This window comes from Xiphophorus couchianus, chromosome 6, assembly GCF_001444195.1.
Source record: "Xiphophorus couchianus chromosome 6, X_couchianus-1.0, whole genome shotgun sequence".
NCBI classification, from domain to species: Eukaryota; Metazoa; Chordata; class Actinopteri; order Cyprinodontiformes; family Poeciliidae; genus Xiphophorus; species Xiphophorus couchianus.
This window is the reverse complement of record NC_040233.1, coordinates 8,813,681-8,866,606: the sequence shown is the minus strand read 5'-3', so window position 1 is coordinate 8,866,606 and position 52,926 is coordinate 8,813,681. Positions and strand designations below refer to the sequence as shown.

General features: G+C 39.3%; 1 protein-coding gene across 1 annotated transcript; it reads right to left on the bottom strand.

Moving 5' to 3' along the window:
* Positions 1 to 3,306: 3,306 nt before the first annotated feature.
* On the bottom strand, positions 3,307 to 52,671 carry LOC114147123 (sodium channel protein type 4 subunit alpha B-like). Its single transcript, XM_028021681.1, has 27 exons — positions 52,172 to 52,671; positions 42,527 to 42,832; positions 40,088 to 40,206; positions 38,442 to 38,531; positions 35,103 to 35,231; positions 34,442 to 34,533; positions 33,429 to 33,671; positions 32,185 to 32,248; positions 27,933 to 28,074; positions 27,322 to 27,519; positions 26,735 to 26,920; positions 26,280 to 26,651; positions 25,236 to 25,365; positions 24,898 to 25,136; positions 23,749 to 23,922; positions 23,287 to 23,643; positions 18,832 to 19,239; positions 16,300 to 16,417; positions 14,920 to 15,074; positions 14,653 to 14,826; positions 10,831 to 10,953; positions 9,523 to 9,795; positions 9,205 to 9,258; positions 8,989 to 9,126; positions 7,817 to 7,921; positions 7,423 to 7,693; positions 3,307 to 6,445 (listed from the first exon to the last, which is right to left on the bottom strand). The coding sequence occupies exons 2-27, from the start codon at positions 42,791 to 42,793 to the stop codon at positions 5,211 to 5,213; spliced, it is 5,856 nt and encodes a 1,951-aa protein (XP_027877482.1). The 5' UTR covers positions 42,794 to 42,832; positions 52,172 to 52,671; the 3' UTR covers positions 3,307 to 5,210.
* Positions 52,672 to 52,926: the final 255 nt, after the last annotated feature.

The window sequence follows — 52,926 nt, the reverse complement described above, 5'->3', positions numbered from 1 at the left end:
TTGTTCTTTGCCGCAGTACGCACCAACCTGTGTTTTCTGTTGCCTCTGACCCAGCTCAGGAGCATTCAGTTGTAGCAGCCTGAGCTGAATAATTTGCCACACTGCTTGCACTGGATGAGTCTTCTGAGGAGATGTTAGGAACACTCCGAATGCTAAGATGCAACTCTGTCTGTGCATCTTTTTAAAGCTTTTCCCCACACAAACAGTGAAACCTTTGACCCCTGTGAACACACCGGTATTGAAACTTTTCCCTTGCAAACTATAAGCTGCTGCCACTTTTGATGAAATAGTGATTTGATTTTGTGCTGTAATCCTTGCATACCAGGATAGATTGGACTCTGTCGTGAAGGATTTAACACAAGGAAAACATTCGTAAGAGTTTGCCACTTTCCACAAACAGCACACTGTGCAACCGTCCAAGAGCGTAAACAAGAACTGGACGACACAGGTTTTAAGAAAATGATGAAAACAGTCACTGCTCCAATGGAGAGATTAATGTTAGAAGAGAAGAGTTGGGGGGAGAAAACCCCCCACAAAGAACGGCATTTTACAGTTTTGCAGTCCTCTTTTATTGGCTCCAATTTGCAGGGACTTGTATTTATACCTTTTGAACTTGTGAGCCACAAACTAAGGTAATTTACTGAAACGGGCAGACGGATAAATTAGACTTTTAGACAAAGATGTAGGTCTGTTCTCGTTCACACTTCAATTCTGCCTTCTGTGGTTTCCAGCTTGCGCAGGAACCCTGTAAAAATGCCTGTTTTTCCAGACTGATCGGTAGCTGCCATCTGTGGAGTGTCCACGTGGTGGCAGCGTAGGAACTGAAAAAGCTATGGCTCAGAGAGCGCTTATCAGTGGATTCATAGAACAAGTAATTAGATAGTGCATCATCAGACCATCTGGGCACCGTCAGCCACCATGACTAAGTAAATCCCTGTGCTGTACCTAAAAGGTTTTTTTTTTCCATCATTAAATTCTCAGGATTTTATGGCCTCCTAACCTCATCTATTATCTGTTTTATGATTTAATGTCAACCCTTTTTTTATACATTGAAATTTGTTCTGCAATTGTGAGCAAATTACCTGAATCAAGTTAAAAAATAATAATAATAAATTCAATCTGGAAAAGACCGAAAGGCCATTCCAGACTATTTTGAGGAAGGTCATTTACTGGTGAAAAAATATACAAGAAAGTGATATTCATGATATTTTATGAACATATTGCAAACATATAACCAAAAACTAAACCTCAGACTCTACAAACTATACATAAAGATTTGTACGATAAACATTTGACTGCACAATTAGGTAATAGCTAGCGACATTTACTCCATTACATTTACTTGAGTAATGTTTTGGGGGAGTATTTTTTTTATTTACTTATGTGCTATTATTTTTTAAGTATTGCTACTCTTATTTGAGTAAAATTCCTAGATACTCGATCCACTGTGAGTAACTTCACTGAATAAAAAACAAACATGTTTTAACCAAAATTTCACCAGACACAGACACACACCTGCAGTTTTTGTTAAAGTTTCATAAGTTTTATTTTGAAAGAAAGTGATTTGTAAAAAAAAAAGAAATAATAATAAAATCTTTTCCCTGATTTTGTTATTTTGTAATTATGTCACTTATATGAATTATTTTCATTTTGGCCCTTAAAATACCAAAATGTGCAAATAACTATATTTTGGTCCATCAGATGATGTAATTGTTAAATATTATATGATTGATGTTTTGATCAGTTACTTAGTACTTCAGTAGACTTTTTACCAAATACTTTTTTACTCATAAGTAATTTCTTGTATGTCTACTTTTTACTTTTATTTGAGTAAAAATATGTTAAAGTAATGCTACTTTTACTTGAGTACAATTTTTAGGTACTCTACCCACATCTATACTTTTGCAAAAGGACTGATCCGTTTTGAAGAGTTACCAGAAAAGGAAACATAGCACCTGGTTAGTAGAGGTGCACCTGAATGTGAGTTGCTCCCATATAAAACCTGTCCAATCTTCTCTGTCAATGTCATCCTCTCTGTCAACGGCAATTGTTTTGGTGGAGGCAGTGTGATGCTGTGGGCTAGTGTCTTCCTCACTGCTGCTCAAGCCAAAAATGTATTTTTCTTACAGGATTTAACAGGTTAATACACAGGCTATCCAGAGGTTTCATTCATATTGTCAGGAAACAATGTTACAACAAAAGAGATAAAGAACCAAATTAATGTCCACACTTTTTAGTTTATGAGAGATAAACCAAGACTCGTTATTGTTAAGGTCCACACTCAAATAATTCCTAATAATAACAAAAAAATAAATACTCCCAAACTATCCACTGAACAGTGTCACACATGACATTTCAAATCAAGCAGGATGACTGGCAGTTCGCTGAAAGTCATTCATATTGGCCTGCTCAGCATGTACACGGCTGATTTGCAAACTCATTACAGTGACTTTGCTGTGTTCACTGCATGCTGTTACATTTTGTAATTAGTCATAGTGCCTTTCTAATCTTTAAAAAAAAAAATTTTATTTCCCATACCGACAAAGCTTTAATCTCCTCCACATGTACAAACGCTTAAAAAAAAAAAAATCTGATCAATTACCGAGGCACATTTGGTCAGTTTATGCACGGATCCAAATTAAATTTTGCGTAATTATGAGGACGGCTTGCAAAGAGCACATGTGAAAGATTTGTTTATGCATACGACTGCAGACGGAGACTGTATGTATAAGTTTGTGGGTGAGAGTGAGGATGGGAGAAAAAGGCAGACTCTGTGTTTGTGTGTATGTGCGTGTGTAATTAAAACAAGTGATTTTTTTTTAACATACAGATTATCCTGCTATCCCAGCTGGTCAGAGTTGGATTTGACCACCCTGACAACCAGAGAGAGGAAGTCTCTTCAGGGCTAAATCCAAATTGGCAACCTTGTTGAAATTTTCCTTCTTTTTTTTTAAAAAAACTAAAAACCTGAGAGCCCTAAAAACTTTGATTTATTTATTTTTAATCGGCGGATGAAGTCCTAAAGAGAGGAAAAAGGAGAATGAAATAAATGCGACGAGGTCATCTAACCAGCTTCTCCCGCAACATTTACTCACAGGCTGCAGATATGAGAAAAGAGTTTTATTACAACCGATTAAAACAACCCATGAATAACTTCTCATAAATGCGATACAGACAATCATCTTCTGAAGGATAAAATATTGCATACAAAAAAAATGAGCCTAGATTTTATTTATTTATTTATTTACGTCGTCTGATTGTACCTAGCTATGGTCATAATGAACCACTGTTTTTTGTTGTTTTTTTATTAGAAACAGATTACAAAAAAAGACAAAACAAAAAGCTAGAAATTAGCCTTAGACCTCTTCACAAGCTTATAAAAATTTGCTTTCAGTGCATTCACTTCACTCCAAAAATCCACACCCATCTGATCAAACTAAGCAGCCTAAAGAGATCCAGAGGAGTGTGCGGGCAACGGTCAAAATCAGGCACATGAACTAGGGGTTGTCAGCACACGCGACCCTGCCTAACAACAGACACTCCTTCGTTTATCGATGTGGTAAATATCACAAAATCCACCCTGTTCTCTGAAGTAAGCATGATGACTACGCAGCAAGGATTGTGCTTCTTTTTCCAGTCCTAAGAAAAAAAAAAAAACATAATTTATTTGTATATTTTTGAAGTTAACAATGTAACCTATTTCTTAAGAGTTGAAAACAAAATATCAACTGGATATGTCAAATCTGAAATTCTAAAAAAAGAATTTTTTTTTATAGATAAATATCCATCTGTTTAGCCTTAACATAAATTATTAAACTTTATTGTGGACAAATATTTGATTCGGCTGAAATTCCACCATTAAGTCAACATTAGCCAACTCTAAATATTGTCTGGAATCAGATAATATTTAAAAGCTTTTGCCTTTGTATCCTGTATTAAAAACAGTGGTAGAAACAATTTGAACAATCTTCACGTTATTGTTTGGATCGAAACAAAGTGCTTTAAGGTTGCTTGATGTTGATGGTGTTGTGTAGATTAATAAGTACATGTCTTTCTTTTCCATTTAACAGAAATTACTCTGTTTGGGGTTTTATAGTAAATTTCTTAATCTGGGACCTGAGTCCGAATTTCGTAACAAAACAAACATGGTGGTATGACAGTAAAAAAAAAAAAAATCCTTACACCACTTCATTCTGTTCCTGCTTCTCTTATAAACCTGTTTTGACTTTTGATGTCCAGAGTTTACATTTGGGTTTTCAGATGAAGTACAGGCAGCAGCCTCAACTTGCAGTCAGACTTTCCCAGGCTGAGACGACACAACAATCATCTACAGAGCCGTTCAAAAGCATTCATGCCTCATGAACCGGATGCCTCCTAGATAATTATACAGCTTTTGTCTAGACTTATGTAAAATCTACTGCTCAAAGGTTAGAACTACTTTCTACTGATGCAAAAAGATGTGAGAAATCTGAGAAAAAATGTAAAAAAAATGCAAATGAGAACTTGATCACCATGCATATTTTTTTGACAAAGCATTTACGTTTAGTTGATACAGATGTGCTTGAAAGTTTGAACGTTCAGCATTTTTGGATTTCGTACAAGCCACAGCAAACAAGGAGAAGGCAACCTAACAACGGAGATCTGAACAAAATGGAGGAATGCATCGTAAAGCACTTTGCATCCAGCATTATCGCTTTACATTGAAAATGCTCTAATATCTCAGATTTATGAGCGCCAAATGAATGGGAAAATTTAGAGGACTGCTATTAATTAAAGAACTTAGGTTTTAATACAATCAACAAAATGACCATCCAGTGTTTTGATTAAAGTGCAGATAAGTTATTCTGTAGATTATAAAACAGTAGAATGAGACTGCCTGTAACCTATAAGCACCCTTGCATGTAAAAACTGGAGTGGTTCACTGTTCTGATATAGTTTGTAATTTAAATACTGGCCCTCACATCACCATAAGAGTAACCAAAAACATCCCTACAACTTTCCCAGAGGCGTTTTGAAAAATATTACCTATAGAACCTATTGTCAATGTGAAGGTTGCATTTATTCAGGATTGTCTTTCTACTAAAATAGAGGCTGTGAGCTACTGTACTTTTAAAAAAATCGCATATATCCTCTGCGTCTTATAAAACCAATAAAAAAATCAGTTTAGCATGAATTATTGCTCAATCAATTCAATCCGTCTCGATGCTGTCTCAAAGAAATGTTTCCTCGTAGTTTTCAGTCGGGTCCTGGGCTTCGGGGCCTCTAGATGCGGTTCTGACTGTAGCAGAGGGGCTTACGCCGGCCCCCCGAGTCACGCTATCGTAAGATGGCGGTGAGGACAACAGCGAGTCCTCCACTGTCTGTTTGACTTGTATCGCTACAGGAGCGAAGTGCTGTATCATGGAAGCTATGAGCCCCTCCGTCTCTGGAGCGTTGTCCACATCCACCACCGTCTCGTAGTTGATTTGTCTGTAGAGGTAAGACGCCTGCTTCATTTGCCGCCGCACCAGATGCCTCCTGTAGCACCTCTGGATGATGACCACAGACACCTCCTCCATTTTACGGCGCAGCGTCGAAGTGATGGGCTCGTGGGAAACCTTAGATGGGTTGGTCATCATGAACTTCTCCTCCATCTGCTGCTTGAGGGTGTCCATGTCACCCGACTCCCCCAGTACGCGTTTTGTGAACGCAAACAAGATGTCCAGGCAGTGGATCTTGTCCCCGCTCACCATAGGAAGGTCCATGGAGATCAGCTGGATCTTGTTGGGCTTCGCGATCCGCAGCGGTTCCGACAGCGCATCGGCAAACCTCTCCAGCATCGAGAACTCTATGAACTGAGTGGCCTCGGAGTCGAACTTCTCCCAGACCTCATAGAACATTTCGAAGTCATCCTCGCTCAGAGGTTCTGTGCTCTCCTCGGTGGCAACGCTGAAGTTCTCCAGGATGATGGCTATGTACATATTTACCACGATGAGAAAAGAAATGATGATGTAGCTCACAAAGAAAGCAATGCCCACCGACGGGTTCCCGCAGTTTCCGCGGGCGTTGGTACCAGTGTTGATAAAGTTGATGTCACACTCCTCGGGGGGGCTTGACATTATGGGGCTCAGGAGGTTGTCCCAGCCTGCTGAGGTGCTGATCTGAAAAAGGCAGATGATACTGTTCCCAAAGGTCTCAAAGTTAAACATGTCATCGATCCCATCTTGCTTCTTCACGTAGGCAAAGTTCGCCATGCCAAAGATGGCGTAGATGAACATTACGAGAAAAAGCAGGAGGCCAATGTTGAACAGTGCTGGCATGGACATCATTAAGGCAAACAGTAAAGTCCTTATTCCTTTGGCTGCACGGATAAGTCGAAGTACACGTCCTATCCTGGCCAGTCTGATGACTCGAAACAGCGTTGGAGATACAAAGTACTTCTCAATGATATCAGCGAGGACAATCCCTGAATTGAGAGGAAAACCAAGTGAGAACACATTAGATAAGTTGTATAATTTTTTTTCCAACTATGATTTAATAAGAGACATACAAACAGCAATGGCCAGAATTATGATAGCCGTCGATCTGTGATCAACTAGTCAGAAACTAGTAGTCGGATCTTTTTTAAGCACTTGAGTGTTTACTGATCGAACGGGTTGTACTAACTCAACATTATTTGGTGAGGGAGTTGTTGATAACAAAACGCTAGCTACATGTATTACAGTAAAGTGTCTCTTTTTTATACTTTGAAAGGCTCAGCCCAATTTTCCAGACAACAGACTGGACTATAAAGTATATTTGAAAATTTTACATTTAAGATAACGTTCTACTAACTCCACAAGGAATATACACAAAGACTGACAGCTAATCAGTCTTTGTGTTAATTATGCTTATCATGATAAAGGCTAAAAAGATGCTAATGCCAACTCTTTCATTATGTTGTCATTGTATTGAAACCTTGCTAAACTGTAGAGCTATATAATGTCAATCTTTGGGAAAAGATTGAATGTATTCTTGTGATATATTGTGCTTCTACATTTTGAGGTGTGCAATAAAATTAGTAAGTAGGTGAGCTGTATTCTGTGTAGTAAAGGACTTAATGTAATTTTCTTGGTTTAAATTATTAGCACTGACATCTCTGCTCCATCTATTTGTTGATTTGCAGTAATGCAGAGGGAGGCAGCTCTGCAACTTTGGAACAGTTCGGACAAAATTACAATTTCAATATCTACAAAAACATTCTTGTAAAGACAAGAATATAATATAGCAGAAAATTGGAAAAAAATATTTGTTCATCAAAAGGAAAGTTGCTATCTGTAGGTCAGAGCTTTATAGAGTTGGCTATGGAAAGGTATCAACACACTGAATAATGTCTGTCTACTGAAAGCCTCCACCCTGTTGAAGTTACCTTCAATATGATGGAGGCAATAAGATGTTCCTTACCAATAATAGAAAGAATGATAACCACAAAGTCAAAAATGTTCCATGCAACAGTGAAGAAGTAACATCGGAGAGCAAAGAGCTTAATCAGGCATTCAGTTGTGAAGATAACGATGAAGACCAGGTTGATGATGTTGAGAACAGACTCCATTCGCTCCGACTGCTCGTCGGTTTCCACCATCATGGTCACCATGTTGACGATGATGAGCATCATGATCATGATGTCGAAGGCTTGCTTGGACACCAGATCGAAGAAGAAGGCTTGGAGAATGTTCTGAAATTGGAGAACACGAACCCTCAGTCTGTAAAACCATAATCTTACATCAGAAGAGCAATTCACAAATACAAGGGAAAAATGAATGTGGAGGGATTGACACTGTGACGGGTTCTGTTTTACCGCAGGCCTCGGTATTGGCTTTTGAGGCTTCTTCGATCCCAACTTTTTCATTGCATTGTAGTACTTCTTTTGTTCCTCGGTCATGAAAATATCCTGTCCACCTAAGTATAAAACCAAAACATCACATTACTATTACATTCACCTCATTTTTAAATATAAAAAGGAGAATAAAAAATTTTTTTTTAAATTGATTTATTCATTGTCTTTTAGTAGATATGGGAACTTTCTTCAGAGTTGAGGCAGCTTAGAGTCATGGGAAAGTAGCTGCTACTTTAGCAGAAGTAACGTGAAGGAGCCATTTCCTGTCTTTTCAGCCTCTGGCATAACTGTGGAGAAATCTTGATCTAACATTTTTCACAACGTTGCCTCGGTTCATGGAGGTTTCTAGGCTTTATGCACAGCTATCTTAAGGTAGCACCACAGTTTGACTAAGACATTACAACAAAGTCATTCTGTTGTTGAGTTGCTGCTATGCTTTTGATCATTGCTCTTTTCTTGATCCAGTAGAGGTCAAGCTCCAGCTTTTAAACAGAAGGGCTCACATTTAATGAGAATACAGAAGAGATTTCTCCTTTGAACCTCGTTTTCCATTCACTTTTTTTTTTCTTCAGTTTTCCATTTCAAATCATCGTGCGGTTCAACCTTGGGACGAATCTGCGTGGACTCCTTATTAAGGCCGCACAATATCTTGGTAATAATAATCACAGTACGAGTGTTTCCATTGTTAAAATCTGTTTTAAAGTGCAATAAGTTCACTCTTTTGCATGCCAACCTGATACTCATCATCACTAGAATAGATAAAAGTGCCCAAGAGTCTAAACGTCACAAAGAGTGTTAAAAGTACAGTAAAAAATGAGTGTAATTTTTACCAATAGTGTCGCCATCACCTTATTATCTAAAGTCATGCAGCTCTACTTCTGCATTTTTGTTTTTCACTCATGAATGAGCAAGAACTTGTTTGAAAATGGAGAAGTAATCAGCGATTACTTCTCTAAATCAGGTGCTGATGTCTTCCCACCCTGGCATTGTGCTAGCATACACAACTGGTTGCTACTTTTCTTCAACTATCCAAAGGAAGCAGCTAAAATGCGCTGAGCTTTGCATGTTTCATTTATAGATAAGAGAAAAACAACTCTTCTAAACTTGACAACAACAGTGCTTTAAATACTTATCTTTCTCTTCTGCTGATTGAAATTGTCAATGATGACCCCGATGAAGAGGTTGAGGGTAAAAAAAGAGCCAAATATGATGAAGACAACAAAGTAGATGTACATGTAGAGGTTGATTTCTCTGCTGGGTTGCTCCTCCACCTGCAAATGGTTTCGTCAGTGAACTGTTTGCTGGAAAAAACAAATATTCAGACCCTGAACAGAGATGCAAACACTTACTCCTCTTGAATCAACGGCGGCATTCATTATTTCCATCCATCCTTTAAATGTCGCCTAAAAACAGAACAATTTGTTAATCATTAAATTGTTCATCATCGAAATGTTTTTTTTGAGCTGTATTGCTGACAGGACTATTTAAAACCTATAAATAAATCCATACAAGTTGATCTAAAACTACATTAGTAGAAATCAAGATGTGTTGCTATGTGAGAAATTGTTTTTATGTTAAGTGTAATTCCTGGCAGCAATGAACCTAATTAATATTAACATTAAGAAAAAAAAAGAAAAACTACATTCTGACAGCAGAGAGAAACTCACCACTTGCAGAAGGGAAAGGTAGCCGAGGCCAACATTGTCAAAGTTGACCTTCACCTTTGTCCAGTAGAACTGCGTGTCATTCATTGCAAGACAGTCGGACTTGTTGTTGACCACAGAGATGCTGTGGATAAAGCCCGTTCTGTTCACGCACTTCCCGAACTTGCCAGCAAACAGGTTGACTCCCATGATGCTGAAGATGAGCCAGAAGATAAGACACACGAGAAGCACGTTCATAATGGAGGGGATGGCTCCTATGAGGGCATTCACCACCACCTGCAGGGTCAAAGACAAGAAGAGCTAATACATATTCATCCAAACTATTTTCTCTCTAGCTCCACACTGGAGCTACTACTTCAGAAAGTCTAGAACCAAATGTGGAGAACCAACATGTAGTTTTTTCAGAACAGGAATCCAGAGAATCCCCTACAAGTTTATAAATTATGGACTACCGTACTTGTTCTTATTGAAACATGGGGAACCTACATGTAGTTTTATACTTTTACTTTTCTTTTCTTTTAGTTTATCTAGAGAAACTCCTACTAGCATATAAATTGTGGAGTACTTTGTTTTTCTTTTGTTTTTGTTATCTTGTTTGTATTTCCTCTAATTCACGTAAACCACCTTGAATTGCCTTGTTGCTGAAAACGTGCTATATAAATAAAGTTACCTTACATCCCAGAGTTACTATTTAAATGCAGGATGTGAAGGTATGTTGTCATTTCAATTCAACTCAACTCAATTGGATCCAGCTCAACTTAATACAACTCATTTGTATATATATATATATGTGTATATTTCATGTAATCTAAGGTGAAATTAAATGTGGACTTATATCATGCAAGCATCATCAAGGAATCAGTATGAATGCTGAGGGCAGTAAGGATCTCTGGTAGCAGTCAGTGTTGCAACACATTTGAAGAAGCCTCTGACTGAAGCCTGTTGTATGACAGTCTCATGAATATCCTGACATCACCAATTTTGGCAAACTCTGCTAATCCACCTAATTTCTATCGGCACTCCTCCGTAAACTTCTGACTGGCTGACTGCACGGTTAGAAAGCGGAAATGTGATTTTTCCCCATGGACCAGATAGTTGGAATTCCTCCTTCTTTCTCCGCTCTTTGCATCCATGAAGCCTCCTTTTTCAACTCCTCATAGTTCAGGTTTCATTTCAGCTTTTGAGTTTAAACTAAACATTTCCATACTTGGTCTACAGTTGAGGGTAAAAGCCAGTACAATTAGCATTCAACAGAACGGCATTTTCTTTGCAAAGACATCACAGTGGCAGACATGCACATTAGTCTCTTACCCTCATGCCCTCAAATCTGGACAGTGCTCTGAGAGGCCTCAAGGCCCGGAGGGTTCGCAGTGACTTGATGGCGGAGAAGTCCGAATATCCCAGTGAATTTGCAACCAAGCTTATCAGAGACACCTAAATACAAACCAAAACCCACAAACCTATTTTACTGACAAAATAATTTTAAAAAATGCAGTATTATGTAAAACCCAATGAAAAGAAGCTGAAAAATCATAAAGACTGAAGGAATATATAACATAAATCAAAGGAGACTTGCTAAAACGTTTATGGAGCCATATTTGGTGGGTTTTTTTGTGTGTAGCTTTGGGACATTCCACAGTCAGGAAAACACCTATTAAAATTTGGTTTAGATTTGGTTCGTCTTTTAATTGTAGCTAATTTAAACTTCCACTCTATTCTACATCCAGAACAGACAAAACAAAATGGTATTCCTCTGAAGAATGGCCCATGGATGGCAGCTATAAATGAAAATGGCATGACAAAAATGACAGACAGAGGAAGCTCATGTCATGACGAAACACAGACAAGTATGCACATATGGTCCATGCATGCATACTCAGCTATATATGCATATAAATATGGATATATATCAAATAGAGGGAGTTTTATAAAGAACTTATAAATCTTTGTCAAATTGTTTCCGAATTTGTATTAAGCTGATCACATCCAGAAATCAATACCAATTTAAGACTTAGAGGCACAAATGTCCTGAATTTCTTTATAAAAGTCTATTAAGAGATGTGTTGGGCCAATATATCTAAAGAAGATACTCAATTGCTATTTTCTGGACAACTTCGGCTCCAAAAGAGTGTAAGTTAAAAAAAAGAATTAAAAAAAAGAAAACTGAATAATAAAATTATAATAAAGTGGCATTATTACAGTCAGACCAATAAATAAATAAATGTTTTGTTCCACTGTCGTTAAAACAGAGCAGGTGTTAATTCAACCGATAAATTTACACAAATAAACATTACAGTAAAAAAAAAAAAGCACAGTGCCTTGCAAAAATATCCATAACTTTTTCACTTTTACACATTTTGTTAAATTACAACCATGAACTTCAAGGTATTTCACTTTAACAGACTAACGCAATGCAACACCTAACGAACTGGCGGAAGGAAAGTGACATTTACATATGGATTCATTCCAACATGTTTCGTACTATTGAACATCTGAAATAAAGTGTCGCATGCGTTTGTTTCTCTGATTTGTATCTGAGTCGATACTTACAGTCACAATGACTGAATCGCCTTTTGCTGCAGCCACATTGCAGGTGTTTCGGGGGATTTGCACCTTTTCCGATTAAGAATTTGCCCACTACTCATTTCAGATTCGCTCAAACTCAATCAGATTGGATGTAAAATGTTTGTGAACGTCAATTTTCAGGTCTCAGCAAAGATGGCAAATTGGATTTAGGTTCAGACTTTGACTGGGCCTTTCTAAGTTTTATATCACAGAGTGTTTGCATGTTTTAAACCTTTCATGTGAAACAGCCTCAGACATGAGGTTGCCTGTGGCAAAAGTTGAAAGAGTAAAAATATTGTTGCAAGGTCCTGTTATAATCAGGCACATTTCATAACTTTATTGTCCTTTCCGGCATAAACAAGATCTTCTGTAGATAATCCTCGGAGCGCATGGTGCTGCATTTGTTTTTAATATAAAAGCCAAGCACGTTTTGTTTTCTGCACATTTCATACCCAATCGATTCGCTTGGAGACGAGGCGGAGGCCTTAATATCACAACAAAGCAGCAGATACAAGTGAAGAAGAAACACACAGGCTGAGTGTGAACCCCGGTCCCACACTCACCTGAGACCCGCTAGCTACAACTTACCCTAACAATAGTGCGGTCTGTGGCGATCTGTGTAACGGCAGGTGAAATCAGAAGAGGTCAAGTCATGCTTCGGCCACTTTGGATGTGCACGCACCACAGAGCCACACTGATTTACAGTAAGTGAAATGCAGAACCCGTTTTAAGAACAAACTGTTTAATGTAATAATTGCTTCAGTTTGGGATTTCAGAAACTTCACTTCGGTGCTTTTCAAAGTGTTGTGCCTCAGAAAGTTGGAGGGAAGTTGAGAAAATAAAAAAGCAAAACAAAAAATTTTTTTTAAATCATCACTATTGTAGATTTAAAATTTTTTATGTAATGTTTTTCAAACATTATTCTAAATTGTAAGTTATTGAAATGTTATTTGCAATGATAATCTTTCTGATTGGCTGCCAGTCAAATGTATCGAGGTGCTTTGCCCCTGAAGCTAATTTAGCCAAAGAGAAATGGAAAATGTCTGTCAAGAAAAAGACGCACGTAACTGTACAGGCCACTGCTGCAAAAACATCTGTGGAAGTTACATCAAATTTGCTGTAATAAATACAAAATATGACGTCTTTTCTTATAATCAACATAATTTGGTGAAATTTTATTATCAGAAAAATGTTCCACCACAACTGCTGACCAGACACAAGAGTCCTCATATCAGGAGATATGAGGTAGCATTTACAAAAAAGGTAATGACTATTATATAGTGAATTAAAGCAAGAAAAACATTCTGAAAGTTGATTTTTCTTTACATATTTTGTAGAACTGTCTGTGGACTTGCAAAAGCCGTCTCCAGCTAGAAGCTAACGCCGTTCGTGGGTCCGTGGCAAAGAAACGTTTGGGAAGCTGTGCTCTAGTTAGCCTCTTCAGCAACAGAAAAATAGTTAAAGGGTTGGTAAAGTCGGGAGTTGAGCATTTTATAGACTTAGATTTGTTGGAAATAAACAGACAAACCCTTTTCTGATAATACAGTGCATTGCGAAATTATGCTTAACCCATGAACCTATTAACATTATGTCACATTACAATCACAAGCCTCTGTGTGTTAAGCGGAAGCTAATGAATGCATGGATGGATGATATAGCGACACAAATAAGGAAGCATGTCATTGAAAATTTTTCAAATTAAAAAGAAGTGTGCAGTGCATTTGCAGACACCCTGTAAACCAGCTGCCTGTCAGACGTAAACTAATTTACACAAAGAAAATTTCCACATGCATAAAATCTAATCTAAACATCCAGCTGTACAGTGAAGATCTCCAGTGCATCGATGAACAAACAATATTATTTAGACCAAGAAACACAGCAAACAGTTATGAAAAGGTTTGGTTACAAAATAATATCTAAAGTTGTGAAGCAGCCAAGAGGCCAATTTTACCTCTGGAGGAGCTGCAGAGATACATAACTCAGACACAACTACAAAATGTAACTGTGTAAAAGTGTAAAAGTGGCAAAATGAAAGCCGATGTGATCTGAATCCACATGGGAATATTTAGCAACACTTGGAAACTGTAGCTCACAGGCTGTCCTTCCACAGTGACTAAACTGGAGATACTTTGTTAACCTTAAGTTAACCAAAATGTCAGTTTCTAGATGCAACTGCAGTGAAATGTTGTTCTACAAACTATTGATGCAGGATGTGAAAACTGAAAGCATTTGGCTGCACTGGAATTTTTTAGGAGTATAATGGTAAGGTAGGGAAAATATACGTGCCTGCAACACTTTCTGATTTTTATATGTAAAAAGAAAAAGGTCAAAAATCATGGACTCGTTTTATACCATCACATGAAATCTCATAGAAATTAATTCATGTGTGATTGTAATGTGACAAAAAGAGTAATGAATACTTATGCAACGCACTGTAATGGAGCACCAACCCAACAGAAAATGCAGCTATGTAGAAATGAATCACAATTCAACCTGAAATACCACAGTATTTTATCTTTCATAAAAAGATTAAATAATTACACTAATGATAGCCAAACATTCACTCACATCCACAATGAGGAAGTCGAGCCAGCACCAGTAGTTGGTGAAATATTTCTTGAAGCCATACGCTATCCACTTGAGGAACATTTCCAGGACAAAGATGTAGGAGAAGACTTTGTCGGCGTACTCCAACATCACTTTAATGACTTTTCTCCTCTCGATGTAGATATCTTCAAACGCCTGCCGGAAAAAGGGAACAACCAGCCAATCAGATCAATGGAGCATGAAAACATTTCCAGCTGCTGCTAACCGCCGATCAGGACACGATTTTACCAGAGCCCCGCTGCTGAGCAGGATCATGAAGATGATGAAGGTCTCAAACCAGCTGTGTTCTACGATCTGGTAGCAGGTCTTCCTCAGCCTCCACCAGGCTTGGCCCAGGCCGCGGCTGGTGTCGATGTCGCAGCATGGACAGTGCCTCAGACACACTGAACGCAACATCGAAAACGCATGTTAGGCTAAAGTGGCTTTGAACCAACATGTTCATTTGACTGATGTAGTGATTTCAAACATATTCAAACATTCATGTAGCAAGAGGCTACCATCATCTTTTAGTTTCTCCTCAGGTTTGTTCAGACTGATAGTTTCCAGTTCCAACTTGTGGTTGATCTACACAAACACGGCTTAGGCCAAGAGTGTCAAACATAATATCTGCCTGTCTAAATAGATCAGGGTATCTGATCTATTCATGTCATACTTAAGACTTTTTAAGACCTTTTAAATGCCACCTTGAATTAATTTTTAAGACCAAAAAATATAGAAATATAAGGTATGGTTGGGGGCTCCTGCAGTATTACAGCATAGCATAATTTTTTACATTTCTGAAGTTTGTTTGTAACTCTTTGCTTCTCATAGTGTATGTTGCTCTCTACAGCCATGGGGTCCAGCTTAAAAGATTTTTAGGACCAGAATGCAGCCTAGAAGTGAGGGAAGTGAGCCAGTGGCAAAACAAACTGGCAATAAATTTGCACTTACCTATAATAGTCGCAAAAAAGCAGGGTATGTAGCTTTGTTGCTAGCTACTTTGCAAGAGTATATTAGCAGTCAGTTAGCGGTAGAACGAAGTGAAGATGTCCGCGCGCGACTCAAACTTTTATCTGACAGAAAACTACATATACAACAATAAATAGTCCTGCCAAGACAAAATTTAAGATCTGTGATTAACGTATTCATGCCCAACTTACATTTTTAGGAACTTAAGACATCTTGAAGGTTTAAATTTAGATGCATGAATTTAAGACTTTCTAAGGACGGGCAGACACCACGCAGATTGTGTATGCTGGCTTGTTGCTTTGCCTGTATCACAGAAACAGTTCCTCACGCCACCCTTTAGCTATGAAATATATTCCACAGTTGTCCCCAGAACTTTATCAGGTTGTTTAGCTATTTTTAAGATCCTGGTTTTGATGCTGCAACCCCAACAGGTAATGGCAGAAGAGATGGCACTCTTCGCCTTACAGAAGATGTACAGCAGCTAGCTGCAAACAGTGGAGAACCTAAGCTTCCTAAAGAGTACCATCTGCTCCATCCCTTATTTTAGCTTTACTGTTGCTTTGCTGTTGCATCTCCAGGACAGGCTGTTCTCCAGGTGAACACCATAATGTTATTTCTAAATATGACAGTTCTTTGGAAAGTTGTTTGAAGCTTACTCACAGTATGGGAAGCAATCCTCCGGCTCCATACTGTCATCATCCAGCTCCGATAGGTCGTCTTCCTCCTCTCCAGGCTTCCTCATGTCCACGGTGCTGCCCTCCGAAAGGCTGATCTTCTCCTGGACAGGAAGGTTAGTCAAAGTTTCCGCACCGTTTTGTGTAGAACGGCGCGGAAACCGCGGCACCGGGATGCTGTTCAGAGTCAATTTTGATGAGATTTTTTTGATTAGTAAGGGCAACATATTTCCAATGATTTTTTTAGGAAGGATGTGCAGACTCAATCCAATAAAAAGGGTACAAAGTTTAATCCAGGAATAATCACAGGACCAAGGGACCAGATTACCAGCATGACCATTTTTTTTTTGTTTTCTAACGGCACATGAACAACAGTGGTGTGACAACAAGCAACAACAATCTCTCAAAAACTGAATTATTAGATCAGGGGTGGGCAATCCTGGTCCTGGAGGGCCGGTGTCCTGCAACTCTTAGATGTCTCCCTGGTCCAACACGCTTGAATCCAGCAGCTGAATCACCTCCTAAGTGCAGTCAAGTTCTCCAGAGTCCTGCTAATGAGCTCATTATTTGACTCAGGTGTGTTGAAGTAGAGATGCATCTAAAAGTTGCAGGAAACCGGCCCTCGAGGCCTGGAGTTTCCCACCCCTGTACTAGAGTGTAAGACATGTTTGGGGTTTTTTTTTTTTTTTTTTTAACAACTAACCAATTACCAGCCGTACTCCTGTCAACAGTGCGTGTGTTTGACGCTCTACTCAGGCAGAACTCCTCCTTGTTTTGAACTGTGAGCAGCTGCTGATGCTCTGCTAAGCCGATGGAGGTTTGAAGGAGGGCGGTGTGATGTGGAGCGTAGACAGCAGGCTGTTCGGCTCAGCCTGGCCTCGTCTGGCTCTCCTCAGCTGTGGGAGCTTAATCTTTCTACAAAGCTCGGCTTCACATCTGGCCCATTCCTGTCCGCCCGCCAGACAGACAGACAGACAGGCAGACATATAACCTCCACCTCAACACACGCCTCGCGCTCCGGATACCGCTTTCCAACACACTTTTAAGGTAGCTGGAAAGCGATGGTGGCACGGGGATGCAGGGTTTAACTTGTTGGATTTTTTAAAAGAAATAAACAAAAACACATACGGTAATTAGGAATTACAGTTTTCTTAATGAATAAACTGTGGCTTGCCAGTCCATTCCACAAAGATGCAGCTTTTTAAAAAATTTTATTTGTGCAGCTAAGCTAACCTCTAAAGCTAGCTGGCTCACACTGCAGAAAACTATATCCACACATCGCCCATGTAGCGACAAAACAATCTACGGACTCCTCTTCCAATGTTAGATTTTTGTGATGTAAAAAAATGTGCTAATGGTGAATCATAAAAAAACAAACAAACATTTCCCCTTTAATGTCATTTATCTCCTGTTCAATTCAACTGGAAAACAAATAAATCTGTTCAGACACATAAGGTTAATTGCGCTACTAATTGATCAATAGTCATAATTGCACTCAAAGTATTTACAGTGCCTTGCAAACAATGTTTTACAAAAAAGGTTAAATTTGGTATGCATTTGTATTCAGCCCCAAGGTTGTTTTTTTTAAATCCCTGGTGTGTTTCTTGATCTACATGGTTCTGTTCAATTATGTTTTTAAGAAAATTCAAAGATCTTCAAAGAGCTAATTGGGTGACATCTAAAGGCTATTGGTTCTACTTTCAATTTATTTATTGCATAAAATTGTAATTAAACACAAAGTTTTTGACAAAAAATAAAAAGCTAAAAGAGGATGATTGTACAAATCTTTACATGTGAGTTCACCAACTTTGCTTTACACCGAGAGTGGTACACAGCACTGTTAAAATTCCAGAAAAATTGTTCCACACCTTTACAAAAAATTTGCTAAAAACAAGCAATTCTTAAACGTGCCCATCCTTAAACTAAGACTTTGCTAAAGCAGCTTTCCAGGATCTCACCAGAACATGTTTGTACAATGAGACCCTTCTGATCCTTTGCAACCTCTCAGCAAACTATTGATTCAGCTAAAAGAAGCAAAATGTGGGAAATTTGGGAAAAATCCACCAAGGGATATCTGGACTTATTTCAGTTCAGTTACATTCAGTATAATTTCTGGCAGAAGCGAATGTGAGAAAATGAATTAGGAGATGCTTCAACTACATTTTAGCTTTAAAGCGTGAAGACTAACAATTATGTAAGGTGATAAAATGCTTGAGTGAAACTTTCTTCGGGTGCTTAGCGTTAAAATGAAAGCGGAGAGGATTCATAGCAGGTTGCAGATTATTTTGTAGCTTGTTTATCAGTTTGTAAGCGAGTCAGAAGCAACATTGCAGCAACCTTGATGTGCAGAAAAACGCAACGCAAAACACACCAAACACAAACCGTAGATACTGTTTACGTAGAATTCAAGGCAATTAACAAAGGGAATCTGAGTTTTTTAAGTCCTACTTTCTTGAAAAATTATTTTTAGAACAAAATATAAAATGCAAATATAAAATGCCAGAGAATCTGAGTTTACCGGTTTGTTGTCCTCATCCTCTGATGACTCTGAATTTTCCTCCTCCAGAAACTCCACATCGGACTCCCCAGGAGCTATGGGAACCACGACGGTCAGGTTGGGGTTGGTCATATAACTATCCTCTTCAGGAAGGATGTACTTTTCTCCGTAGCTTCCGATTATCCCCCCGTTGCTTTCTATGTGATTTCCGACCATCTTCTCAGCCTGAACGGCCTCTTTGGCCTTCTGCTTTTGACTCCTGAAGCCGTGTCTGAAGAGGTTAACGATGCTCCCACAGAGCCACGACAGGCCGGTGTGGACGCGGCCGATGGCGACCTGGATGTTGTTCAGGTCGCCGTCTTCTTCGGGAGCGGAGAGGTTGTCGGAGCTGAAGGAGCTGAGCAGCAGGGCAAGAAACAGATTGAGCACCTGGGGATGGAAAAACGTGTTATTTTACACGAGGGTAAGACAAATTCTTTTAAAAATATACATTTGCAATCAAAACCTCGTGCAAAAAGCATCCATGCATCCTGAAGTTTTCCAAATTTGATCACCTTACATACGCAAACTTAAAGATATCTTGTGGGGCCTCATGTGAAACACGAAGCTGCTTAACTGTAGAGTGGAAGGAAAATGATTACAAAAATTATACAAAATATGTGACTTGCATTTGTATTCAGCCCTAAATCAAATTCAGTCCCTTTAGAAAACACGTAGAGTCCAGAGAGAAAGTCACAAAGACTAAGGGACGCAACAGAAAACCAAACTTTTGATCTACATGTTGAATGGTTTGTGTGGTGAAAACTAACTTCCAACATCACCCTGAACACAACATCCACACGATGACATGTGTAAGCCTGTTGCAATAAACAATTAAGCAATTAATCGCGTGGCAAGCAGAAAAACAGAGTTCCTTCAAATCAAGGCTAAAAGCAGCTTGTATATAGAACTGCCTTTGATTAGTAGAAACTGGAATATTGGTCAACATGTTTGATTTTAATTATGGTCTCTGACAAGATGTAATGTTTGTTGCTTGTTTTATGCAGGCTTTACTTGTGCCCCCACCAGGCTTAGCATTGCTTTTTAAAATGTCTGTTTTTTTAAGACTTTATAGTTGGTTTTCAGGTATAATCTCCTAATATTTTAATAACACATAATAATCAAGTGATATTTTCAAATTTCCTGTCAACTTTAAATATTTTTTACCTCAAAAACACAACGGACTGCTGGATTAGTGCCCAACCACCGGACTTTTTCTGGGGGAAACCTTGTGATGTCTGTATGATGTTTTAATGATGTAAAGCACTTTGAACTGCCTTGTTGCTGAAATGCACTACAGAAATGAACTTAACTTGATCAATTAAAATGAGCTCCATAATTTCCATTCTGTTGCTTAATATTTTTTGAAGGGCAATTTTGTTTATAATCCACTTTGTTTACGGCTGCATTTCCTTTTTATTTACAGTTGTTGGGTGTTGGGTTTTATTTTGGATGTTTAAAATATCTTCCAGTTCCAGTGTTACATGTTCTTAATAAAATCAAAGTGTATTGGCTTTGGAGACTTACTATTACATTATCAACACATTGCGTGAAAAGCTCTCTCAAAACAACAAATGTTGACGTTTATCATAATAACTCCCTGGAGAATTTGTCATCCAGCAAAATTTGTGATCATGGCAGGCAGCAGCATATGGCAGTGGCAGCATCATACTGAGGGGAGGCTTTTTTTGAGCAGGGACAAGGAAACTGTCCCTGTAGTTGATTGAACGATGGATGGAGCTAAACACAGGGAATGAAAACTTGTCAGAAGCTGGTAGGTAGAGCAAGAATAGAGTTATTGAGATTAAATCATATTCATATCTTCACTGAGCATTTGTGCTGTAAATGCGCAACAGGAAACAGGCTGCGTACACAAAGGAGTGAGTAAGAATAATACCAGACATGTCTCACGTATTTGCCAACATTGCTAAATCCTGCCTGGTAGTTCAGGAGGTTATTCAACAATATATGATCACATATGGAATCAGCTGTTGCATCCCCCTTGAAGTCAAGGCTCAAAGCACATGACATAAAAGTAATCTGTCATCTGGCTTGGTGTGTGTGGGCTGTATGCGCGCCCACACACACATACACACACACCAACAGGAAGTGTGTGTGTGTGTGTGACACGCACAGTCGGTAAAGATCATCTTTAGCTGCTGAGCCACGCAGTTATGGGATGATTTGCGATAAACGGCCTCTTCGCGCCCTCCCCCCTCCCCCAGGCATCCTGGATTATCCTTTAGATAGACCGCTTCCTCACGATTATTATCTACAGAAGGTTTCTATGCAGTGAAATCCAATAAGAGAACAGTTTTGAGTGGATTTTTGACCTGGCGAGGCAGCCGTCAGGCACTAACGAGATCTGCATGTAAAACAATGCAATAGAAACCGCGACAAGCCGACTGCTCTCTTGTTTTTCCTTTAGCTTTAGCTAGAAGAAGCAGTAACGCGTCTTAAATACAAGTCTGCCACTTGTGAGGTATTAAGATTTTTATGTGACTGACTAAGATAAGCCCTGACCATTTTTAATAAGAGAAGAAAAAAAATACGCATAATCCAAGAGTTTTCCATTCCCTATCCAAAATATTTACAGTTTATTCCACAATTATTCCCACCTGTGGCAGATTTGAAGCAGTCCTTTAATGTTGCCAACATATTTCGTCTGACTGGAAGTAATATTAGTGTTTTGTGGCGGCCCAGAAAGACTCCTGACTTGAATCTGATGGCGAATCAGTGGGAGGAGTTGAAGATTAGGGTGATGACAAGGAGGCTTTCCAACCTCAAAGATTTGGAATTCATAAACAAAGATAAATAATAAAAATGCAAATGGAAACATCTAAAACTTAGTCAACTCTCAAAAGGCAGGTTTAGTTGTAAGGTCACTTATTGCAGGGTATAAAAAAAATTAGACTTGTTATTGGTATTAAAATGGAAATTAAAACATTTTTTTTTTTTTTGCCTAATTACAGGATATAGTTTCTAGTTAGAACTGGGAGAAAGCAGAAGAGATTGATTTTTTTTCTCATATTGTCTGTCTGATACCAAACAGTCACAACATGGTGACAGAACAAACAAATATAAAAATCTGTATTTTTTATAAAAGCTACACGCTGCAGATTTAAGATATATTGATTTTAATTAGATGACTAATTAAAATAGTCAGCCATAAGCATTTATAGAGGTAATCTAAAGTATTTACAATTTTTTTCTAATTGTGGCTCCTAAACCGCCCAGGTCTACTGTACATGAAAGTACCATGCTTCCATCAAAGCGCTCAAGTATGGCCTGAAATTTGTAACCTATGGATGAAAGTCATCTTTCGCTTGAGAAAAAACTCTAAAAACGTCTGCCATGGATTATTATCGACATGTCTGAGACGTCAGGATTGAAGCAAAGAAGTGGTGTGTTGAGAATAAATAAAGATCAATTTTTTATAGTTAGTTGTTTTTCTTAGCAGGAGAGTTCTAGTGCTGTCAATCACAATCTCATATGGCTGCTCATCCTTCCTCCCCCTCGCTCTGTGCTATGCTGCAGCTAACGCAGCCTGTTGTAAATGCTTAGTCTAGTTAGCATAGCTACCAGTGAAGGCAGATACAAAAAAATTCTGTAATGATAAGCTGTTTTTCCACCATTAGCACATTTAGCAGTGCGTGAATGAGGTTGATTGACAGCGCTAAGACCCTCCTACTGGTTCTGATTGGTTGTTTTGGTCAGAACATTGCATTACTTTAGCCAGTAATAGTAGCTCAAGGAGCAGGTGGAGGAGATTGATTGTTTTCACATATTATCTGACATGGTGGCAGCTTTAACAAATATGGAGAAAACATATTTTGTATTAAAGATATGTACTGCATCTTGAATAAAATGAAACTAAATAGCATTTTTTGAGAAGTCTGGATTGCTTTATGTATATTTTGTACGTTGTTTTCAGACTGATACTTGTGGGGAGAGACATTTCAGTAATCTAAAACTAATAGAAAAAATTTAAGCAACCTACTTGCATTCTGTATGTGGATTTACTGTTGGATGTGAAATTCATGAGCAGTAAATATTGTGCTAGTTATCAGTATTGGACCAAAGAAAGCAAGGCAGTTGCAAGTCTTTAAAGTTGTGACACTTTGATGCGTCATATAGACTCAAAAAATTGTAACAGCAGCTGCGTGGGGGGCCCAATTTAATTTTTTGTCATGGGGCCCAAGATTCCTGGAAGCGCCCCTGCAGTTGGTTCATTTCTCATGCTACCTTTAGGAGCTAACAGGCTAAAATGGCATCAAGCAAAAGTTTGTCATTCTCTTTGTTAGCCTCTGTGTAAGAGGCTAACACACTAGGCGTTTCCTAACGTCATTTCCTTTAGCTTTGCAACTAGCAAAAACAGAATTGTTTATTCTCAATAGGTGCGAGACTGGGTGAACAAAGTAATTGTTCGTGACTTACCACCAGGTTCCCTATGACCATAACCAACATGAACACCAGGATGCAGAGAGGCTGCCCAGCCACTTCCATGCAGTCCCACATGGTCTCGATCCACTCGCCGCACAACACCCGGAACACGATCAGGAAGGAGTGGAAGAAGTCCTTCATGTGCCAGCGGGGCAGCTGGCAGTCAAAGGCGATCTTACACACACAGTCTTGGTAGTTCTTGCCAAACAGCTGCATGCCCACCACGGCGAAGATGAAAACAATGATGGCCAGCACCAGCGTCAGGTTCCCCAGGGCGCCCACAGAGTTCCCAATGATCTTGATGAGAGTGTTGAGAGTAGGCCAGGACTTTGCCAGCTTAAACACTCTTAGCTGATGAATAAAGAACAAATAGATATATGCTTGCTTGTGTTTTCAATCCTAACAATGCAAAGCGAAACAAGGCAACACATTCTGAGAGCTGAAGGTTTCTTGTACCAGTCTGAAAGAGCGCAGGACAGACAGTCCCTCTACGGTGGAAAGGCCCAGCTCCATCAGACTGAGGCAGACGATGACGCCGTCGAAGATGTTCCAGCCCTGCTGGAAGTAGTAATAGGGGTCCAGGGCAACGAGCTTCAACACCATCTCAGCTGTAAAGATCCCTGTGAAAACCTGGAAAGAATTTGTTCTATATCATATCAGCATAATAGTTCTTTAAAATACACAGAGGAATGATGTTGGATTAGAAATCCTTTCATTCTCATCTACCTCTAAAAATACAACTATTTCCTCATCAATTACTACAAAATGTTTACTTTTTAGGTTTTAAGGCCCAATCAATTGTGCAATTTTAAAACGTTGCGACCCAAGAATTGCATACAGTGAATAAAAATGGATTAAGTTACTGCCCTGAACAAAATAAACAGGAAAGGAACAATTCAAAATTTCTAAAGTTATGAGGATCAACACTCCAGACCGCCATTTCCTGTGTAAATAAACATTGGCTTCTATGTGCTCCATTCAAAAATAAGGACGTTTTAAAGTTCATCAAATAGCCAACTGTGATGTTTTCAATGCTTAAGTCGTTTTAACAACTGATGGCTTTTAGTCCCTCGTTGATTATCCATTAGCTTGTGTTTGTGGGGTTGTGTCATATAAGTAATAAATTGGTTCTCAAGGTCATTTTTATCGTTATCACAATATTGCCACAAAATATCTTGTTAAAACTCAAATTTTACAGTTAAAAAAAACAAACTGTAAAATTCTGGCAACCACAGCTGCCCGTATATTACCGTAGAGTCTCTTTTTTTTTACACTGGACATCACCCACCCCTACTTGAGTGGACAATAACAGTATTATTAACTTTTACTATACAAACTCAGAACACAAATACACAAAATCTGCCCACCATTTCCTGATGAAACATTGCTTCTCACCAGGCAAATGTCTCAACAACAGAACCTTTGACAAAGCATCAGTCTGAAAGCTAAAAAAAAACCGTCCTTCTCGTCGATTGTTGAAATACAATAACAGTTTGAAAGGCATTTTCCTCTTCAGCCAGCTCATCTCTGCTAACGTACCACCTGACAGCACTTGAGGGAAAGCGGGCTAAATGCTCCAGTTCCTATCATTGAAGAGTCTCTTACCAGGTTGCCCACTGACAGCATGGTGTTGAACTCATCAGTCATGGGGTAATGCTCCAGAGCCATGAACAGAGTGTTCAGCACAATACATATGGTGATCCCCAGATCCAGGAAGGGATCCATCACCATGAACTTCACACACTCCTTTAACTTCAGCCACCAGGGGCAGCAGTCCCATATTAAATACTTCTTGGCGAAGGCGTACCAGCAAGGGGGGCACTTCTGCCTCGATTCCTCCAGCTCTGCAAGGAGAAACCCGAATCAGGAGCAAAAATTAAAAAAATGAAGTAATTTTTTCCACTAATTTCCTGGATATTATTCGAGGGATGAAATGGACCCACCCTCCATGGCGTCGCTGAAGAAGCTGAAGGAGCTGTGAGCTCGTTTCCTGCGCACAGAGCACCGCTCCGTGACGCTGGGCGAAGGCTGCAGCAGAGGTCTGGGAGCTGGGTCCGCTCCACTGCATGGCTTCTGGCAGACAAGAAATAAATAAATGTCGTCTGATATATTGTTTTGGTCGATACTTAAGCTTGTTTTCTTTTGGGGCTCTAGCTGACAATTTCGTAATTGATTGTTCTCCTAATTATTCAATTGATTAATCGGATAGAAAACTGCCACATTCTACAGATTTGCTATTTAAGCACTTATGCCCTTTTTTATGTGATGTTAAAAATACATTAAAATATGCAAATAAATAATTACATTTCTTTTTAAATAAGAAAATTTTTTTTTTTTGCTCAAAATGCAATATGATAGGATTCATTTGGTGAATTTGAACCAGGTGTAGATAAAACTATGCCACTTGAGGACTTTTGGGTAAAATACATTTACAGACTAAGGTGTTTTTATCTTAATTGTAAAATGTATATTTATTTTGTAGAGATACTCCTCCAAATATGTTGTTTATTCAGAAGATTACCTTTTGTGGCGTGTGAATCCTCCAGTCAACAATTCATGGTTTTCCCCAGTGTATTTTAAGCCTGGCGGGCCACCAGGCTAAACATTGCTTATTTATTTAAGTCTTTTTGAAATGTTTGCATTTTTTAAAGACTTTATAGTTGGTGTTCAGGTATTAATCTTCCAATTTTTCAATAATACATAACTATAAAGTGATATTTACAAATTTCTTGTCAACTTTAAAAAATTTTTAACTCAAAAATTCGACGGGCTACTGGATGAATGACTGCCGTAGCGCCCAACCACCGGGCTTAGCAAGTTTTCTGGGGGAAACCTTGCAATTAATCAATTTCTAATCAGTCAAGTTGATGGTTATTCCAACAATCAATTGATCTTCATTCATCGTGATTAACACAATTAATCGTTTCAGCCTTATTTTCTCCCATTTAATGCGAAACGCCTGGGTATTTTGCCTGTTCTACACTTACTGTTTCTTCCTTGAACTTCTCCATGCTGTGAGCCGGCATGCACGTCGGGGTGAGCAGACCCATGGTGGCGATGCCGTTCTTGTCCAGCAAGACGTTGAGTCGTCCGTTGATGTTGAGGCTGGGGGTCAACACCTGGGAGCAGTGGCTTCTAACGCTGCCTGTCCTCTTCTTCCACGGCGTTGCGGTCGAACTGGCGCGACTCCTGAAGACGTCCCCGTGGACGCTGTACTCGTCGTCTGCGAAGTCAGCCTCCGAGTTGTTGCGAGGGCGGAAGGAGCTGAAGATGCTGTTCTGGCTGGCTCTCCTGGTGCTGAGGGGGTGAGAGGAGAGCGTGGCCAGCAGAGGGTGGACTGGCAGAGGGGACAGAGGAGGCTGCAGAGAGAGACAAACAGGAGGAAGTCATTGGCTAATGTAGGGCACAACCTCAACAACTGGGTGAAACTTGTTTGTTGTACCACAATTTCATCCACTGGCTCCAGCCTCTCCTCAGCAGCTTCAGCTGCTGTCTCCTCTGAAAGAGTCCTGTGAGATCTTCTTCTTCTACTGCTGCTGCGGCGTATACTTCCTGCTTTCAGACAGAATGGCGATAACTCCGGCGACACAACGGAGTCGGTCTCCTGTGCTTGTCTTTTGGCTGCCAACTTCAAACAGACAGAAATTATGCGACAGAGTCATTTATAATCTAAAGCTGAAAAGCACACACACACACACACCCACACACACACACCCCAACACGCCAACACAAGCCTACATCCTTGTACTTCTATGCAAACTGAAGGCTTTGTATTGACTTCTACTCCTTTCAGTAGCTGCATTTATGCCTACTCATTAGTAGTTTATTCCTAATCCTAACCTTAACCAAATCTTACTCACACCTTCCAAAGTTTACCCTTAACCCAAGTACAACACCTCTTCTTATGGGGCCTTGGCTTTGGGCCCCATATGGAGCAGACAGTCCTCACAGTACAGTATTTCTTGGAAAAGTGGTCCTTACATCACATCAAAATGAAGACACACACACACAAGAGAATCTTGCACCTACTCTTTGCTCTCGTCTGAGATGCTCCATGGCCAGCTGGAACTCCCTCTCTTTCTGCCAGGCCTCAGCAATGGTCGCCTGGTTCTGCTCCTCGTAGGCCATGGCCACCACGGCCAGGATCAGGTTCACCAGATAGAAGGAGCCAAGGAAGATCACCAGCACAAAGAAAACCATGTAGGTTTTTCCTGCTGAGCGCAGAGTCTGAGGAAAATTCACACAGTAAAGTTACATGGTTATGCACATAGGATAAGAGATAATCCCTACTTTTACCGACAATAAACGCTGCCCAATTTTATTTATTTATTTCAAATAAAGATTGTGGCGTTTGGACCCTACGAGTCAATATGTTGGGGAATCATCTTGTGCCACAATTATAGTCGCAAATCTTTTAGGATATGTCTCTACCAGTTTTGCAAGAATAGTTTTTGTTCAGTCTTCTTGACAATACATTCAAGTTCACTGAAACTGGACAACATATTGTCGAGTACTTTCAGATTCTCAATTTGATTTACCCCCTGTTGTTCTAAAGCACCAATATCCTTTGATCGAATCCATTCCCGAAAATGACCAGGAAATTTCAACATGATTTATGTATAAATTAAAACCCACTGTACCTGGTGAAAGAGCTCCTCCCAATAGTCTTGGGTCATGAGTCGGAAAAGTGCCAGAAAAGCCCAACCGAAGGTATCAAAACTGGTGTAGTCGTAGTTTGGATTTTTTCCCACTTTGAGGCAATCAAATCCATCCGGGCACTTCCTGTGACGGATATAAAATCAAGAAGAAGAAGACAGATTATTAAATGACAGGATTGAAACATTAGAAGCAGGCAGGATAAATACAGCTCTGTTGTCACTCAGGTTAAAAACACCTCTCATATCTACATGTTGTTATTCATCTTTGGTACAGTAAGTGGATGCAGCTCCATTAGCACCATCCCCCTCCCAACTGAATACGGCACTTGAAACCTGTTTCAGGCCGAAGCTCTAAAATAAACCCGAGTTAAAAAGATTACACTCAGCCAGATGGATATCAAATAACAGCCTCAAAAAATGTTTGGCTCCGTGCCTCCATCCCTGATCTTCATTGTTAGCGCAGTGGCGTTACAGCAGATATTTAAGTCCTGCAGCAGAGAACAAGCTGCACTTCCATGTCAATGTGAGAGGGGAATAATTTCATAATGGCTGGCCAACATCTGGGCGGCACAGCACGGCTGTGAGAACAGCTGCAGGTCTCACCAGGCTGCTAAGCGGGAATTCTGACTAACGTCAAGGGCGGCGATGTCTGTGTGAGGCTGGAAACGTCTTGCTGTACCAGACGCCTTGTTCAACCGAGTCTCCTGTTTATTCCAATATTCCAATATTCGATGAATATATTTTGGCTGTGTCAAATGAGTGAATTTCGCAACACCGCCATGGAAACACTTTTTTTCAAATCACACGAGTCGTGTCATAACCAACCGGATATTACTACTGGTGGAAACGACAAAGACGCCATGAAGAAGTGGGTGGATGATGGAGCGGCGGTGGTTTTTTTAATGACGTATCCCATGATTGTGCGATTTTAATAGAAACACAGCAATTGTGAAATTGTGTTTTTGTGTCCGCGCATTTGTAATGCCCACGTTAGGTTAAGCGTCCACTCATGCCCAAGAAGATGACTTGTGCATGAATGGATGGGTCATATTTTTTTCAGTTTGCATTTCAAAACAACTAAATAAACTCTGATAATCTTTGGTGTGGCTGCTGTACATGCTTTTCATTTTTTATTCCAGGAGATCAACTCAGAATCTTACAGTTCATATAATTTAAGGAGTAGCAGAAGAAAAATTGCCGTTTCTCCTGAGGACAGCTTAAGTGTTGGGTTTCTACGCTAGGCAAAAGGGCAAAAGTTCAAAATGTGAGTTCAATCAGTAATAATCCTGACTGCCCAGTGGGCATTGAGATGCAAGAGGTTAAGAACAGGCCTAACCACAATAGCAGGACTGATGAAAAACGTCCTCAACTCTAAAGGCAAACAATATACAACAAACTTAGTGACCAGGCTGAAAGTAGAATTTGAATTAGCACAAGTCCTGTGTGTCTGACCGCTCAGCGGTGCCTGCTTCTGCGCATGTGTGTGACAGTGTGTGTCATCATAACGTATCCAGAGCTTTAATTTGGAAATCTACTCAGGGATTACTTGTTGGAATACACTCAAAAGATTAAGCATCCTCTGTGTTTTACGTCCTCCGTCCTGACCTGCTTAGTATCTTGCCTGTCTCCACAGTCCGCCGCACAACGTTCCAGCAGAAACGGCGCATAAGTTAAGAGCCTGCCACATAATTTGCAAACAAACACATAAGCTACCTTGTAGCCCTTTTGACCTATAATCTGTCATCCATGTTGTGATTCTGTGTCATCTCATTTGGAAGCCGTGTAATGGCAAGGACATGCAAGAAAAAAATGCAACATCACTTTTGATGACAAGGCAACAGTAAAATCAAAGTGAGATAACAAGACTAGTTGACAAAAAGGTATACAATCACCATGACTGGTAAAAAAAAAAAAACCTTCAGCTATTTAGCTTTAATGTCTAGTTTGAGTTCACTAGCCTGCTATTTAAAAGGCTTAATGACATCACTTCCACCCAAAGTTCCCTCCTCTCTTTTCACTCTGACTTCAACAGAAATTACAGGATCAGATTTTCCTCCTCGAGGAGATTAAGTTCCTGTGTTTTTTGGGAGGCTGCCGTCCAAGTGGGATTAAAAACGGCAGGGTGGCTGCTCTCTGATGCAGGATAATTATGCGACTAACTACCTCCACCGTGTCCGTGGCAACACAGCTCTCGCTGTGACGCTAAACTGGACTGCATTGTTTTAATAAAACTTTATTCAAATCAGATTTAGCTTTATTAGTGTACAACGGACAGAGGGACGAAAAACAAAGGGAGGAAAGGAGAAGAATAGAAGAAAGGGAAATGGATGAAGAGAAAGACAAAGAAATCTAGGAATCTGCAAAAACACCAAACCTCACCAAGTAATTTTTTGACTAGTTTTTAGTGCAAACATATTTGCACACTTGACATAAGACAAAACTAACATAGAAGTAACTTTTCAGCAAGATATCGGAGAATGTTTTCAGTCAATAACATTTGAAAGCAGATTAGTTCCACTGGGAGATTATTTTACTTATAACAAAACACTTTTCCCATAAGTGAAATAATCTGCCAGTGGAAATCTTTTTTTTTTAATCATTCATTTAAAACCAACTCCTCTGTTTTGTAAGTAAATTTTGTCTTATTTCAAGTGTACTAACGTATTTGCAGTAGAAACTAGACAAAAATACTTGGTATAATTTTATGTTTTTGCAGTGTACACTCACAGAAAGACATAACATGTAACTTATCCACATATAAAAATATCACCGTATGTGTTCAATAGTGTTTTTTGAGGCAGGCATGAAGGAGACCCAAACGCCAAACATCCAGAGACATTCAATAATTTTCACTAAAAAAACAAAAATGTATCTTTGCAACAAGATGACACTACAAAACCCCAACAAATTTTCTTTCTTTCTGCACAAACAAAACCCATCCTAAAAGTTCAAAAGAGACCAACCTGCCTGAAAAAAACATCCTCACTAAATTTTCCAAAGCACTATCATCCTGGTTTTCATCTGAACACCTAGTGAAGGGCGACTGTTGTGGTCAGAGGTTTCCACAATCCAACAAATGTTTAGCTCAATAATGCTTCAAACCAGGATCAGGGGGAGATTTGCTGCCTTGTTCTTGTTTCAAAGCATTTGGATTTACAAGATTATTTAGGCTGTTTTCACACCTGATAATCTGGTGGACTCGGTACGATTGAGGACCAATGTTGCAACATTTGTTACATGTAACAAATGTTTGTTTGCAGCGTCAAATGTTCGCTTGACACTGCATTGTGTCAAACGAACCAAACTATTGAAAAACCTCTTCGCCTGTGGTGGCGCTGCACCAAGAACTGCTAAAGGAGACAAAGTGAAAACCTCAGAAGAAGACATGAGCGCAACTTCCTTCTTCAAGAAATGTAAACAAAATGGAGTGACGTCAGATTTTAGTGATTGAAGGATTTCTCTTTTGTCTTTGGAAAAAGAGCATGAGCCATTTCTCCTCTGGCGGATTTGTTTTGGTTGTATTTACCCAGAATACTCTGCATTATAAGTCACTTCCTGCTTTTGGAGCAGTCTTCGGCCCGCTTGGCCTTCACATATGAATTCGAACTGCGCCAGAGTTCACTTCAACCGAAATGAAATTTGCCCTTCGATTGGGAACAGTCATCCGTTCAAAAGGAAAAATAAATTCTACATTTGATTTAGATTAATTAAATTAACTTGAACTACAGGGTAAGAAATAACTGAGATCCACTATGTAACGTAAAATGTCGCTTTTAGATTTTAATCAGTAGCAGTATTGAGTACAGAATCTTCTCTAAACATTAAGAAAACATCATTTTAAAGTGCTCTGATCAATTCCAGTTAACCTAATTATATATATTTGGCTCTCTGCGGGATAAAATCTGTAATGACAGCTCTTCTTCAGCTGCCAACTCAGAGTGTCTTTGTCAAGGCAGCGCTGACGTGATTATCCGCACATGGAGCTTCTCTCATGGTACGCCAGTCCCTCTGATGAGATCACAGCCCTGTGCATTAAGCCCCACAGTGACTGCAATGTTAAAGCCAACAGAAAATCAACCACTGCTGTGTTTTCCTGCCAATGTGAAAAGTGCCTCCGAGCTTCCGTGTCCTATTGTACAGAGCAGCATGTAGGGGATCAGAAGCCATTACGGCGGTCAACATTTCAACATTACGTAACAGCCCGCAGATTATTAATAAGCGCAGATTCACTTACCCTGCATCGCTTCCATATCCACATATTAAAGCATCCTTCTGCCCTTCAACTTTGTAGAAATTATCTAAGGGAGGAGGAGTGACAGTTCAGGGAAAGCAGAGCAGTGGACATGTGTGATGTGCTTGTAGACAGCAGGCAATAGCTGCATTTCCATTAACCATAGAATTGCACAAATTGAAATTACAAAAAATCAATTTGTTTAGCGGAAACATGTCAATTTTGAAAAAAAGTCAAGTTTCGCCAAAAAGTTTTCTTGCGCTAGAATGAGGTGGTTTTTCGGCCATATCGAAACAGGTGTATTTCACAAAACTGCAATGAAAACACTTTTTTGTGTCACTAATGTGATGCGAAAATAGCTGGATTATCAACTGTCTTTTGTTGCTACTGGCAAAAACCACAAAGAAGACGAAGTAGTAGGAAGATGATGGTTTGTTTTTGCTTTGTTTTTCAGACAATGTGCTGCTTGATCCACCAGAACTCACACAGCATCTCAGAGTTCATAAAAAGACTGCATTTCCCCAAAACACCGCATGCGTGGCCGCTTCCAAGGAGACGCCAATGTCTCCCTCTGATGTCCGATACTTTTCTATGGAACGCCACTGCGGTCATAAATGTCTGTACAATTTGTGTTACTTTGGCACATACACAACGCGCAAATACCGTCTACAGTATGTGATGTTGACGCGTCGAACACACGTCAACATGTCACACATGGTTAACGTGTAAATAATGTCTACAGTGCATGTTGGTGGTTTGGCCGAGGATCTGAAACAGCCAATGAGAAGAGACGTGACTCAGACTGCCAGGATGTGACGTTGTCCAGAAGAGACATAAACAGGCTCTTTTTGCACCTTAATGAAAAGCGCAATCAACGCTTAATTTACACGTTTTTGATGTGATGTCAACGTTGTTTATGCACTAATTACCCGTGACATTTTAACGCGTAAACATCACGTGCTTTACACGTTTGCCTGTTGAACATGCGTTAAAGTAAAGAGAAATGTTCATACATTTATGACCTCAGTGGTGTTCCGTATGACTACATCTCTGGTAACTGTTTACATCCATCGTTGCCATGATTTTTAACAACTTATCACGTGAACAAGCTTATTCGCCTGTATTTTAATTTAAGTTCTTATTTAATAAAAACATTTGTGAAATTGTGCTTCTTGACATAAGCAGATTATCAGCAAGATTTGCGCACATTTGTAATGGAAACACAGATACAGTCCTTTAAGTCTGACCCTCGTTGGTGAGAAAGTCGTCCGGCGAACTCCAGGTCCGGTTGTTGCAGATGAAGGTGGTGTTGGGGGTGTACGAGGAGTTGATGCAGTGATCGAGGTTCCGGACGCACTTTTGTCGCAGGAGACCCATGAAGAGCTGCAGGCCGATGAGGGCGAACACGCTGAGGCAGAAGACGGTCAGGATCATCACGTCGGCCAGCTTCCTCACAGACTGGATCAGAGCGCCCACAATGGTCTTCAGACCTGGGTGGAGCAGGAAACACAGAAAAAAAAAGAGACGACCGGTGCTGATTTTTATGCAGTGTGGAAAGTTTTAAAAGCAGGGCTGAGAAGAGATGGGGTGGCGTTTGTAAATTTACACGCTAAAAAATTAATAGCAAAATTTTTATAGTTTATTTAGCCTGTCATAGTGAAATAGATGGGTTCTTTGTTCAGTCATATTTTCATGTTATTCATACATTTGTATATGTCAGAGATCCAAACTAAGCTTTGACATCTACTCATTTAAAAGCTAAATATTTAGTGTTTAGTTATTTTAAATTAAATATTTAGTTGGGAACTAAATATTTAGTTTTCATACTAGATATTGTTAGATATATTAACTTTTGAAATAAATATTTAGTTCACAAGCTAAATACTTAGTTCAGTCTTAAATTTAAACTAAATATTTATCTTAAATATTTAGTTCAGAAACTAAATATTTAGCTCCCAACTCAATATTTAATTCACAAGCTAAATATTTAGTTCTGTATTAAACATGTAAGGCTGAGGTAAATATTTAGTTTTCAAACTAAAATATTAGTTTGAAATCTAAACACTTAGCTTTCAAATAAAACATTTAGTTTGGAACTCTGACGTTTATGAATGTATGAATAAAATGATAAGAATATGACTTTATTAAATGAACACTGTCATTTAATTCTCTATAATTTGTTAAATAAACCAAAATTTTGCTGCTCGTTTTTTACTGTGTAACTTTACAAACGAAGAAGCCGTTTTCAAGGCTGCCTCACCTGGAATGACCGAGATGGTTTTCAGAGCTCTCAGTACTCTGAAGGTTCTTAACGCAGAGACATTCCCGAGGTCGACAAATTCTGTGACGTATCTGGAATTTGGTGCCAAAAGAGAGGAGAGGAGGGAGAGTTTAGACCATAGAAGTTTATAATCACAGCACAAACAGACGGGTACAACTTTAAGATGGAGCGCATTATGAGTTTATTATTTCTCTGGTTGCCTCAGTTTGTCAACGTGTGGCTCAAAGTTATTAAAATTAATTGTTACCAGTTACGACAGTCGTGATGTAAAGTAAGGGTTCGTCCATTTTTCCCACAGTAAAATTCAAGCACTTTCCAAGCATCTTCAAGGTAACTTTTCAAACTTTTGGAAACGATAGAAAAGACGAGGAATAGGACAAGAAGTAGTTGGAGCATGATGGTGCGACGTGGTTTTGATGATTTATCACGTGAACAAACTTATCATGTTTGTGTCGTGTTTGAAACACCGCTATTGCAAATTGTGCTTTTTCGATATTGGCGGAATATCATCAGATTAGTAATGGAAATGCATCTAAGTGAATTAAGAGTGATTTTGTGTTGCTGTTTTCAGACAAAACAGTTGACTGGTCTCAGGGAGTTTAGCTAAATCAAATAGATTGCTTTGAAACAGGCTACTCACGCCATGATGATGACGATGAAGTCGAGCCAGTTCCACGGGTCTCTCAGGAAGGTGAACGGCACTAAACAGAACCCTCTCGCGAAAATCTTTATTGCCGACTCGAAAGTGTAGATGCCAGTGAAGGTGTACCTGGGAATCGTTAGAAACAGGACGATGAACACACACATTTATGGGCACTAGACGCACATTAACCCCTGCTTTAAAATGAAGTACAATAGCTGCGGTGCGGGCTGACACGTTTTCTGTGGAAGTATAACAATGACGAAATGATTTAGCAGGCAAACTGAGAGCAAGATAAGAATAACATGCTGAAAGAATTTGAAACCAAAAAAAAGTGACAGCATGAGACATTGTCATCGGCATAAATATGAATTCAGCAACAAGGAGCAGCAGCAGTGTATTAATACAGCGAAAGCATGAATCCTCTTCCAGCAGCTGAGCATTTAGTTGTAAATTTACTTTAAGCTAGGTAAAGTTTAATGACTTAAAGAATGCTCATTTAAATCCGCACAAGATATACATTTTTGTGTTGCCTGTTAAAGATTTCATTTTCACTCTACATCTGATATCCACAGCATTTGTTTTTATACGGATAGGATATTAGCAACAACCTTCTGGAAAAGGATCTACAAATCTGAGACGTCAAGCAGTAAAGATGGAGGATGCATTCGTCTTTCAGTGAAAGAGATGGGGGGTCAACTACTGGATTGTGCAATAAGATGGCGCAAAGTGCCTAGAAAACTCATGATCCTGCCCCTTCAACAGCGGACATATGTACACATATTCAGGCTATTGTTTTACACCAAACCAAACCAAAAATCTCAATCTGAAAATGTTTAATCTCAACAAAGTGCCTGTGAGCGATGGGAAAATAAGACCTAGCTAAGACAGACAATGTTTAACCCCTGGGAAAAACAGAAAATCAATCAATAAAAATTCTTAGTAGCTTTGTTCAACTTTTTTTAAAAAAAGAAAAAAATTTAAATGAATAAATGCAAGAGTTAAGTGTATTTTAATGAGGGTTTTGTGGTCACCAATAGGTGTTACCTGTGATTTTGTCATCATCCTCTGGTCTGGCAGGGAAGTTTGATAAAAAAAAACGTTCAATATTGGCAATGACCAAAAAGTACAAAGTTCACTTTTTTTTCTGATTTTTGGCAGCTACATTCTTAAGGTGATAAATACCTCATTGCAGTCAGGTTGTGTACCATCTACTCTCAAACATGCTGTGGTCAAACCTCTTCTTAAAAAATCCAATCTAGACCCCAGTGACCTAGCAAACTTCAGGCCCATTTCTAAATTGCCTTTCTTATCTAAAATTCTTGAGAAATTAGTTTTTATTCAGCTTGAAATGTTTTTAAAAGACAATAATATAACTGAGAAGTTCCAGTCTGGGTTTAAAGTTGCTCATAGCACTGAATCTGCCTTGCTCCGAGTGTATAATGATCTCCTATTAACAGTTGATTCAGGCAACATTGCAGTTTTATTACTTCTAGATTTGAGCTCTGCATTTGATACTGTAGATCATCAAATTCTTTTACATAGATTAAAACACTGTGTTGGCCTGCGAGGCTCAGTATTCCAATGGTTCAAGTCTTATTTAGAAAACAGAACCTTTTCTGTTCATCTTGACCAATCCTGTTCTGGGGCCAGACCATTAAAGTATGGTGTTCCCCAAGGGTCAATTTTAGGGCCCATTTTGTTTATCTTGTATTTACTGCCTCTTGGTAAAATTTTCCAAAAATTTAATATTTCCTTTCATTGTTTTGCAGATGATATCCAGATTTATTTGCCCCTTAAATTGCAAAATGGTACAACTGATTCTCTTCAGCTGTTGCTAAACTGTTTAGCTGAAGTTAAATTATGGATGGAAAAAAACTTTCTTCACCTCAATGAAAGCAAAACTCAAGTTCTATTATTTGGTCAGAAACTTCAGACTACAAATCCAGATCAGATTCTTGGTTCTTTAGCTCGCTCTTATCAGACCTCTGCTAGGAATCTTGGTTTCACTTTTGACAGCTCTCTAAAGCTACATAAACAAGTTAGTTCTGTCGTTAAATCGAGTTTTTACCACCTTCGGCTTTTAGCAAAAGTTAAATCTTATTTCGGTTTTAAGGACTTTGAAAGACTTATCCATGCCTTCATAACAACTCGACTGGATTACAGCAACTCTTTATATAGAGGGATGGAAAAATCACAGATTCAGCGACTTCAAATGATCCATAACGCAGCAGCACGGCTTCTCACAGGAACCAGGAAGCATGACCACATAAGGCCAACTCTGGCATCTTTACACTGGCTGCCTGTCTTTTATCGAATAGATTTTAAGATTCTTTTGTTAACTTTTAAAGTTTTAAATGGGTTAGCCCCCCCTTATCTTCGGGACCTTTTAAATCTCCAGTCTGTGTCCAGAACGCTACGATCAAATAATCAGTTATTACTTACAGTTCCTCGAACTCGACTTAAGAGGAAAGGAGATCGAGCTTTTTCTGTTGCTGCTCCTGTTTTATGGAATAACTTACCTTTCCAGATTAGATCTGCCCACAGCCTGGACCATTTTAAATCGCTTCTTAAAACTCACTTTTACTCTCTGGCATTTAAATGATGTGTGTTCTGTTTTGTCATTTGTGTTGTTGTTTTTGTGTTGTTGTTTTGTACAGCACTTTGGTGCAGTCTTGTCTGCTGTAAGGTGCTATATAAATAAATTTGACATTGACATTGACATTGACAAATTTGACATTGACAAGAAGTGATAGATGATCATTCAGTTACAAAAAACACTTTGCACGTTTCACTTTCAAATCCACTAGTTTTCTTTGTTCCCAAACACTGGGATTGTTGCTGAAAGAGGATGAATCAATAAGACGTTGAAACCTTTGGCCTTAGGTTTTGCCAAAGATGTGGGTATAAGGAAATTTCTAGCATCTCTTGTTTTTTGTATGCATTTTATAATATTTGCAAATGATCTATTTTTATCCAATTCCTTGGGAAGAAATCAAACATTTTCTCTCAAAATAAGTTTTGTATAATTGTTGAAGCGGCAACAAAAACGTAAAAAATCCTCCGACGATGAACGTTTCCACTGAATCTTTCGCGTCATGCACAGCAAGAACGTCCTTGAAACACGTTCAAGGCTCTTCTCATTCCACGGCATGCCGACGTTGTGTTCAGAGTACAAGGAACACGACATGCACCACATCTACATATACTCACATTTCCAGTAATTCTGCAGAAGTCTGTGACAAAGCAACAGACCCCGGCAACTCTGCATTAGCAACGTTTGGGATGAACAAACGAAACAAAAACACGTTAAGTGGGGAGAGATAAAGCTGTACTTACTCCAGGTATTTGGTCCATGTTGGCGGATCGGACATGGCCATGAAGAAACAGTTGGTCAGGATGGTGAACATTATGAAATAGCTAAACAACGTGGGAATGGTTCAGGAAAATGTGGAGTGGCAGAGAAATACATAACGTAGCGTTTGTTTTTCTAAAATAAGCTGGTGGTGAACCAGAACATAGAATAATACAGTCACTGTAGAGTTATAAATTAACATTGAAACTATGAGGCAACGTTTTCGTTTGTTTGTTGTTTTTTTTTGCCAGATATACTGTAGAGTGTCTTGTAAAAGTATTCATGCCTGTGGGACTTCTTTTTTTTCCACTTTGTCACTTTACAGGCTGTCCTCATTAGCATAGTTATTTGATAAATAAACACCACATAATTGCACAGCAGAAGGAAAAAGGCACATCCTTGTTTCTACAAATGAAAATGTGGAAAGTGGAGCACACATATGCATTCACCCTCCTTTGGTATTTTATTTTTATTTTTTGTAGAACAATCTCACTTTCTAATCTCGCCACAGATCCTCAGTCGGCTTTAAGTGAACCTCCAACCAGACTTTTGCAAACTCAAACTGTTTATTTTTATTCAGAGATTGACCTGTGTTTATCTCCATCCATCTTCCCATCAGCTTTGACCAGAACTTGTACTTCTTCATCAATGACTTATTGACTTAAAACAAGCTCTCCTATATCTTGCTGAAAAGCTACCTGTGAGTTGGTTTTGTGTTATTCAAAGTGCATTAGTATACTTGCACAATAAGCTAGAGCAGTGATACACCACTTGTTAAGATTCCTGTGTTTTTACAGTGTTTTGTTCTATAGTTGCACTGAATTTGATAAACGGGACCAAGGTTTAGGTTTCTGAATACAAATGCATTGTACAGTTTTCTGATTGTCTCATTCATTTTTCAGATGGAAGTCAATTAAAATTCAACCGGTGAAATTTGAGGTTGACAACATAACATATGAAAGTTTTCCAGAGATGTAAATACCCGGAGGTACTGTACCACTGTCGTTATGACTAAAGTCATAGGAATATCTGTGGTCTACAGTACATTTTAAAGGGAAAGAAATTATTTGTTATATAGATCAGAGGCTCCCAAACTTTTCTGTGGCTCGGCCTCCCAAACAACATTAAGCCATCTGGCTGAGGACGCCCTTTGCAAAAACCCACAGACAATGCTACAAAACATGATCAAACAGATAAACTTTTAGATTTTTTTACTTACTTTTACTCACTATTCAATAATTACTCCATTATATTAGCATAAATGCTGTCTCATACTTCCTTATTTTAGTTTTCCATGAGTTCTTAGCTTTTTTTCCTCCACAGCTGGACGGTTCCTCTCATCTTATACTTGTCAGAAACGTGTCCATTTCACACTTACTAGCGAAATACAAACCAGTGAGTTTGAATTTGTTGAATATTAGAAACTGGCTTCTCTGGCAGATAAAGGAACATATTAACTTTAACTAAGGTGAGACGTCAAATTACAGTGACTATTACCTTGATTGTCTCTATTTTCTCCCTCAATCTTAAGATGACACCTTATTCAATAATGTCCTAACATCTTCCAAACCTAACCTCTTCTGGCAAAGTCAACAAACACAGACACCAACAAGTCATTCAAAAAGGATATGCATGGACTAAGATTTTTATGGCAATCGATCTGATGAAGTGAAATGGACTTAATATGTAAAGTGCAGACGTGGCGCTGAATCTGAAGATGGCTTTCCCCTTGTTAAGTACTATAAAAGTCTGCAAAGAGAAGCAAAAGACAAACACCAGTGTTAAGGCGAGGGGGGAAAAAAATCCCATTTTCAAACATTGTAACATAGTGAATCTCTCGTGCTATGTCATGGAGAGAGGCTACGCATCAGCCGGCAGCAGCTGTTCAGCTGTTTCCTTTTACCGAGAGGGAGCAGCAGCACCGTGTTGACTCAATCTCTCTGTCTGCCATCTGTGCTAACTTCCACCACAGGCAGTCATCGGGGCAAGTTGAGATAATGGAGGCAACTCCAAAGCATGCAGGACGGCATGTTTCCCCAACAGATGTGGCATTTATTTAAATATTTCCTGGTCTTTGGATAATCCTCCCATCCAGCAGCGCATCACATGCCAAAACAAAGAGACCCTGAGAATGGCTGCCATGTCCTGTTTTCATCTCTCCATTAATGGGCGGCAGCCTGATCCACCAGCTCAGCAAATCAAAACTTGCTAATCCTATTTCAGAATCCACCAGAGATCTAAAGAGACGCAGACAGGCTGTGTTAGTCACGGCGAGCCGCAACGAAGAAATTATTTGAAGGATCGCTAACATTTCCTCCCAAAAGGGAGGTTTCTAAACTTATTACGCATTAGACACTAAGACAGTAACTCCAAATGCGTTTCAAAATGAAACCCTTTCTTTAATGAATTATTATTTATCAACTAACGTGGAATATTCAAAAAGGCGGAAATTATGTCTGGGTTATATTAACAAATTCATGTTGATTATTATTGTTTATTTGTGTTGTTAGATTGTTAATGTGCATCATTTCCTCTTTTTATTTTGTTTGTTTTCTCTTGGTTTGAGATGTGTGAAAAATCATGCAATAAATTCATATTTTATAGCAAAATGTGCATTTTGCTCTGAATTTAGAAACAACTACATGCAATAAAATATACCAAAAAAAACTAAAGATATCCCTGTTTAACCCAGAGAATAAATTTGAGGAGACACAAAGGCACATTTTCCCAATCGGTCCTCATGATCGGAAAGATGGAAGAACAGTCACGTTTGGGTGTGGGTCTTCAGTCTTAAAGAAGTGCCTCACCGTATCTGAAGCAGTAATGAAACCATTGAAATGACTGGAATTGCGACAAATCAGGCACTGAGAGCAAAACGGTAAAATAAATAAGAAAATCCTAAATTCTCTTAAGCTGCTTTAGCCAAAGAGTTTCATTGTTTTAAAAAAAAAAAGTAAAGTAAATAAATAAAAAACAACAAAAAATAAAGAAATCTCTGTTTGGTGACCTGTGATTGGTCAGTGTGACGGACAAACATTTCAAGCAGCAGCGATTTTCCTGGGAAAACAGAGACTGACGTCTGAAGTGCTTCTTTCTCCATTTTCTTTTTCCATCCTTTTAGAATCCCAAGATAGTAATTAGCGCTTAACACTGGAGGTCAACTGACTTTATAAACCTGCCGGAAATGTTGATTGTTGGTTGGTTATTATTAGCAATATGCGCTGATGTACCGCTGTTCAACAGTTTTTAAACAGGCATATCTATGGGCAGCACAGCATCACTGGGCTAAGCCAATAAACTCTTCTATTTAGCTCTGGGAAGAAGTTAAAAAGCAAAACATCTAAAAAATCTGAAAGTGATTCATTCATTCATGGGATGTGTTTACTGTAATTCCTAGGTGTACACAAAAGTAGCTCAAAATTAAAGAACTATGAATTAAGAGAGGATTTGTTTTTTAAAAAATACTAAAGGTCAAGGCTAACTTTTAAAACAATTGTCCTTCAGTTAGAGTGGAATAATTGTGAGAAGTGAAAACTGTTCTTCAATCTTAAAAAAGAATTATAAAAATAATTTGCTAAACAAATACAATAGGTTTGACAATGCTGTCTTTTATGAGTTTGTCTACAAGCAGCTGGAATTCCTTGGAGATTTTAGAAAAATGTGCAGTAAAGATTCTGCTGCTTTGACTTGTCATTTAAGTTTTATATTTATTAGAAAGTGAAAGTGAAAGTAAAATAAGCTTATGCTTTTACCCACACTTTTTTTGGTCTACACCTTTTGTTCATGGCATTGACAAGAATTAAAAAAAATTTGATTTATTTTTGTGCTAGTTTTGTGTTGTGGTTTTTTTTTCAGCATTTTGTGTTTTTTTCTTTTTCGACTTGTGTATGGAAATATAAAAAATTGCCAAATAAATAAATGACTTAATTGCTATCCGACTATAACCCGATGCTTCCAGCCCATCATCAGAACTGAAGAAGTTGTTCCGCTGACAGGGAAAATGTTCTCAGAAAGAAAGATAAGCGCTGTCGCCTTCACTTTGAGAAAAATAAAATCGAAAAGTTTTCACCTTCTGGTTCTTGTAGTAGAAGGGATCGATGTCCTCCAGTGGAACCCCGACGAGCTCTGGAGGGACGTCGCCGAAGATGCGCGGCAGCTGCTTGCCCGCCTCCAGGTCGGCGCGGGGTTTGGCCGCCTCGGCGTTCTTCTGAGCCTCGGTGCAATCCTTGGAGCTCTTGGCCTGCTCCTCCGCCACCCGCCGCTCCAGGGCAGCCAGGGATTCGCGAGTGAACCGCCGCAAGCCGTCAGGACCCGTTGGTAACAGCGTGGCTGCCATCTTTTCATCCTGATCGTCCTGTACTAGAATTTACTTCTTCTGAGGGAGACAGAGCAAAGGTCAGAAATAGCGAAGAGAGATTTTCCAAGATATGCTTTGCAGGTAGAGGATGTGGGTTGTGCGGTGGCCCAGTTGGTAGCACCATTTGCAGCAGAAGGTCATGGGTTTGAATCCCATTTGAGTCTCTCTGCATGGTTTCGCATTGTTCTCCCAGCCCATATATCGGTTCCTTCTGGTTTCCTCCCACAGTCCAAAAACATGATTGCTAGGTTAAATTTTCTCTCTGAATTGTGTGTGTGCATGGTTGTAACACCTGCCCAGGGTGTTCCCCACCGCTCGCCTAATGACCTCTGCAACTTAGCACAGATCAGTGGTTGTAGACAATGGAAGGTTCAGTAGATGGATAAATTAGAAGATGTCAACCTGCTTTGTTCCCTTTGCTACACTAAGGGTAGAGCTGTAAGACGGCGTACAGGTGAACAGAACTGACAGGGTGAGTATTGTATTTTCCCAGCTGTAGGTCACACAGGTTTTTATAATTTTGCCGGTCCTGTGACTTATAGTCGGGTGCAACTTACATATGTTTGTATTTCCTCTTCATAACACATTTTTTGACAGTTGTGTTAAATATTAACTCATACTGACAGATATGAACCAAGGATTAAACATTACCATCTCCCTCATGGTGCGCTATGAGGGAGATGGTAATGACCAAACATGGAGAGACGACTCCAATGTTGGGTTCTAATTTATCTGTTTCTCAGCTTTACATCATGTCAAAATGTTATTCCCTCATCAAAAACATACCTGGAGTGTTGCCTTGATTCTTTCATGCATCCTTGAATCTCCCATGGCAACCATTCAGCTGTGGAAAACGTCTGGGTGGACCGAGAGCCGCCTTCGAGGTGCAGCTCGTCCTAGGAGATGCAGTTTCCAAGCTTCTGCCTCACAGAACAGTCCTTCCTCCTCTACTCAGCTCCTTCAGACTAGCCAGCAGCAATTAGCAAACACCCGGTGGAACTGCACATCAGCTGAGCTCATTATACGAGCTACTACTCAGTGCAACGCCGGTACAAACGTTGTTAAAGGGTTAATAGAGGAGCACAGTATTTTTCTAACTGAAGTTAACATTATTTGATTGTAGCATTAACTACCCGAGAAACATAATACTGCTCCTTGTGCTGCTGGGAGAGGCAGGAGTTGCGTCTCCATGCTATAGTTGCTAAAAAAAAACATTAAGAAAAATGTCCTTATGTGTTTGCCTTCTTCATGTTACCGCTTCATGCAACGCAACTGCCTCTCTATCACCCTGGATTTAAACCGCATGCGTCTCCGCTTCTCTCTGCCGGCGAAATACTCAGCGGAAAATTTGAAAGTTGAAAGAGCAGGTCAACCTGCAACCGGAACATATCACCAACACGGACTAAAGTCTCTCTCATGTTTGACAGTTTCTAAATAAATGTGACTTATTCTCCACTTCCACTTACATATGACATATTTTTTGAGTGACACGACTTATACTACGGAGCTACTTATAGTCTGGAAAATATGGTACTGGTGCAGCCCCAACAGCTTAAAATCCACACATCTTGTTCCTGAAAGTGGAACATGTGTTTAGTTGAAACCAGATTTCTGGCTTTAAGACAGCTTTGATGTTTTACGGTTATGAGGAAAAGCCACAATGTAATCTAAAAAACAACAAAAAAAAAAACAATATGAAAGTGCTTTCCACTACTACAAATTTGCTCCAGAATCTGAGTCACGGACAGTGTGATATTTCAATAACTGGGAAAGCTTTCCAAAGAGAGGATTACATTTCCGCGTTCCCCCGTTTGACACAGAAAAACCCATTGTATCCTTTTCATGTGGCCTAAGCTCCAGGTCTTCCATCTCCTGCTCTCCTGAAATGCATGGGTCCCTTCACACGTTCAGCCAGACGCCAGCTATCTGCTCCCTGCTGATCTGCTTAGTTGGCCCAGGTTGACACCAGATCGGCTCATCTCGTGCGGTGACATTGCCGTCTCGCTTGCCGTCGCGACGCGCATCCTCAATGTCACTAAGTCGATAAAAACACGCTCGACCTAATGTCTTCTCTGTCCTGGTGGTACGGCGTCATGTGACAACCGATTCAGAGAAACACATATGCGGCTTTTTTTTGTTTGTTTTGTTTTGTTTTTTTGCTTCGTAAAAGTCAAGCGACGCAGCAACCAACCGGTGATGATAATCCAATCTGTGCAACATACAGTTAAAGTGTATAATTAATCTACTTTGAAATGCACAGAGAGCCGGCCTGCCAGAGTGCGCAGCTTACTTGCAGGAGGACGTGTACAGTATTAAACTCAGCAGGGTGGGGAGGAGGAGGAGGAGAGTGTTTTAGTTGAATGAAATTTAATTCCCGTAACAGCCAGATGTGATATGGTCATCATCGCTTCGAATAATTAATAGAATTAGTTTCAAATTGGAGCAGAGCACACGACAAGAGCAACTGCTTGAGGAAGTTGTGAATGTAACTTAATCGTTTCATTTTACTCAGGCTGGGCCGGTCACGACAACAAATTTTAAATTGTCCCAACGATTCTTGCAAACGGGGGCTGCACAGTGGCGCAGTTGGTAGCACTGTTGCCTTGCAGCAAGAAGGTCCTGGGTTCGATTCCCGGCCGGGGTCTTTCTGCATGGAGTTTGCATGTTCTTCCTGTGCATGCGTGGGTTCTCTCCGGGTACTCCGGCTTCCTCCCACAGTCCAAAAACATGACTGTCAGGTCAATTGGTTTCTCTAAATTCTCCCTAGGTGTGAGTGTGTGTGTGAATGGTTGTTTGTCCTGTATGTCTCTGTGTTGCCCTGCGACAGACTGGCGACCTGTCCAGGGTGTACCCCGCCTCTCGCCCGGAACGTAGCTGGAGATGGGCACCAGCAACCCTCCCGACCCCATTAGGGACAAGGGTGAACAGAAAATGGATGGATGGATGGATTCTTGCAAACGATGATATCGTCGCTTTCGAGTAATATATTGATAATGGTATAGTAATAATGCAAATTTGCCCTCTCAAAGATAAATAAACTTTAACTTTGTAAAAAAATAAATAAATAAATGTTATTTATTATGTATTTATCATTATTTCACTTCTTTTTTTACCTTTTGCATTATTCTATTTTTCATTACGATCTTTGAAATCTTTTTCTGGGAAATCAGGAGTTGTGACGATTGTTTCATTTATCATAATGCACAAGTCTGCTTATCTTTTCTTCTCAAGTATTGAAATTAACATCATGATATCGCGACTATAATTTTTGCACAATTTACTTACTTGGAAATGAGTAAATATAAAATAATAAAAAAGAACATAAATTATCAAGCTCATTTTTATTTATTTATGTAATTCCATTACTGCAACAAGCTTACCTGAGACAGCAAAATAAAATAAATGACAGGTCGTTTTAAAAACTACTGCTGCAGTGGCATTTATTTTCTAGTTTCATTTTATCTTAATCTGTGCAAAAGTTTCACATATAACATACTACCAACAGTTTTAAAGATTTTAAAGTTTTAAACTTTAAAGACTATAGGGCTGTTTGATTGGTCTTAGTAAGATCAGCTGCTAATTCTTGGTGTTTAAAGCCGAAGTTCTTTCCCACAAATGAAAACTGTGAGCTCAAAAAGTAGAAGATGAATCTGTCAGCTTCAAGTTCATCTCACCCCATTTCTTGTTTAATATTGGACTTAACTTGACCTGTTTGCATGTCTAATGGGTTTTTATTATTTGTTGCTGTTGTTTGATTTATTTATTTTTCTTACATCCGATAAAATCACAGTCCTGTGTCTCGCGAAGTCTAAAGATGAGAGGAGAGCCATTTTGTTGAAAGGCAGAAGAACTCTTCTGCTAGAAATCCCTCTGAGAGTTGATGTCTTCTGTCTTTGGCAGAGTACATCTGCCCCCTTCCTCTGCCTCCAGCCGGCTGGGCCAATCGCAGAGCTGCCCTCACGCGGGGCAGGTCGGATGCGCAGCTGTGCGGCGCAGCACCGCTCAGGTACTTCCATAAACAAACACGATCTCTGCTGCTGCTGTTAACATTAATATTATTATTTTGTGGCTATATAAAGAACTGGATATTTTTATTTTCCTCCAGTCTCCAGTGTAAACGGTTACCTTTGTAAATGTCTGGAGGTGTTTACATCTACACCAGATTGCTTTTCTCTTCCGGGCATTCATTGACTGGCGGGAATTTAACAACAGGGCCGAATATCTGACTGTTAAAGCTGAGAATCGACATTTCTAAATTGATATCAGGGCATCGTTGTGCAGTGGCGTCCCCAAAGGAGGCTGAGGGGGAACCCAGGCCCCCTCAGATCATTTTTTCATAAATAATTTCTGCTGTAATTCCTCTCCCTGTTGCACCTTTTCATGCCCCACTTTTTCCTTTCACTCAGCTTTCTGTATATGTAACTTATTATGACACCCTGATGTTCTGAGATGCTGAATTTTTTTATCATTATTATTTGTAAGCCACAATCATCAAAATGTGAAGAAAAACCCATATTTTTAATAATATTTCTGTGTGTGATTAATCCATATAAAATATTGAACATTTTCAAGATAGTGAAATTTGTCTAACTTGCACTGGATAGTCAGAGAAATGTTCATGCTTCACACCAAGCTAATATATCGTTACATACTTAGTCAGAATACTCAAAAAGTCATATTTGCTATTTCTTGTCTTAATAAAATTAACTTTCAGAAACCCAGAACGCTGCTTCTCTTTTTCAAAACCCACATTCCTTATGTTGCATCATCACTCCTTCCATCAGATAAACATTTCTCTTTTCACTTTTATCTAGTTTGTTCTTTCTTGGCTTCATTCAATCAAGTAGCAGATGTTTATTTTACTGCATTATCAATCCGATTACGGCTATTTGAAGTATGAGATTCTCAGAGATACACAAGGTAAAAGAGAATGTATTTGGATATGTGGAGCCAGAGTCCTGACACACGTTTATTTTTGTTGTTTTTGTATTTTGAAAAAAGTATGTCTCAGTTTTCAGAAATGTTTTCTGAATATGGAAACAAAGACCTTCTGGACAATCTAAAACTTACTATTTCCTTATGTAACCACTATGTAATTATCAAAATCTGAACGGCATTTGTGAGAAGAAATGTGGATTTTAATTTGCTTTTTTTACATCTTAGAGTCACATTTCAAGGTGTTTCTTTGGGGGGGATTTTATATGAAACAGCTGCATATCTTTTAAGATAAAAGTCTGATAGCTTTGCATGTACATATAGAGACAAAAATGTTTGCCTGTTTATCTTGTCAAAACAGGCTAAAGAGTCCTAAATTAATTCAGTTGCAGACTTTGACTATTCCATTGTGGCTCTGATTTTACGTATAGGCTAGACTTGTTTTACTTTTATGAAATAAAAGTGAAATCTGTGAAAGGTTCAAAACTGAAACAACACTTTGTACCCTCACCCTTCATGCTAATGAAATGTCTTTTATTTACAGGTGTTAGAATAAATGGGATGTGACTACAAACACACACCTAATTTATCTGGTTTAAATCGTACAAACAAAAATAATCATTTTTATTTAACTTCACAACAATGTGTAACTTTGTGTTGGTCTGTCCTAATAAAAATAAACACTTGTTTGTGGATGGCAGAACCACAAAATGCAATTTATGTAGCTACATCTGTAATAATGCTACTTGGACCGAAGGGAAATATTATTATTTATTAAGTATTGAGAGGCTAAAAATAGGTTTGGATGCTTTGAAAAAGCATTTGCTCCTTGCCTGATTTCTTCTCATTTTTTGTTAGTTGTTAAACTAACAAATGTTCGAGATGATCCGATTTATCTTGAGATAAAAAAGACCTGAGTAAATACAAAGGATGAGGGAGGAAAAGCCATCAAAACCAACCTCGCCTTTATGTGAAAATATAATCCTCCTCCTTTTTAAATCACACTGAAAATATAAACCAAGTTATCCGACTTTTAATCAGACTAAGTTTATCCAAGTAAATATATTCAGTTTATCATGTTAAGCAAACGTAAATGTAGTATGTTTGACAAACTTAATTTGATTACATGGAGCAAATTAACTCTTTTTTTTTTTCTTTTTTTTTGTTAAGTTGGCGCTCTGTTCTATTTTTTCAGTACTATAATTTTAATTAACCAAACTTCTTCCTTCAGTTTCGCTCACCGAACTCAAACCTGATTTATTGTCTGGCCTGGAGAGTCAAGAATGAAGTAGGCTTCCAGATCTCAAAAAATAAATAAATTAAGAAAAACACACATCATGCCCTCGCACCTGGTGGGAGAAATTTCCCTCTATTGAATAACATCAATATTTAACTGCTCATTGTATTTTACTCGTGGTTTTCTTTTTCAGACATAATAAAATTTGCTTGCTGATCTAAAACATTTAAACATGACGGGGGAAAGAAAGCAAAAATATGAACTCTGTACTGGTCTGAAGTCAACTTTGGCAACTTAGTTTAAACTTCAGACTTTTGAGGCAGATGGGAATAAATGCCGTTTTGAAAAGCTGAATAGCCGTCAAAGAGAATGAGCGGATCACAGACACCTGAAAAAAAAAAAGTTCCTTTGACCTTCATACCTCGGGTTTTTCATGTCATGGATTTGTTTAGCCACTTCATGTATCAAGTGACTTGACATTTGCAGAATCAGACGCCAAACATCTGTTTTAGAGCCACAAAGACTGAAAAACGCCTGAAGAAATCCTTCAGCGCTGACGAGACTTCGCCAGATCAAGCACCAGTGGTTAAAAACGTGGAACATGTCAGGTTCCCTGCAGGTTATTTCAGGTTGCGGGTCCACAGTTTGAAAAATCGTGCTTACCTAGATCAGTCAAACCCTCCATGATCTACTGTGCAACACAAACATTTGAACTCGCTCTACAAGAGCATGCATTAAAGGATAACAATGATGCTAGATCAGAGTGAAGGAATACACCAGGAGGTTTGTTTAAAAAAACAAATCCTAACTTCTGATATGTTTTATACGGAAAAACTGGTGTTTTGTCCTTGGCGCGCACTTCACATCAAAGTGCTTCGATTACTCATCACCAATAAGAAATCATTATTTTTAGAAGTGGAAGAGATTTTTACCTTGTCAACTTTTCCAATTTGCCACACTGAAACTGAAACAACTATTTTCAGAAGCCTGTCTGTAAGCATCAATTTTAAAGTTTCACCCCAGATTCTCTATCGCATTTAGGTCTGGCCTTTGACTGGGCCATTCCAACATATGCATGTGCATTGATGTAAACCATTCTGTTGTAGCTCTGGCTGGATGTTGTTGTGCTTGAGTGTGACGTTTCGCTCCAGTATGGAGACTTCTGCCACCTGTAATATGTTTTCTTCCAGGGTTCTCCTGTTTTTACCTTTGAAAAGCGTTTCTATCCCTACTGAAGAAGGGATAGTTTGTTCAGGGTGATGAGCAGGGTTGGTCAAATCTGATGAGTTTACATTTTAGTTTTGATCTCGTCTATGCTTTGTACCACGTAGCTGACAACCTCCAGTTTGAACTTTATTTTGCAGCTCTCTTTCAACAATGACTTTCTTTTTGTCGCTCTTTCAGTTTGTAAATCCAGGACTCCTAGTTGTCATGTCAACAGTTTCTCCCTGGTATGGATAAATCTCTGCAGCAGATTTACCCCTGCTTCCCTGATTAATGCGCTCCTTTGCCCAGTGTGTCAGCCATGTCTTATTAGGTCTGCACATCTGCCTTTTACTGCTTTTTCTAGGTCTGCTATTATGTGCTCAGTAAGTTGTTCAAACTTTAAAGTACTGTTTCAGAATCAAACCCTGATTTAAAGGAGTCGTATTACGTGTTTTCTAGCCACATTGTGCTATTTTGTAGTGACTATGTTACTTTCAGTTGTTACACAAAATGCTGAATCTATCGAATATGACTTAAAAGACATTTGGATTTGTAATTTAACGCCTTGCAATTGGGCCTCTGTCAATTTAAGAAACTCCTGCTGAAACTCCGCCTTCAGGAAGTCATCACAACATCGCTCCTCTTTTAATACTTTGACAACATTTTTTTTTTTACCAGCGTTGCACTAAGAAGTAGCTGATATAATGAGCTCAGCAGATGCACAGTGCCACCATGTGTTTGCTAATTGCTGCTGGCTAGTCTGAAGGAGCTGAGTGGACCAGGGCTCTTCTGTGAGGCGGAAGCTTGGAAACTGCGGCTCCGAGGAGGAGCTTCATCCTCGAAGGCGGTGCTAAGTCCACCCAAGCGCTTAAGGGGGATGGGGGGGGGATTAAAGGAGTTCTCAAACAGGCATGGAATAATTAAAGCAACACTCCGGGTACGTTACTCCAGGGAATAACATTCTAACATGATGTAAAGCTCATAAAGTTGATTTAACATAATACTGTCCCTTTAAATTCTTTTCCACAACTTTACCTCTGACCTCTCTACAGTGTTCCTTGATCTCTTTGATGCAGATTCTTTCAACTTCAGAAGGTTGTAATTGCTCCAGACTTCATTTAGGGGTCTCAATTAGTGGCACTTTCCAGATTTTTATGACAAAATCTTTGATAGCCCTGCGTCATTATTCTGTCTACTTCCCAATTACGCGACGCTTTGTGACGGTATCACCAGACAATGGTTGAACAATGACAAAACATGAAAAGTTCTTTAACCCAGGACTACAGTGACACTGAAAAAATGACAATAAAAGTTGCTTCTAGGAGCATTTCTCAGGTCTGGTAAATGTTTATCGTTATTGATATCAAAGATCAGCATTTCGTGCTGATCAAGCTGCCTCTATCCAGAAGCCTCATTCATGAATTCAGAAAATGTCAAAGTAAGCCTACAGAGAGTTTTCACTTGGGCATGTTAGGAGTGATTCGACCTCACACTTTCAGCAGGGCTGCCCTGGACTGATGACCTACTTCTCTGGCAGAAACCTTTTAATGTAATTGCAGACAGCTTAAGTACACAAGTTTCAGAAGGAATGAGCTGACGAAACGAGACACTTGTTAAATTTTAAAAAATAATAAAGAAGCAGTTGTTTTAGTCGAGAAAAAAACAACAACATTTTTCCTGACAGTCAAAGAGTAAACAAGATGGATGCAAGGAGCTTTAGTTTGAGACGGTATACAGGCTAAACTACCGGGTCACTCATCATAGAGCAACTTTAAAATACTAACTAAATATTCCTTGAGCATTACCAGACTTGGTGCATTTAACTTCAACTTGTTGTTTTTCTGATTCAATATATGTGAAAATAAATGTAAATAAGAATAAAGCAAAGCAACAACAACAACAAAAGGTGTTAGGCATTAAGAGGACGTTTTCCCTGGTCTACACGGTAAACATTAATCTTGACATGGACTAATACTTACATACGAAACTCCGAGATTTAAAGCATCGTTTTCAGAGTGAAATTCTTCGTGTTTCAGCAGGAAGAAGGACCAAGCCCTCCGCGTAATATCCATGTCTTCACGTCGACGCTCGCATCTCCTCTCGAACCCAAAACTCCCAATCACCCGAGCGGAGACGGCTGACCCCCAGAATCCAAAAGTTTCGCGCTCAAAAGACACTTGTCCAAGCAAACGCCGACATGTCGTTTTGCTGCCAGAGGTGCGATAAACAGCTGGGCCGGCTCTGGCCCCTTTCACGCGGCGCGTCTTCTGCGTTCATCCCAAACAACGAAAGGTCCCGGGAGCCCGCGGAGAGCGCAGGGGACGCTGCGCTGTCTTCGGCAGCAGTGCGTGGTGGCGGCAGCCAGAGGCGCACCTCGATTTGCCCTTGAGCAGAAGAGAGAACATGAGGGAGGAAGCAGCTGCACAGAAGAGGATTACTGCTCCTGTGGGCACATCATGCCGCACTTAAACACGGAACGGGGATGTAGGCTAAGAGAGCCGGCAGTATTTATTAGCCCATCAACAAGTTAGGGAGGGGGGGGGAATGCTCAAAAGTTTACCAGCCACAGCTGAAGAGTTGGTGTTATTGTTGCATATCAGCCTACTACAACCACAATAGGCCGCTTTCATGTAATCTCATCTAATCCAATCCAATCATTGATGCTTTTCATATAAACCACTGGGCTCATTTCACAAAATATGCGTAATATGTTCTTGGTTTTTTTTTCCGAGCC

Coding starts and splice junctions, on each gene's coding strand:
- LOC114147123 (XM_028021681.1), bottom strand. CDS start 42,793: ATGGCAGCCACGCTGTTACCAACGGGTCCTGACGGCTTGCGGCGGTTC. Junction 38,532..40,087: donor ATAAAAATCTTAGTCCATGC/ATATCCTTTTTG, acceptor AACCATTCCCAC/GTTGTTTAGCTATTTCATAA. Junction 25,366..26,279: donor AGAAGTTCAAGGAAGAAACA/GTAAGTGTAGAA, acceptor CTTGTCTGCCAG/AAGCCATGCAGTGGAGCGGA.